The sequence below is a fragment of the Cololabis saira genome, chromosome 17 (assembly GCF_033807715.1).
Source record: "Cololabis saira isolate AMF1-May2022 chromosome 17, fColSai1.1, whole genome shotgun sequence".
NCBI classification, from domain to species: Eukaryota; Metazoa; Chordata; class Actinopteri; order Beloniformes; family Belonidae; genus Cololabis; species Cololabis saira.
In genome coordinates, this window is record NC_084603.1 from 30,684,687 (window position 1) to 30,756,775 (window position 72,089).

The following is a 72,089-nucleotide window of genomic DNA, read 5'->3' on the forward strand; positions in this document are numbered from 1 at the left end:
TTTCCACAGAAAAGGAAGCTATTATGGCACGGTGCAAATGCCCCTGCAAGGTGTTGTGCTTATATTCACACATTTCTGAGGTTGTTTTTTGAAGGCTGTGTAACATGCTGAATTCACACAGATAAAGACTGTGTTTGACTCTTTGCCACTTGTTTTTTTATCACTCCAGTTAGTTTTGTTGAGTTTGTTTTGAATAAATTACACACTATTAGTACCACATATTAATGTTATTTGTGACACTTCAACCACTAAAGTCATATTAACATATTTGCCTATGATTTCATATTGAAATGTCTGTTGATATAGTAAGGATAGTATTGTGGCTCCACTCTTTCAGATTGGGCTGAAGTCTGGTCAGCTGAAACATCTAATGTTTTGGTAAACAGAGGCTTTTAAAATGTAGACATTTTACATTTAACTAAACTTAGTGATGAAATGTATTAGTTGCTCACTGTCTGTATGTATTGTTTTGTTTCTGAACTGAAAATTCAGCTTATACACAAAAAATGAAAAAAAAAATCGTCATTTTTTTCATGCTTCTGCATCTGATAAGGGAAAAGTTATTCTTATTTTTATCTCATTTCATTCCTCTGGTGTTATTCTTTATCACTGAGGCCTATCGCTGGTGTCGGGGGTGACCTGACCTCCCAGAACGGCATGTAACTTTTTACTATATCAGACCGGTTGTCAGCTTGCCTGGGGGGACGTCGCCTTCGGCTCTGTCTTATCTCTGACCCCTCTGATTTACTTTCTTTACAACTTCTCTTTCTCTTTATCTTGGTCTCCATGTCTTCATAAAATAGCCTGCTTCATTACGTCGGATTACGTCCATCCTCACAAGGAATAAACATGGAAGAGATAGCTTTCTCATGTCTGACTGACGTGCATATGTTCTATACATATTTAATATCACTGTCCTTTAATCTGAAAACTTCCACCATTTGCTGTTTGGGGTTAAATATTCCTGTAAACTGAAATCAGTTTAGGTGCGCTAGTGTTTTTGATGAGTGACTTAATGTTAAGAGAATTTACTTGGGGATTTTCCTGATATAAAATGTAATTACAATGTATGTTACATACGTTGCCTGAACTTTAATTTATCTGAATAAGCTGATGTTTTGTTGAATCTGAAAATGTGAAATTATAGAACAGGTACGCATTAGCACACAATGGCGTTTGAAACTTCCCCAGGTGTTTTAGTAGAGGAGCAGGATAATTAGTATATTCTCTTGAGCTGATGGTGCAGTACAGGGGACAACATTAGACTATTGAGCAGCTGGCAGAGGGAGTGCTTGTGTGTGGAGCCTTTAACTCTTTCACAGCCAAGTACTAATCTATCCATCCCATAATGAGCCCGAGCTTCTGTCTGCGTGACCAGCTTTGCAAAATGACTAAATACACACAGTACCAGTCAAAAGATTGGATGCATGGTTAGGTGTGTCCAAACTTTATTTTACAACCCTTTTTTTTTTTTTAAAGCTCTAGAACAGGGGTCGGCAACCCACGGCTCCAGAGCGCCGCCCTAGTGGCTCCTGGAGCTTTTTCAAAAATGTTTGACCTTCTTTTCTTCTTTTTTCCCTTTTTTTCTTCTTTTTTTTCTTTTTTTCTTTTTTTCTTTCTTTTTTTCTTCTTTTTTTTCTTCTTTTCCTTTTTTCTTTTTTCTTTTCTTTTTCTTTTTTTTCTTTTTTTCTTCCTTTTTCCTTTTTTTCTTCTTTTTTTTCCTTTTTTTTCTTTTTTTCTCTTTTTATTTCTTTTTTTCTTATTTTTTTTCTTATTTTCCTTTTTCTTCTCTTTTTCCTTTTTTCTCTTTGTTTATTCCTTTTTCCTTTCCTTTTTAATCCCGACATTTCGACTTTTTTCTCTAAATTTTGACTTTTTTCTGGACATTTCGACTTTTTTCTCAACATTTCGACTTTTTTCGAAATGTTGACTTTTTTCTCGACATTTCGACTTTTTTCTCAACATTTCAACTTTATTCTCGACATTTCGACATTAAACTCGACATTTCGACTTTTTTCTAAACATTTTGACTTTTTTCTCGAAGTGAGTGCATAATGAAAAAACGTCTTCCCCCAGTTATAACTAATATAGAAACATGCAGCATGTGTTGCCTTCATTCTAAGGCTTATACAAGACTCAGTCATTTTTTGCGGCTGCAGACATATTTGTTTTTTGTGTTTTTGGTCCAATATGGCTCTTTCAACATTTTGGGTTGCCGACCCCTGCTCTAGAATAATGTAAATCCTCCAGGCTGCAGTTAACGTTGGAAACCACAGTGGGGAGACAGAGAACCACCAGTTTACCAGCTTTAACCAGCTGTCACTTTAGGTTGTGAGGCTTCTGTCTGTGCTGGGAAAAATACATCCCATATATCATTTATTTGCTGAAGACCTAGAAATTAGTCAGATATAGTAATAACAGTTACGCAACAACAACCCGCTTTGCCCTTAAATAGATGTTTTTTTTTGCCTGCCATGGATACGGTTAATAAGTGTTAAGATAAATTTGAGAATTAAAGTACATGCTCAATGCAGGTCTAAATGGTCAAATATGAATCTGTCGAGCTCATGCTGTGATAGGAAGTTTGGATATATAATCTTTCATTTTAAAGTTAAAGCCTTCGGGCTTCTGATTGAACTGGTGTGAACTCTTCAAGATGTTTTTTGTTTTGTTTTTGCAGATAACATAGAGAGGATGGGGAAAAGGAATATCCTCCTCCTCACATTGTCAAGTGCCTATCATGGACAGGATGTTAGTCAAACAGCTACAATGGCACGTCTCTGTGTACACTTTACATTTAAACCTAGAGAGGGGGGGTCTCAAGAATAGCAGAGGAGAACACGTCCCTGAGGATTTTTCTGCAGAACACTTTCTTTCTTTTCCAAAGCCAAACCACAGACGTATCAAATGCTCAGTGAGATGTTCGACATGAGCGGCGTCTACATCTGTAGCAGCTGCTGCGTTTGTAGTGGCTGTTAAGAACTCAGGTTTATTTGTCACTGTGTCAGCGGGATGTTTGATGAAGCTCTCCTTTTCTCTTCTTTCTTTTCCTGATGGTTGACTGCGGTGCTCCTCAGACCAGGAGGAAGGAAAATTTGGGCTTCTTCAAGTCGCCTTGTACTGTAGATTTAAGTAATCCTGCTCTGCCATGACTTGCATGGAGGGAATTGAAATTTGGCAATAACTTATCTATCCTCTTGAGCACATGCCTCAGATTCTTTTTTCTTTTTATGACCGAGACAGAACCACATCTGTGTAGCAGACAGACAGAGGACATGAAACCAAGGCAACTCGTATGCAAATCCTGACGCACACGTCATGTGTGCCAATGTTTAGTCTGTTGATTTGTTTGTGTTACACCACATTGGAATATTTGCACACAAAACCTAATAAAAAACAGGCTGCATTAACAATAGCCACAGCCCTGTTATTTATGCCAGTTCAACAATAGCTGTTGACGCGGGGGACGGGTTGCCAGGTCGTGGAAAGAAAATCATTCAGTCCCTGACAACAGCAGACAAGTTAAACTGGACAGAAATGACTTTGATTCTGACAAATTCTTGAAGCCTCCTGATATATCGCCTCATGTTTACTCTAAGATTCCAGTTTGTATGTCTTATATAATTAGTCACATGCGTTGAAAATTATGCAAGACAAAACATTTGGGATTCTGCATGTACTAACAAGATTCATTAAACCGCAGCAGCTCTGAATTCCACCCGTTTGATGCGACATTGATATTTTTCCCCCTTGATCTTTGTTTCCTTCAAAGTCCCCCCTTCCTCCCCAGAACAGCTTCATACTGAGACCGCTTTTGGATGCATCACAGACTTTCCATTTTAAGGCTGCAGCATCACTTTCAGGAACAAATTCAAGCAGATTTGTTCAACATTTTCCACGTTTTCCCAAAGTCGTTTGAAATCTTGACATCACATTGAAAATCTGAGTTTTTGGGGCGTTTGTACGTGGCTGAGGCGCGCAACCAGCATCTGTAATGAATGACCAGAGGGGCTGTGAGGCTTGAAATGATAACAGTGCATGAATTGATTCCTCACCTCACTTGTGATAACATCTGTCTGTTTGTGCCCTCTGGGTTTATTTTGGTAGAGCTACATCTGTTGACGGAAATGTTTCAAGGCTAAAGGTGGATGATTCTTCATGCACTAACAATTCTGAGTATGGATTTATGATTTATGTGCTTAGACATGTGAGATGTTTATACATAAACAGCACAAGGTATGCTAAACAATGGAGGATTCAACTTGAATTCATAGCATACAAAGCTACAAAGATCCCCACCTCCTTCCCCCATCTTGAATTCTTCCCCAACTCTCTCACAAATATTTATGCCTTTCTTTTTTTTTTTTTACCCATAACGCATATTCACAACTTATTACAATAAGAAACATCTGGATTATATGCAGCCATCTTGTAAACAGTTCCACATATCAACTCCTTTTGCATGTATGTTGACAACAGCCCACTTCACATTTCTGCCTTTCTTTGATCAGGCATCAAAGGATTATCCACTCGCAGTCTCCATGTAATCATATTCATGGATAAAGCACGCACTTTAATAGCCTGGTTTTATTGTTGGAGCGCATCGCGATGTTTGGAGTGCGGCTGCCAGCTGGTAGTGTCCCTTCTCCGCTTCACCAACACCACAGTTTGGCCCAGGATGAGAAGTGAAAGAGACACTGTGGAAATATGACTCTGCCCTCTTTGTCGACTCAAACCTCTTTTTTTTGCCTCTCAGTCTCCCTTCTTCCTGCACACATCTGTCACATCTCCCGGCTATACGCTCCCCTGAATAACTGATGATGGAGTGGAGTTGGTGTCGCTCACAAGTCAGCGTAAAAGCGATGTAAAAGCTCCTCTTCGTAAGGCTGTGTTGGAGAGGGTTATAGCAGAGGAAATATGAGAAGGTTGTGGTGTCAGAAGTTCTTAAAGAAGAAGTCTTAAAATCAGATTACTAACAACTTCAGATAAACATTAACAAGACACACTTTACCTTGTCTTTGCTTTCTCAACAAATTACAGATGCTCTGTGTAAAAACTAAGTACACCCCACCGCTCAGTGGTATGCAGGTGTGTATGTCTGTGAAACTGTGTGTGTGTAAAGTAGGGCTGGGCGATTTTGGACAAAAATAAAATCCAGATTTTTTTCTCTGAAAACCCGATTTTCGATTTCGATTTTTTTGGTAAAACTACAAAAGACAATGGAATAAATTGTTTAAAATATTTTATCTTTATTTTTAAAGAAAAATAGCAAACAAATGTCCCTATTGGGAATGAAGTGCAATTGAAAGATACTGTAAATCCTCCTTGAGTTTTGTAAAGTGACAACATTTACAATTTTCTTGACCAAACAAAGATCACTAGATGAGCTCTGTCTGTAATGCAGCCAGCTGCAAAAAAGGAAAATCGATTTTCCGATTTTCCTTTTTTAACATCGATTTTGATTAATAAATCCGATTTAGATTTAAAATCGATTAATCGCACAGCCCTAGTATAAAGACAAAACGATGCTGTACCTGAATTGTAACTATAGTGTAGGAGGGAGGGCACAACCCCACCACTCGAGACACCAGAAGCCGACAAGGGAGAAACCCGAACCCAGGCCACCAGCCGCCCTAATCCATTATTGAATGAGGTGCGTTCAACTCCGCAATGCTAGGTGGCGCCACACACACTTTTGCATTGGCGTTCTTCCGGTTCCTTCTTTGTTGTTCGTCTCCTTCTTCCCCTGCTGTGTTGATATTCTGATTTTCACAGTGTCGTCACTTCTGCAAGGGGAATCCCGGGGCAGTCAATAGCTCGGCTAAACCTGGGTTGCGTATACTGTACATGCCAGAATAACTCGAATTAGGAGCATTATCTGGCACTGATACATAACAGCTCCATCTCAAGAACTTCGCAACCACATCTACAAATTGGAAAACTATTTCAGAACATGTACATGATGTACATTTGTGAAGACTATGAATATCTTACCATTTACAGTACATAACATAATCAAAGGATTCAGAGAATGTGAATAAATCTCAGCTCTCAGGCAGCGCTGTGTTGAAAGCAGGTTTGATCCTGTAGTGGAAATCATTGAGGGAACTTATGAGAACTTCCAGAAATCCCACATGGGAACGTCATGCAGGAATACTGCACTCCTCTCTGGACCAGGGATCTAGGCAAAGTGAAAAGCTGTCAGAATTTAAAACTCTTTTTGGATGCAAATAGATTTGTTGAAATACTCCATGAGAAAAGCGTCCATCCATGATATATACTCACTTCTTTATAGAAGGTGCACAGAGCTCTGCTGGAGCCTATCCCAACTCTTTCAAAGGCCATGGGGGGTTCATCAATGTATCTCACAGCCACATAGACAAAAAACACTCTCACATTCACTTCCAACCAGGAGTTTTCTGGCTGTGAGGAATCCACAGAGGAAAATCACAAGTGACCAATAAATTAATTCAACAAAAAAAAAAACATGACATCAGTGATCTTCATTGCCAAAGTGCCAGTGGCAGAAAACTGCTTATATTTGAATGCATTTCCAAATGGAGCAACAGCCTCTTGTGAGCAGTTTGGAGTTGAAGCTGGGAACGCAAGAGAAAGGTGTCAGGAGCAGCCGGCGGGCTTCCACGTTCTCAGGTATCCCAATTAGTACAAATGAGTGTGAATGTCGGTCAATGCTATCTAGGAGCCAGGGACGTAAAGAAACTGAACAAACTGATAAAGAAGGCTGGCTCTGGAGCCTCTGGAGCTGACTGTGCGAAGGAGGATACTTCGTGAAATGAAGGAGATGATGGAAAACTCAGAGCATCCTCTTCACAACACAGTGATTCAGCATCAGTGTCATCGGAGGTTCTTCAGATCTGCTGCAGCACAGACGGCTACAGGAGATCCTTCCTCCCTACAACACAAATCATGACTACTGCACAATTCATTTCCTTCCTGGGATTAATAAAGTATTTTTGAATTTGAATAGTCATCCAGGTCATACTGAACAGTCACATTTCCTCTCTCCAGGTGAGCTGAAATTGCTAAATGAACTCATTTAATGTCTGAAAGCATTATTTATGTCTTTAGCGCAAGCATGCAATATTTATTAGTTACTAAAATGTTTAAAAAAAAACGGCTTAGAGTCATTGACTTGGTCATAGAGCCAAATTCAACATGTTTGGTCTCCAGACTTGGAGTTTCACGTGCTTGTAGTAAAAATTTTGACATGAAAATGTGTAAAATTAAAAAAATATGTTAAAAAACACGCTGAATAAAAGCTAGAAGCAGATGTGCCGCTTTTAAATGGAAAAAGTAAGACGGTGTGTAGTCGTATGTGTGTGTGTGTGTGTGTGTGTGTGTGTGTGTGTTTGCATCGTGTATCCAGCTCATCGTGTCTTGGAAGAATTAATGTGACTTTGGTCTTTTCCTCCGGCAGTGTCTCTGTTTCTGTCTTGTTTTTTTTCCCCCTGTGATCTTGAACAATCCATCAAGTCTCATGTGGACATGATCACACGTATGAAGGTCTGACCCCTAAACCCACATCCCCGAACAGTGAAAAACAGAACAAACCTGTAGGGGATTTACACTCAGGTTTAGAAGAAGAAAAACACAGGATATCCCGCAGGTCAAATCTGCTGGCATGTCAAAGATTAAGGTGAGGAAGATCAGAGCCTTCCTCGCATGACTTCATGGCGTGTAACAGTTGACACAGAGACACATATCTGATCTCACACCGTACCAAAACATGCTCTTAATAGATACCAGTTTTTGTTTTCAGATTCATTGCAGCACTTAAACTGTCGGGATGTAAATCTGCTGCAAATCTGCAGCGGTTGATGGGTTATATCAACACATTTCCCCTTCTCCCTGCATAGGATTGTGGATGTTTCTAAGTTGAAAAGCGTATGATGTAATTATTTCTAATCTGATTTGTAAAAATCCAGCTTGTCAGACATGCTTATATAGTCAGACAAGATGAAATAGGCGGCTCCTCCCTAATCCTGTATGGTAAACATGCACGTCCCTGTCTATTACCATTCATTAAAATCTAAATCAGACGAGCATCTCTCCATGGGGTACAAATTCAAATCAAATCACACAACAGCCCAAACATTTGAGTGTTTATTATGATTCTACACTTACAAAAAATGTCAGGTAATAAAAAGTAGCTACTATACACCATAAAAACAATATAGAAAACATTGTGTTCATCACCAAAAGATGAATTACAGTATGTTTTTAAGAATAAAGGCACGTGTTGCTCCCTTCTGGACCCCTCCAGTATTTACACAGGAATGTTAATGTGTAGTTGATATTTCTTGTTGGTTTGACACATACTTGTATGTGTGTACATGGGCACAATTACAAGCATTCACAAGTGGACGCCTCAGCAGGAAATCCCTTCACCCATTCACACTTCTTTTATTTGTTAAAAAAAATATCTTTTTTTTTCTTTTTTTTTAGAGCATGTAGAAAAATTCAAGTTTAAAATCCTTTAAATACAGTAAATGAGGCAATAAAAAGGAAATAATGAAAGAAAAATCACTGTTTGGCTTTTTTTTTTTCTTCTAAATACATTTCACATCAAACTTGGAGTGCACAGATGAAAACAAGTCAGTTTTAAACCAGTATATTAAATTCAGAAAGGTTTTTTGTTTAAGAAATACTTCATTTGACTGCGTGGAGAAGTAAATAAGAGCACAGGAAACGAGAAAATGTTCAACTTGCTGGAATTCAGCTCATATATAACGTCTCAAACAAATCTGACACTTTGAGAACATTGATCAAAGAAAGAGAAAAACTGCAGGCTAAAATAAAAATGTTACCGTCAAGCTCTTAAAATCTTTTTAATTTCCTCCTCTAAATACTTTGCTGCCAATACTTCTGACTCTTAGGAAAGTAAACGCCAGACCCCTCAGACGGCCACGGCCAGCTGAGATCACACATGCAGCTTTTGCTAACAACGGCTGTAATTTCAGTGATGATGATTATACACACGCGCGCACATGCACACGCACACAGTCACAAAACACTTCACCTTCAGGGTCATTCAATTGCTGCTCATTTTGCTGCATATGAACCACCACTGAAACTCTGTTATTATGGTTGGTTTCCTTTTTTTTTGCACCCAAACAAAGACAACAGCCACGAAATGCTGACGTTTTTTGATCAATAAATGGGGATGCTGCTTTAAAATAGACTTAACATCCTCTTAAAAGTTTGTCATTAGCAGAAAATAGCAGAAATGGCAAAATCACAATGACTTCAGAGGCACAAATGAGGCTAAAAGAACTTCAGATCTCAAAATGTTTGCCTTTTTTTGTGCCACACGTTAAAACATTCCAGGGCGTTCCTTATATTTGAAGGTTATTCTATTTCTTCACGAAGAAGTCGTTAACGCTACTTTCTGTGTATTGTTTCTTATGACGGATCCAGCTATTTCTCCCCATCTTTCCCTCACGTTAACATCCATCTCGTGTTTCTCCAGTTTCCCAGCCTGCTCTGACAGGAAGCGAGCACAATGTGCTGCTCGGGAGAGAGATAACAGACAGGAAGGGGTGGGCACAGGCCCAGATGGACAGGAAGTTTGGTCCTCTGTTTGTTTTAGCTGATTAAAGGACAAAGAGTGAGGCATATCCCCCATTTCTCAAATGACATTCCAAATAAGCCTGTTTTAAGCAAATAGGTTCAAATCCAAACAAATCTTGATTACTAAAACTAAAATGCTGTAAACTGGAGTGACTTTACATGTAAAAGCAGATTAACTGTCCTGGTGAAACTTGTCTGTGACTAAATCTTCAGTCAGGATGGCACAGATTACAAATCCCGTCCGCAGCATGGCATTAGTGGGCGGCGGCTTGCAAAGGGACATTTAGTGACCTTCTACCTTTACGGCCCATTATGACTGACTTTTTAACCACTGAGGCCATAATTTATGAGCAGGCAATTCCCTGGCCAGGAAAAATAACATTCAAAATTAAAAAAAATATTCCCCAAAAGGTCTGCAGTTGTTATTTTAATGCTTGTGAGTGATAACTTGTTCTTGGACAGGTGACAGGTGTCTGCAGAGAGCCATTGTTTGTGCTTAGTTAAAGTGCAACGGCCAGCAGGACCGAGAGCGTGCTCGACACCAAAACAACAGCGATATTTAGTCTGAACCGGTGACACCAACTAGTTAACTCAAAACATACGAAAAAGGTCTCTCAGGAGAGACTTTAACACAGCGTCATTTGTCTGTCAGTGAAAAACAAATGTTGGAATAACTTGCTGAGCTAAGATGCTAAAGTTGATCAATTCTATCCGTTCATTTGTGGGAAAATTTTACACATTTAATAAAGCTGACTGTAAAAACAGCTCATATGTCTAAAGTATGAATAAATTAGCATGAGTTGGTTGATTTTAATCTGTGATAACTGAACTCAAAGCTTGGTTATGTTGAGGATTGATCCAACCTGACAACTTCTCACACATGCAAACAACCCTCTATTGTTTTACAAGTCTGGGAAATCTAGAGACCGCAAAAAAGTTCTGGATGTCTTTGGTCAGAGATGTTGTGCCCTGACAGAAGCCACAAAGGATGAGAGGTTAAAGTTATTGGAGCCCCATCGCAGCCCTTGTGGCAGTCCAACAAGCTGCTTTTGCAACTCTGCGTTTCCTGATTTTTCTGAATGACTTTTGTCAGAGTAGGCCTCCGAGGATTCAGCTTTCATCGCAACAATAACTGTGATGATGGGTTCAGTCAAATAAAACCTGTAATTCTGTCTGAGCAGCAGAGCCATTTCCTTTCTCTCTCACTATTGTCTGTCCTCTGTTCAGAGCAGCAGATAACCGGGAAAATTCCCATGGAAAAAGAAAAAGACCTCTCAGTCACGGCTTTCCTTTACGGTTTCAAACATTTAAAAACTGATTCGTGCTGAATCTCAGGGATCTTTATGCTTTCTATGCAGGTATCATGTTGAATGCTGGTCAAACACCTTAATCTGCATTGACACCTGCATTTAGAGTCATGGAGACATGGAAAACCATTCATTATTTCCTATAATGAGAAAATTAGCATATCACTAAATCATCCGCTGGACATCACATGCTCTCAGGAGTTCTACTTTCCCTAAAAATGGCTCTTTCCAGAATTTCAAATTAAGAAAAAGAGAAATAAAGATTGGCAGGTGTTTCTCTGTGATCTAAAATCTCCAAACCCTTGATGTTTTAAGACACGTGGCTCCTCAACGTACTTCAGTACAATAAAACCCTCGCGGCAATCATATTTACAAACCAGCAACGTTACGTCTAAAACAAATCATCCTGTTCTCGCCATGTTTGAGGCCGTTTTGTGAAAATGAAACAAAAACAATAGAAACATGAACATACAGCAACATCACCGGCCTCCAAAACCAAAATGAATGAAGAATACCAAAAAATAGAAACAATAAAGGAGCATGAATGGGTTGCTTTCACATGTAGTGTTTTTGCATTTCAAAGTGCACAAATATTTAAACTACAGGACGACTGTGATTAAAACCTTCAGACCTCCGGAGTCTGTAACATACAACAACATCAGATAGATCGTGAAACCTCAAAGCGACTGAGCTTTAGTTCATATATCAGAAGAAAAGTGTTATGTGTAAGTCCTCACACCGCTAAGCACGGATGCATCTAGGGGTGCTAACGCTAACCTAACGGGATAAAAATAGGTCACGTTTGAAGGTTTTTCCTGTGACACTTTGAACATGTAAACACGGCGGCTAAAATAGGTGCTGAACAAGAGAGCAGAGGCATGAAGAGAAAGCAAAAAGAGCCTGGATGAGCGAGGAACATCGCTGGCCAGCAGTGACCTCATTAACCCGCCTGCTCGTCATCACATCTGATTGGCTACGGCCCGGAGTGCAGTTCCTGATTGGACGTTGCAAGGGACGTGAAAGCGTTCTGCTGCTGAACCCGTAAGACTGCGCTAGATTAAAAAGCATCCTGGAGAAGCTGTTCTCACACTGTCACCACACATCAGCGTTCCTGCAGACGCGTGAAGCAGAAGCGGCGCGGGTTCTCACTTTCTGGAAGGGGGTCGTGTCCTCGGGTTACTTTAAAAATCTTTCCAGCACCTCCCTGGAAATGAGAGGACTGACTGCGTCATTTAAGCTTTATCTTTTTTTTTTTTTTTTTTAAATCCACGATTCAACTTGTGGGAGCTTCCTGACTTTTGCTGAAGCTGTTATTTTCTGACTGTGAGTGAACAAAGAGGTACAACACACTAATGAATCCACTGAATTACACACGATAACTGAAGCTAGCTGTTGTTAATAGAGTTAAAAAGGAGCCCCTGATTGTGTTTTGAGGAGCTAAAGAAGTCTTTAGAGAACATGGCTGAAAGGGTGTATTGTACGTGGGGATATTTATATTTCCTGCCTGCTTTTGGTCGGAGTGTGAGTGCGTTTCTATGGCTCGTTCAGACCACTGATCCACTCTGGGTACTCTTTTGCACGTGTACATTTCGGCCCGTGTACTATCAGTACTGCTGGTAATAGTCGCTCCCGTCGACTCCGTACAGCTCGGCCAGGGCCCTGAACCTCGGGCCCCAGTCGCTCAGGAAGTCGTAGTCCAAGTTCGAACCGGTGGAAGAGCTTTCCAGAGAGCTGAGGCTCCCGGCTAAAGACTCGGGTCCCTCGTAGCCGTAGATGTGGAGGGTGTCGTACGGGAACCCGTCCCTGTCGTGGTCGGCCTCGTCCTTCTTCACCTCGATCATGGCGGCCATGTCCCCCTTGCAGGCGGTGGGCTGGGCGTGCTGGGGAGGTTTCTGCACCATGGCGTACAGGGACGGGTGGGGGTGGTCCGGGTGGCGGAGCAGGGAGCCGTCGTGGCAGGCGGACGTGAGGATGGAGACGTCGTAGCTGAAAGAGAAACACTCTCTGTGAGATGAAACGCTGGGAACTGAAACCAGGGGCGTCAATTGGGTATGAAGGTATGGCAGCCGCCACACCTTGGCTTCAAGGGAAAATGTAAATGTTTGTTTTTTGAATACATTTATGGAATTAGTCTGTGTCTATTTGTATTGATTATTCTATTACTTAATACATATAGAATAACTACAAATGCAAATCAGAACAACATGATCGATTTCACTAGTTATTACACTGCAAAAACTCAAAATCTTAACAAGAATATTTGTCTTATTTCTAGTTAAAATGTCTAATTTCTAGTCAAAAAAAATCTCACTACATTTAAGACAAGACTCAAAAACAACCATTTTCACCTGTTTCAAGTAGATTTTCACTTAAAATAAGTGGAAAAATCTGCCAGTGGAACAAGATTTTTTTGCTTGTAATGAGAAGATAAATCTTGTCCCATTGGCAGATTTTTCTACTTATTTCAAGTGAAAATGGTCAAAATGGTCAAATAACAAGTTATTTTTCTGGTGATGACTCTTGTTTTAAGTGTAATGAGATTTTTTGACTAAAAATGAGACATTTTAACTAGAAATAAGACAAATATTCCTGGTAAGATTTTGAGTTTTTGCAGTGAGCGAGACTGCATTTGAAAAAGTTCAAATTTTCTTGACCACACAGATAAGCTACATAGCAGACTTCTGTGATGAGTATTTGCTGGACGTGTTGATTGATACTCTAGTTAAGTTCTGTGACTCGTAACCTTGCCATACCTTAGCTTTGACTGAATTGACGCCACTGACTGAAACTCCTCAACATTTGTACAGCCTTGTGTCCTGACTCATTTTCCTCAATACAATGATGCGACTTAGGTTTCACTACTTGACAGACTAATGACAGACATCTTCTACTACTCTGGCGCTACTTTTCTGTTGACCACATTCATATAAACTATAGGCTTGCTTTGCTTGAACCTGTCATAAACATTTGTCATAGCGTTTAAGATTAGCTTCAGCTACCTTTGTACTATTTCTCAGCATCAACATGCTCACTCCCTTCATGCTGCTTGTTCTGGTGTTCTGCCAATTTCTGCTACCTGCCGAGAAATGCTACTTTGTGGTTCTGCGCATGCGCACAGTCGATTTTCAAAGTTTGATTACCACGCCCATCATTTCTTGCACAATGTAAAATTGATAATATGGGATGTTGTGTATTTGATCCTTCAAAATACACGACCCATGACATGAATTGCATTACATAAAGAGATAAAGAGAAAAAAAAAACTACAATTCTATCGCTTAATTTGATATTCATTCAGTCATTCGCCTTTATTTAAACAGGCAGGTCATTAATAACACATTCTTATTTACAATGACGACCTGGCAAGATACAAGGACCACTTGGAGGGGAAAAGGAAGTGGTTTAGGGACTAAAACACAGTAAAATTGTAGCTCTACAAAGGTAGAAAACATTTAGGGAGCATTTTTTGGCAAAGGAGCAGAAATTGGCAGAACACCGGTTCCTATAAATTAGTTTATTTGGTTATTTCAGCATGCAAACCCTTTTGTACCCTCTTCAACTGACATATGACTGCCTGAATAAACATACCAGATTCCTATGATAAACTTTGCATTTTAGAGCTTTTTCACTGAATAATGAATAACGAAGATGTACACTGATCTGAAATCAACTATTTTAACTGACCTACAGTCCAGCATTGCTCTCGGACTTGTGGAGCATGATTCTGGCCGTTTAAGCTGCTGATTATCGATACGTTCAGTGAGAGAGCACTGATCCTGATGCAGCTGCAGCTGCAGGGAGAAGCTTTGCTTCTTCACGTTACAGGGCGGCTCAAATATTTGAGTTTGTGTTAACTGGGAACATGTGTCTGAATATCTGGTAACTAGAAGGCATTTGAGTTGGGACTTGTGTCATCATCTTACATGGAAACACATGGAAGAGGTTGTTCCCGGGAGGGGGGGGGGGGGGGGTCGATATATTAAGATTGTTGAAAATTGCATTCTTTTGGTCTTCTCACCCGTTAGTGTCCATCTCTCCACCGCCCTCCTCATCGTAGGTGACCAGCTGCTCGTGAATCTCTCCGCTGTTCTTCATGTTTGCCAGCGAGTCCTTCTGGTAGCGTTTCCTCATCACAAACAGGATGACTATGACTGTTTAGAGCACAGGAAAAGAAACCTGGATTATATCAGTTCTCAGGATTTGCAGAATCGTTCCTGATTATCTGAAACATCTCTTATAACAATATTCTTCTCATTTTAAACAAAAGAGGCAGACATGAGCAAAACAGTGAGGGCAGTATTTGTAATCACTGTCTGGGAAGTAAGTATTTAAGGAAATGAGTAGGTAACTATGTATAAGTACCCGGCTAGAATAAATCAATGTTAAAATCAATGCCAAAAAAAAAAAGAAAAAAAAAACAAAAACAAAAGAGAAGAAGAATAGTGCCTGGAAACAAGTGAGAAAAGTCAAGCACCAATCAGAACATCAGATTAGAAATCAGGGCTGTGGTGAGGTGAGCTTAATTCATTCACCGCACTCGTGAAGGGGAAAGCACAGAGTGCACGAAACAGGAAGAACCATTCAATAAACTGAAGAAGGGAAGCATAAGGAAAAACAATGTGGGGGGGGGTCGCAGGAACGATGGGCCAAGCAGCTGAGGAGAAGGAAAGGGGGTGACGAGAGGTGAGACGAAGGAGAGGAAGCACAGCAATAAAGACATGGATGAAACAATAGGAGTCTTAAAGCAAAACAACTTAGAAATAAAGTGAAAAACAGACGTTTGTTGATGCTAACACCTGAAACCACCTTGAAAGACTTTGAGGAACAAAAATGGAAGTAGAAAGTAGTTCATCGATTAAAAAGGACCCAATTCATACAAAAACTCTTAAAGGTTTAGTAGTCTACACCAGAGGCTCAAGTAACGAAGTACAAATACTTCGTTATCTTACTTAAGTAGAAATTTTGGTTATCTATACTTCACTGGAGTAATTATTTTTCAGACGACTTTTTACTTTTACTCCTTACATTTTCACGCAATTATCTGTACTTTTTACTCCTTACATTTTAAAAACAGCCTCGTTACTCTATTTCATTTCGGCCTTTAAAAAACAACTATCCAGTTAAATTGCTCCATCCGGATAGAGTGAATGTGGTTGTGGTTGTTTCAGATGTTCTTGTCCAGTTTTGTTCTTACATCCGTTCCCTCAGATTCCTGCAACTAAACTTGGATGTACATTCCAATAAAGGTTAGGATAAATGATAACATGCCTCTGAAGTTTGACTTTTTGCACCATTACAATACTTATAGGCAACTAGTCATCATATCTCCTGCTCTCTGAAACACATGTTAATGCTCAATAGTACACATATATGGTTCTTTAATATATTTGCATTATACTAAGATACATTCATTTTCAATGGCTTTTGTCCTTAATGGCTTTTTTCCCCCTTACATTACTTTTACTTTTATACTTTAAGTAGTTTTGAAACCAGTACTTTTATACTTTTACTTGAGTAAAAAACTTGAGTTGATACTTCAACTTCTACAGGAGTATTTTTAAACTCTAGTATCTATACTTCTACCTGAGTAATGAATGTGAATACTGAAGACACCTCTGGCCTACACACATCTTCAGGCTTAATAAATGTTTTAAACAGAAAGGTTTTTAAAATAGTTAAAGGAAAACACTTTGATTTCTTTATGTCATTGTACTTTAACTTGAAAATTCACCCTATGATTTCCCGATCTAGTCCTGCCTGCTCTTTCAGATGTACCTGTGTACTTTTAGCACCTTGTCAAAGCCCAGCAGTTACTGTGTTATTCGCTCAATGAGTTCAATAGTTCCAAATTCTGTGAAGTTGTGCCACTCAGAAGTCCTGACCGGCCTCGGCGAGGGCTAAACCGGGTCGGACCAAAAAAAGTTTCTTAAAACAGCAAAGTTTTGTGCGCTCACGCCCCAGCGTTTCAGCATGACCACAGAGAACGAGGATAAGGAAGCTGGAGAGAGGAAGAGAATGAAAAACAAAAAAGAAAGGAGAAACAAATGAGGCAAGCAGCAGATGATTGAGGGGAGAAGCAAGTGGAAGAAATGGGAGACTTAGTGGTGAAGGAAATCAAGAGCGGGGACAGATGAGGAGAAAAGGAGGGGACGAGGGGATATATTTGACATTAGATTAGGCCCCGAGCTCGGGTCCCGATATGAACCTCTTCCTCGTCTCAGTGGACGGGCAGCATTAGCCATGCCTTTTAGCCCAAGCGCGAGTGGGACTAATTTAAGTTTGCATGGGAAACCAACAGATTAATTTTTTACAACACATGCTCTGCAGCTTAATAAGCTCTGGAGATATCAGACTTAGAGGGATGGGAGAAGAGAGAGAGGGAGAGAGGGTAGAGGGGGGGAAAAGTAGTCTTCTCTTTGTTGAAGATGAGTGAGAAAAATGTCTTTCCGTGTGTCAAACCTGACTTGGTGTGAGAAAATGTGTCCATGAATGGGAAGCAGGGTAAATTGCTCTGGGCCCGGACAGATAATGACAAGTGCATTAAATAGTTAATCTAGCCAGCTTTGCAGGGAGGGGGGTGATAAAGAGAGAGAGAGAGAGATAAAAAAGGGAAAGGGTGGTTGGCAAAAAGAGAGAGACAGGGACCCAGAGGGAAAGAGAAGGGGTAAAAGAGAGAGGAAGGAGGAAATGAAAGGAAAAAGGCGCGATAGTGAAGGAGTGTATTAATAGTTGATAGGTTGAGTGTTTGGTGGTGTTTGATAAGCAGACGGCACCTAAAGAGACGATAAACTCCTCTCATTACCACTGCTATTCTTCTACTTCTTTTCCCACAATCCTCCTCCTTCAACTTGTCTCCGCGTTAACCTCTTTCCGTCTCCCCGTCACTCATTGGGTCCCATTCTACCTCGAGTCTGTCCCACTTTCTTGTACTTTGGTTTCACCTCCACAAATCGCGTCTCAGTCATTTTTTTTCCTTTTTTTTTTAAGTGCCAGCCCCCCCCCCCTGCCTCCTTTCCTCTTTAACTTCTTCCTCTGCTTTCCTCACATCTTCAGCACTTCTCATCCCAGATCCCTCATGTTTGGCCAACTTTTCTCTACTGTGCCTAACCATCCAACATGACAAGTGTCGCTTTTACACCCCCCCCCCCCCCCCCCCACCAACCCCCCAGAAAAAAAACAGGGGAAAAAAAAAAGAAAACGGTGCAGGGGCGAAGGTATCAAAGAGAATATTGAGCTCACAACCACAGGCATTATTTCCACATCCGCCGCTGCATAATTCATAAGACCAGCAGCACCAGGAGGGGAGAAGCTCCCCACAAAACACAAATCTTATTTATTGCAGAGCAAAGGCAAGTGAATTGGTGCACACGTTGAAGTCAGTCGGCACCGGCTTTCTGAGAGAATGAATCACGACTATTCGTGGGCCGAGTTTCACAGCAAACTGCGTGAAAAAGATTGTTCCTCTGAAAAAGATTTTAGTGAATATAAAAGCTGTAATTAAGAGTAAACAGCACTTTAAAGACAAGAGATAAGATTGTGTTTATGGCGACAGAGAGTGGGTGCAAAACTGAAGGCCGTGACAGCAAGAACGTGCAGAAAAAGTTAAATACCATATTTTCTGGACTATAAGCCGCACCCGTATATAAGCCGCATTCACTCTATTTAAAAAAAAAGATATGCAAGCCGCAGATATTTATGTTGTTAGATTAGATATTTATTACATGTACAGAAGGATTTTGAACTGTAAATGATGTACATGTTTGTACCTAAATATATCCTTTCCTAACAGTGTCTTTTAACACGGCAGCAACTTTGCTGATTAAAACGGGACAGAACCAAGAGAAAATAAACTGTATTTATTAATCTATTTATCTGTTTGAAATCTGCTTCTACCTACTTCTATCTGCTAAAGAAGAAGTAGCGTATTCTTCTTTGCATTTATTTTGTCTTAGTTTTGATTGTAATTCCGGTTAGAGTGCCCCGAGCGGTGGAAGAAAAATCCACAGAATAGCCGCACCTTTGTATAAGCTGCATGGTTGAAAACCTATGAAAAAGGTAGCGGCTTATAGTCCAGAAAATACAGTAGTTGTCATTGAAAATCATAAAAGTGTATCTTACCCAGTATTGTAAGTATGCAAAGCAGGATGGCTATGAGGGCATGAACGCTGACCCCCATCCTCTGAGCCATAGCTTTACACTGCGTGGGGATCCTCTGCCGATCACACCGGCACGACTGCAACACACAAGTGCAGAAAATAAATAAAACATGCAGCGTATTTTTATGTTTACCGCATGATTAAATAAAAGATTCAAAAGAAAAAAATAATAGAAAGGAAACAAACAAACAGGCAAAGACCTTGATTTTGAGTTCAGCGTCGTTGCTCTGGGCGGGCTGTCCTCCATCACTGATGCGGACAGAAATACCGTAATCCTGGGAGTCGTCAATGCTGAACGGGCCCCCTTTCACGATCACGCCAGCTGAGCCATCTGGGCAAGGAGACACATTCATATGCTGCTTACTGCACATCATATCACTGCACTTCCTTCGCTAACTCATTCATCTTTACTGCGAAATGTGTGTCTGATTTGTGTGATTTATCATCTTGTTCCACAGGAGCGGATCTGTGCTCATCTGCTCGGATTATTATCAGTCTCATTCATTAATAGTAAGACATTTAAAACAACCAAATGAGAACTCATACATTAAATAAAAAGGTCAAATGCGTTCAAAAATATAATTTTCTCTCTTTTGAGGCAGAAAATCTTTGAAAAATAAGGGGGAAAAAAGGAAATTATCAAAGTATCAAAGTATCAAAGTAGCTTTATTGTCGATTCTTGACATGTCAAGACACAAGAAATCGAGAGGACGTTTCCCACTTCCCACGGTGAAACATATGAACATATAAACATAAAGTGCGCAGGCGCGGGCACGACAGATAGACAGACATTCTTAAAAAGTTTCACATAAAATAAATACAACACAACACAACACTTACTAGTACTACAGATGAGTGCAAAAGGCAATTTTTGTAAAAAAAAAAAGAAGAAAAAGAAGAAGAAGAAAAAGAAGAAAAAGAACCATATTTGGGCATTGTGTGCAGTATTTAGTATGCATATAAATTATATTACATAATTGAAAATTGTCAGCTCGTGTAAGCAGGGAAGACGTGCACATGATGTCAGGAAACTCTGCAAAGACATTTTCTTTGATCCACATGTTGATATTTGGGGCAAAGGTTGGTTCTCGGTTACATCAGGTTTCCGAAGCTTACTCGGTTTGTTCAGCTTAGGACACAAAAGTCAGTCAGCGCTGACAAAAAAGAAAAGACTAACTGAGTAGATTGGTTTGCAATCTAGTCAGTTAGCAGACCACACGTGATAAGATCTGGCGGAAGGCCGTGAAACATGTCGAGCAGAATCGAGAGGACTCTCGTCTGCGGGCCGGACCAACAATACAGCACTTAGTCAAATTCCTGGCCAGCAGAAGTTTCCTGCTGAGACGACGGGGAGAGCCGCGCCGCACAATATTCCACAACTGGAGGAATTTCAGTGAACACAATGGCAGGAAAGACCCCTCGACAGGAAAGACCCCTCACACAAAGAAACAGTAGCTGTGCTTTAAAAGCAAGTTTGAATAATAACACAGTGAGGCCGAGGCTGAGGCCTGCTCACATCCACACTTACTGGACTTACTGCTCAACTGAAGCGAGACTAGGGCTGGGGATCGATTCAAATGTCAAGAATCGATTCGATTCCGATTCTTAAGATTCCGATATTGATTTGGGTTAGTGTTATTAAAACTGTTTTTTGAGCTGTTGCATGAATTATATGACTGTAGTTATGCAAAATATTACTACTAGTATTATGTTGAGATTAAACAGCAAGTATTGCAGCTAATGATGCTGTAGGGACCAATCAGCTCCCAGAATGCTGATAGAACTGCTTTCAGAAACATCATGGGTCAGAATTATCAAACAGATCCAGGGAGGAAACAGAGACGGATGAAATCGGTTTTATTTTTTCCCACATTCCGTTTTTATTTGTTCCATTTTCGGTCTATTTTGGTTTTTAATTTTTGAGCATTTGGTTTTTAGCTTTTTTTGCAAATGTAACCCCAAGACAGTATATAAAGTAATTAAATATAGACAATTTATGCAATTATAACCTAACACTTTAATGTTTTCATACCTTTAAACATATTTAAAGGCAAAAACATGGCACCAGTTATTCTCGTGTCCAACAAAACATTCCTTTTTTGGTGATAAACAAAAAAATAACCAAAAGTTGTAATGTAATGATGAAAAAAAAAAACATAAATAAATAAAAGAAAAAAAAAATCGATCTTTAGACATATGAATCGATTTTTAGGAACTAATATGAGAATCGATTTAGAATTGGGAAACCGATTTTTTCAACACTGGCCTAAGGGAGACCGAGTGCTTTTCTGCTTTTAATTGGTGGAAGTTTGTTTCTTTGCATAAATCAGTTGCCTTCTATTCATTTTCACTCAGTTGGGCTGTCTTCTAGTTTCTTTTTTAAGTCTGTATAAGATCGAGAAAGACGCTTAGATCTTCTTGGTCGCAGAAACCTTTTACAGTTCTTGAAACTATGGGAGAAATGTCTCTTTCTGCAGAAACTGCAGCCGATTGTAGCTCATAGATCTAAGTTCACTCTTCGAGCTTCAGAGGAACCAGATCTGACATAACTGCATGAATATTTGTCAAAACAGTGTGATTGTAAGGTAAAAGGTCCCATAACCCCTCAGAGGGCTCTTGAAGCTGTTTGCTCCAAATGTGTCTTATGAGCTCTTAACCCTGCTCTCTGTCGGCCGGTCAGCGGGGAGCAGTTGCTCGGGCGAAGTTAGCCCTGAAGGATCTTTTTTAAGACGCCACAGCTCCGTCTTCACGCTTCCCTCTGAGAGGCTGCGTCCATCTTTCATGCCGCAGCCTTGTGATGGGAAGACATGAGCCCAGATGAAACCTTAGCCGTCTGAATAAAAGATGACGACGGCGTCCGTCCGTCCTTCATCTCATCCGTCTCCTCCTGATCTGTCTTTGTTTGATTTCCTCTCTTTGCTGTCTCTCTGGACGTCTGGATATTTCCCCGCTATCCTCCCAGATTCCTTTTAGTCTCTCCATCTCATTACTCTCCTCCTTTGTGTTTCTCCCCTTGTTTTCATCCCTCCTACTTATTCATGCAGTGAGAGGGCACAGTCCAGTTTACACTGACGAGCTGCAGTTATCAGACAACTCTCCCCCTCTCTCCCCGGTTTCCTCTCTACTCACTTCTTCCTTTCATCTTCACCCACCTTTTTTAACCTCTCTTTTAAACATTTGCTATTTCTGATGTCATCCTTTCCTCATGCCATCACCCTGTCTCCTGTCTTTGCTTTAGATTTACTTCTTTTTTCATGCCTTGATTTTCTCTCTTCTCCTTTTGTTGCACTCCTCCCTCTGTAGTCTCTCTTCATTTTATTCCTATGATCTCATTTAATCAGTCGTTTCATTTTCCCCTCATCTCTTCCCCCACTTCTTAACCTCTATGATTTTCTGTCCTGATTTTCTTTGTTTATTCATAAACCCCCCACATCATCCTCTTTTCTCCCACCTCTTCATAATCTATTGATTTTTGCTCTTTAAACCCTTCTGTTTGTGCCTCCTCAACATTTAACAGCTTCAATATCGCCTGTCTCGTTCTATACTGAGCTCCCTCGCTTACCCTCTTTAATCTTCTGCACAACCTTTGCCTCATCTCTCTCTCCTTTTGCTCTCCAACCTTTTCCTCTTTCTTTCATCCATCAGTTCAACACACCAACCCCTCCAGGCACAAGCAAGAGCGGAAATGGATGAGGGAAGTTCATGCCTTTTTTTTCTCTCTCTCTCTCTGTTTATCTTCTTTCAGGATAGTTCAGGTTTCACGTAAATTAAACATTAACACTTCACCCGAATCTTTCATCTGACTACCTGAGGCTTTCATCCTTCAAAACTTTTAATATTTGACTGCAATCGTAAGCGAGACTTTCTTTCTGCAGGCTTTTCTTGTACCGTGTTGACGAGCAGAAGTGGTGGAAAACTGTTTTACTCGCCGTTTTGTGTCCTAAGCTGAACAAACCAAACAAGCCTCGGAAAGCTGACGTAACTGAGAACCGACCTCCGCGCCAAAAATCAACATGTGGATCAAAGAAAATGTCTCTGCAGAGTTTGCTGACACCATCCATCCATCATCCATCTCTTTCTTGATGTGATAGAATGGTATCACCAGCATGTGACTGAATACATGTATAGCATGATGACTGGGGGGAAAAAAAACTACATGGATGTCTGTAGATATAAAATAAAATTAAAGCTGCAAGCAGTGATGAACGGGCCCTCACGTGTGCAATTTGCACCAATTAAGGTCAAGGACTCAAAACTAAGTCCGATGACACCACCCATGACTCTTTATGTCAAACCATTCAAAAGTTATGGCAGAAAGTAGGAACTATCACATATGGACCAATCAGATGAAGGGGGGGCGCGCTTTTTGCTGTCTGTGGTCGCCACGGTAACGCTTTTGACTGAGAAAAGTAATGTGCATCGTCGCAGGATCGAGACACACATTTTGATGTATAACACACCTGGGTGAACGTTACGGTTCGGGCGAAGAAGCGGCCGAAGAAATGGCACAAATTGCGCCAAAATTACACGATTAATTCAAAATGGCCGACTTCCTGTTGGGTTTCGTCCATGGCGCCAAGAGACTTTTCTTTAAGTTGTGACATGATACAGGTGTGTACCGATTTTCGTATATGTACGTCAAACCGTATTGTGTGGCCTAGTTTTCTAGGGGGCGTTGTTGAGCCATTAGGCCACGCCCATTAATGCAAACCATTAAATATCAAATTTTTTGCCAGGCCTGGCTTGCGTGCAAAATTTGGTGACTTTTGGGGCACGTTTAGGGGGGCAAAAAGGCCCTCATTTCGTCAGAAGAATAAAGAATAAATAATAAAGAAAGAATTCCTACAGATACAATAGGGTCCTCGCACCTTCAGTGCTCGGGCCCTAATCATAGAAACAAGGCCACAATCCCCTTTTCCAGACTGAAAGATCTACTAACTATCAGGTGGATTTTTGCAGGTAAGATATGGCTTCTCCCTCTCTGCTCCCCTTGTTTTCCTCTGAATCCATCTAAAAGGTGGACTGAGTCATTACAAGACCAACGATTTTGTTTCCACCCACTCAACCTTGTTGTCAAGGAAACAATGCAACAACACCGTCACAAGGTCTTAATTGGTTACTTGTTACTTTTGTTTATTTTTCTGTTTTACACAATTTCCCGCTCTGGCTCTCTCGTTGGGCTACCTGTCCTCCCGTGTCGTCTCTCCACCCCGCCTGTGTTCACCACAGTGCAGTCATTTAATTCTGAGTTTCTCCCCCATGGTTTCTGGACGTGCCTGTCTTTCCACTCCAGCTCTGTTTGACCTTTCATTTTTTTTCCCTTTCTTGTTTTCTTCTTGAACCCTAATTGCACCGAGCTGTCTGTGTAGAGCCCCGTGTTTTGAGTCTGTACTGCGTTATCCTCCTGACAAACACCAGTATAACTGGTCAAATACAGAGACCAGTGACACCGGTCACTTTATGAGCCACACCAGGTAGAAAGCACGGAGAACAAGAACATCATCTGCAGTCCAATGACCCACTTGCTTTCATTAATTTCTCAATTTTTCCATTTTGCATTCAGAAAAGCTCTTATGGTGCCTCGCAGTGCTCCCTAAGTGCTTTTGGAGAACCAAAAGCAAGCTCTGAGAAGTTAAAATAACATCAAATTTTCAGCGCCAGAGGACTGGGCTGCAAATGGAGTTTCAATTGTTGCATAGCAACAAGTGCCGAGGCCAGGGCAAGCCGCGTCGCTGTGCGGATAAACAGAAGAAGAAAAGGAAAGTAAATATTGTTCAGAGCACACAAGAACTTACTGCCGTAGTCTTTGATGGAGAAGTTGGAGCTCTGACCGATCAGGGTGAACGTGAAGGTGGCTGCTTGTTCGTCCTTATCTGTCGCTCTCAAAACTCCTATCACCTGAGAAAAGGAAGGAAAAAAAGGCCTTAAGGTACATTTTTTATTGGCACAGTGAGGATTAGTTTGCATAATGTAATTATTTTTCATCCATTTAATCAGTCGAACACTGATATAATGACAGAGATATGGAACATAAGCTATATCTACTCCTCATTCATTTAACATCCACTGTTAAGTCCATTTCTTTTGTCTAATAGAAGCAAGAAAAAAGTAGTGGAACGTTTCATCCCCCTGAATCCCATTTAAAGGAGATGACATATCACAGGAGATGAATAATTTCTGCTCATACGTCTGTGAAGATTTTAGATGTATTTCTAATTAACCAAATTAAGATTAGAGAAAACTTCAAATGTCAAGCTTTCATTAAAAGAGTGTTTCACTTACGGTATTGGTGACATCATTTTCACACACGAACACCTCGTCCACAGAAAGTTCAGGCGGATTGTCGTTGACGTCCTGAACAATAATCTTCACCTTAACGTAGGACTCCAGACCTGCAGAGGAGAGACAACACGACATGATGGGATGGGAGACTTATGCAGAGATTTCTGATTTGCTTTTGCAGCGATGAAGCGGCTGAAGTTGGAAACTGACTTTACCAGATCTTTCAGGAGAGAATCGTATGTAGAAGCTAAATGATTATGTTATGTTATGTTATGTTTATTATTATTTATTAAATTAAGTGCATTTAAATTTATGGATTTAGTGGAATACAAAATAGCATTGATAATGTACAAAATGTTCAACAGATTTTTACCTAGTAAAATTGTAAGCATGTTTAAAATAAGGATAAGTAGATATGAGCTTCGAGGGAAACATGATTGAAAAACCAAAGTCTAGGACTAAAATTAAAGATCAATGTATTACTGTAAGGGGTGTAAATATATGGAATGCACTTGATGAAAAATTGAAGATGTGCCAGTCGATTCATGCATTCAAACGTTTGTTTAAGTTTAATGTGTTTGAAAAATATGAGGGATCCAGTAGATGATTACGGAATTATATTCGGGATTGTGTAAACAATATGATTTTTTTGTATGATGTTTTCTATGTTGCGATCTGAATAAGTTGATCATGTGAGAAGGGTAGGCGTAAATAAGCAATAGCTTCAGCCTATTCCTTTTCGGTTAGGTCTCTTTATTATGTGAACTAATGCTTTCTGTTGGTGTCTAAATTCTGAATGACCTGGCCGAAATAAATATATTTTCATTCATTCATATGTTATGAGAGATTGTGGGAGACACATATGAACAATCCCAGTTTAAAACACTTGTGTATCATTGTTTTTCTTGTGCCGCCCTCATCGTCAATCCACCATTAGTTATTAAAAACATATATCCTTCAGTAGAAAGCCACAAGACAAGTCTCACAACTGAAAGAATTATTATTTGGAAACCGTCAGCTTTTTTTCCCATCTATCCACCCTCTACCTATATTTTATAAAGTTTTTCAACTATATTTGAGGACATTTTTGTTCAGACCTCCCTCTGTTTACCTTTTTTCTGGGCACATCTGAAAGTCATTAGCCGTGATAATGATCAGGTGTGTCGTTAACTCTTTAAGGTCAAGTGCCTCGCTGAATTTCTAACCGCTGACGGCTTGTTTTTTTTTCTCTTGCTAAAACATCTTCCCCGTGTATTTTCTTTTGAATATTCAGCTGTTAAAAAACGAATAAATACCAATATGTTCTGCCTCTTGTACTGGGATTTTGACACTATCTTTAGTACAGTATAAGTATGTATATGGAGGACCTTGTCAAGCTCAGGGGTCCATTGTGCTCCTTAAACATCATGACAGGCCTCTAAAATAGATTTCTGGATTTCATTCACCGCCCGTCTAAAAATACAGACTTTGGCTTGGAAACAGCGAGTGAACAAAGGCAGACTCTAATGTGATTTTCCTGCTTACTCTCTCATCCATGTGTGGGTCGACCAGGTGTTATACGGCAGTGTGTTAGATTTATAAAAATCTCTGTTAATGTGTTACCCCCCACCTCCCCAAAAAGAAAAAAAGAACAAAAGCTCCCACTGTCTTCTTTGGCCTCTCTGTTCTCCGTCCCTCTGCGTATGCACATCACTATTGTTACAGAACACACATGGTTCTCATTTCCATGTGAGAATCTATTGTTTAAAGGAAACAGGATTAATAAATCCGTGCGGTCCAGTGACTTACCACTCAGTTCCTCCTGCGCTCTAACTTGAAACACGTGTGTTGCCTCCAGCTCTCTGTCCAGCTTCCTCGCGATCGACAGTTGACCCGTGACTGGGTTGATACCGATCGGACAGTCCTTCTCTAAGATGGAATACCTAAGCAAGGGGGAGCAAGAGATCAGCCAAACAACCACGCATCCCTGCAGGATTCCAGCGGGAACATCACTGTTTCATGTTTGAAAACATACCGCACGGCCTTGTTGGCGGCGTCGGGGTCTTTGGCTGTGACTGCTCCTATTGCGGTCTTTATTTCCTTGTCTTCCGGTACGGTGAAGGTGTAGTTGGACCTGGAGAAAACTGGCGGCTCGTCCACATCTGTCACCCTGAGAATAACCTGTCAATTTGAAATTATTGGGAGCAGTTAAAAGACTATTTGGACTCAAGTGGGCTCAAGAATCGCTTCTTTTTTTCCTGTGATATAATGTCAAAATAATAATTTATGTAATGGTCCCTTTCTGCTGCCAAAGTCCCCTCACATAAGATTAAGAAAGGATACCATCTTAAACATGTCCATCGACATGACATACGACGGGATTAGGCCTATTTTAGTTTTGTTCTTAGTCACTCCTGGCTGTTTTCACTTGTATGTTTTGGTCATATTCTTTCACAGTCTTCATTATTTGGAATGTTTCATTTTTGCATCTGTGAACTGAGAGCTGATGTGACTTTCCACAAGGCTCAGGTTTCCCCCCATGGGTCCACATTTTCCCAGAAACGTTGTGGCTTGTCATTATACATTTGAACAGGCTGGCTTTCGCATGATTTGCTTTCAACAGTGAACTTGTCCTTTGTCGTCCACTTTGGCTCTAACAATGACGGACGGTGATCCGACACTGACGTATGACCCTGGAGTTCCCCTTCAATCTCTTTGGAAGTTGTTCTGGGCATCTCTAATGTCTGTCATCAATTTTTCTCTCACCTCCTCAATTTTTAGCTAAAAACACACCCCATGTTACAAAGCTGTTTCGATGTCAATTTAGCAAACATGAACCTACATGAATTTATGTGTTAGAGTTTTAATTTTCATGAAAGGTGGCGGGTGGTGGTTCTCCCGATGACGGGAACTCTCTGCAGCAGAGCTACCTGAGGAACCACAAGCATCAAAATAACTGACATACAAACCTGGCTTTGTTAATAGTAGTTTGTTTGTTACATTACTGTAGTGGTACTTCCCAATAAATTAGGGTTACACAGTCTATATGTAGTCACAAACATAGGCCCCCCACCTTCCACCCTCCACCCCCTCCATGCCATAATCCTAGTGATGTCCCTGATGCTCATTACAAATCTGTAAAAAACATTTCTTGACCTCAAAGACAAGCACATTTTCCGTTGTGTTTTTTTATCCTACATCTCATACCGTTGTCTTTGTAACAGAAACAAAAGCAATAACATCTTTTACAGTCTTACCTGTGCTCTGGTGATTGCTTTGCCCACGTTGTCTGCACGCAGAAGTCCAAGGTCTTCCTTCACCTCCACAGTGAAAGTGTAGCTTTTAGTTGTTTCGTAGTCCAAAGCCTGGAGAAATCACAAGAACGTGAGGAATTGAGTCCACACAAAGTCAAAAGTTTGTGCTACTCAAGATTTTGTTCCTCAGGATGTAACATTGACCGTAGCTGTCCCATCTTGATATAATTCCTGTTATAAGTCCCCTGCCTTCATGAAACTCGCACATTTGAAGTCAAGGCATCGGATTCATCCTCAGGAGTATATATATAAAGTTGTTTTCCTGGAATTGCATTTTCACCTTTGATTTTTTTTCATGCACAAGTGCATCTGTTTGCCCTCGGTGAATTTGCACGTCCATCTTTTCATAATGGACTGATGCTTTCAGGTGTAAAAAGGCTGTATGATGCCAGATGACCCAGGGCACAACCACCTGGTTCAGATTTGCTGTCTCAAACCAGTCGGTCAAATTGAACCACAACACAATTTGACTTGGACACAACTTCTCTTTTGCATTTCTGATTTTAAGCAACAGGAAACTGATGTACACTGTGACTTTTGCCTTTTCATTTGGTTTAAACGACTTGACACAGAGCTTGGATTACAGTGGACCTTCTGAAACGCCATATTAGACATTGGCGTTTATGTTTTTCTTGGCAATGTCCCATCACTTGACCACACAAAATGTGGTTCTGACGTGAACCCTTTAGCCTTTGAATTGACTTAAATCAGCACAAAAGAACCATTGCAATTTTAAACTATGGGTCCCCTTAAAGAGGAGTGGATTTCTGGATGTGGTGAAAGAAGATCTGCAGTTGATAGATGTGACTGAGAAAGGTGCAGAAGCCAGACGAGAGAACACGAGAGCCAGACAACACTTCCTAGAAGTAATAAAATAGCCCTGTTGCTATTTTAACATGAAAAACTACTTTATGCTCCTTTAAAAAACAAATGGCCGATGTCAACTATTTGCAAGAACAAAAGGATTTTTGTTTCCTGCATTGCTGCCTGATTTATTAACTGCCTTGATTAAAATCAGACTGGAATTTAAAAAAAAATAATACTTAAAAGCATTTCCTCTTCTCAACATTCCTCAACATGAAAAAGGCTGTTTTCAGGGAAAAAAATTCTACATTTCTTGATTGCTGCTTCGCCTTTTTGTGGCGGTGTTTATGGAAGCCAGCATGGCTTACTGTCACATTTCTGTTGGGACGATTGCTTCCTTTCCCGGCATTAAAAATAGAATACTGTTCATGTTTTTCATCTGTGGATGGGACACCACAGGTAGACGGGAATATTCTGTTAACTGGATTATTCATGGTAACAAGGATACTCGGTTGCAGGGTATCAAAGGCATTTGTAAACAGCTTAACAAGAATAAAACCTTAACGGCAGTGTGGCCGATAGCCGGCTTATTGTGAACGTGTAAACACAGCCGGTGAGAAAGATGAGGAGGGCTGCGGAGCTGAGGGCCGAGCTGAGCGGGGAGAGGTGCGCTGCAATACGAGTCCTCTCCGGCATGGGTGCAAGTTACTCCTAAGCTCATTTCATTAGAACACTTTCTGAGCTCTCTGATGTCCTAAATACTTTATCTGGACAGCACAATCCGTTAACGTAAACCTGCTACAACTCCCGCCAGCATAAATATATTTTCCAACCAGAAGAAGATGTTTTCCAGACATTTTTTTTATTTTTGAAAATCACTTGTAATCCTGTAAAAACATTACAATTGATGTTTCAAGTTTCCATTTTATAATGTAATTACTGGCCTTGTGGTGGCACAATATTTCAGGAAGCATAATAATTATTAATTTAAAAAAGCCACTAAATTAGTCTGATACATTTTGTGCATGTTTTTGTGCTCATCTCATGCTATTTTTACAAGAGCTCCGGATCCATTTTAGAGGATTGCACATTAACCTGTGAGAGCGTTACACATCTTAAACCACTCTGATTTACTTTTGGAGTAAAGATCAAAAGTAAGTTGTTCTTAATCAGCGATTCCCATCAAAGGCTATTTGGGTTGTTTCCAACAGTGCTTGGCAAGACTGTGGCAGATGCATTATTGGAAATAGATGATTAGAAAAGGTGTGTTAGTGGAAAATGAAAATACACATTAGTCAGCTGGCACAAGAAGCCATGTGGATGTGAAGTGCTCTGGAAGTTGAAGTGTCTCATTTACGGCTCATGAAGAACGGCTGATCAGGCCCTCGTGCTATCCTTGAGCGCATCTCTCTCTTTTTGTGTTGATAGCCTAAACTTAACCACATGTGTAGATGGATGAGGTTGTAATATTTCTGAGGAAGTATCCAGAGGTTTACTTGCCATGTATTTTCTATTCAATTCAACTTTACTTCTAGCACCAAATCATGATGAATCTCTTCCTGAGGCATTTTAAAAAGACAGCTCAACTCATTACAAATTAGTTCAATTAAGACAAAGCCAATAAAAAATAACAATGTTAATAATCATTCTAAGCTAATAAAAACCAACAAATTGCATCAAAGCTTATTTTTGGATACAATCCCCCCATCCTGAGCAAGCACCATGCGACTGTGGTCAGGAAAAACACCTCCAGCATTTTGCTGGATGAGTAAATTCACAATAAGTAGAGAAAAAAATGTTGTGCCTTTTGTGTTGTTGTGGACATTTGTGTTGTCAGAAAATGTTCAGGCAATCTCAGTCCCTGTGGGAACATGTGCAAACAGAAATGAATAGCTTAACAGTTAAGAAGCGTGTTCCCACGAAAGCCTCTTACCTGTTTGAGTGTGAGGACGGCATCCTTGTTACGGTTGCGTTTGACATTAAATAAATCTTTGTGGAAACTTGGGATGGAAAAGATGGGCTCTTTGTTCTTAAGCTCATCTTTGTCGTTCAAATCCAGCGTGATTATTTCCTCATTCAACAGGTGGTTCTCTGGGACACGCACTTCATATGCGTCTGTGGACAGAAAACCACACATGAAATACGACGACAGGTACCCAAAACCATTACCACAAATCTGGTAACACACTAGAATTTACTGTAGATAAACAAAAATAAAAATTAAATGTAAAAACGGGATGGATCAGCATTCTTATGCCACAGATAGCAGATCCTTACTGCTGGTAAAAGAAGCCAGATTGTCGTTGATGTCGGTGATGTTGATGATGACAGAAGTGGTGGCTGTGCTGCCCGTGTCTCTTCCTCCCATGTCCTGAGCTTGAACCACCACCACATACTGGCTCTTGGTTTCTCGGTCCAGAGTGTTTGTCTTGCAGCTGATGGCACCTGCAGAGCGACCAGAGAGGGTGGTACTTTCACTTCAGCTCTGACTCATGTGCCAGTAAAAATAGCCTGTAAATATACAGCTTTCCCCACTCAATTTTCTGAGGAGGAACAGAAATGTTGTTGTGGGCACTGCAGACAGCTTACCTGTGCTGCTGTCGATTTCGAAGGCAAAGGTATCTCCACCGTGGATTAAGGAGTAAAACAGCAGTCCATTGGCAGTGGAGGGGTCATCTGCATCAGTTGCTACTGCATCTATTACTTTAGTTCCTAGAGGAAGAAGATTATTACACGCAATGATTACATTACATTGTGCTCCTCTTCACTGCTTCGCAAAAATGAAGCCAAATAAGAAGATGCTGATTCTTTAACTCACATGACCATTTGGCTAACCCTAACCCTAAACCCTAACCCTAAACCCTAACCCTAACCCTAACCCTAACCCTAAACCCTAACCCTAAACCCTAACCCTAACCCTAAACCCTAAACCCTAACCCTAACCCTAAACCCTAAACCCTAACCCTAACCCTAAACCCTAACCCTAACCCTAAACCCTAAACCCTAACCCTAAACCCTAACCTAAACCCTAACCCTAACCCTAAACCCTAACCCTAACCCTAACCCTAAACCCTAACCCTAACCCTAACCCTAACCTTAAACCCTAACCCTAACCCTAAACTTAACGTATAATCCCTTTGCATTAATCAATCGGTCTGTTTTATTTAACAAAATGATGCAATCAGATTGTGACAGGTGTGTGCATGGTGTGATAGTATTTTCACAGCCTAGTCCTCTTATCCTTGAACGGTTAATAAATACACAGTTTAACCATTTTCTTTCACTTATGATCTTCAATTATCATTTTGATTGAATTGAATTGAATTGAATTGAATTCAAAAAAGAGCCTGTGATTGACACAAATAGCAGCAAAAGAAGATTGGATGCTGCAAAAAATTAAATTGAGAGCTAAAAAATGCCCCACTGGACACAACGGAGGCAACAGAAGGGACTGGAAAATGAAGCTGTACCAGTTGTGGAGAGACTGAATTCAGCGTTGAGCAAAGAAAAGTGCAATTTTATACTGTTCTTCATGCTGGACTTAGTGATTCATTTATTTTCTGTTATTTTTTAGTTTTTTCAACAGAGTGGTCCCTTTTCTTCCATTTCTTTAGAGTTTTATTGTTTGACTGATAATAGGTTTGTGTGTTTGTGCCATGTAGGGGCTGTGCGCTTATAGGCCAGTTATATTAGACAATCTGGTCGTTTTTAAGATCAACTCACTTGATGTTTGAACTGCGTTTCTTATTTTGATAAAAACTGTCTTTATAGGCTTGAAGCTAATCTTTTATCATTAGTTTCCTTGATGCTGCGTGTGTTTATTGTATCATGTTTAATATGGCCCAAAGGTCTTTCTGCATCATCTGCTCCTCCTTAGCAACAAGTTTAACAATGTCAACAACACCACCCTCATAATGATGGGCACTTTCTGCTGGCTGTTCCAGAGTAGATGTGTTTCTTTGGACTAAATGTTCAAAGGTAATCATCTATGTATCTTTTTAACATGATGATTTTTACAGAGGTCATACATACCCTTACTAGCTCTCTCTAGAATAGATCCGGTGTACTGTTTGGGGAAAACCGGCTTGTTGTCGTTGATATCGTTCACCTGGATGACAAAGTCTCCAGAGTCCTCTATCAGTCTCCCGTTTCCATCAAACATCTGAGCGGTCAGGCTGTAATTGGCCTTCTCCTCCCTGTCCAGAGCTTTTCTGGCAAACAGGTTTCCGTTTGCATCCACAAAGAAGATTGTGTTTGCTCCTTCACCATCTATTTTGAACTTCATTACCGACTCTCTCAAGGTCGACTTGAGCTGTGGAATAAAGAGGGGAAAGTAATTGGATTGTTTGTCGAACAGTTTTTAACATTCACTTTCCAGCAAATCTGTACAAATAACCAAAGCTCTCTGGCCAAATTACTGAGATATTCTTCAAAGAGCTGAAAAGTAGCAAGTAAATGTTCGAGATTCTTCACATTCTGTTTCTTCAGCGTGAACAGATGTGACAAAAACAACACATTTCTTATTTTCAAATAGCAAATGGATTGCACATTTAAGGCGTGAGGTGAGAGTGCCTGCCATACAGCATGTTAACATACCTGCGTTATCTTCTGAGGAAAGGGTCCGGGTTTCTCTTCCTCTACAGTAAAAGTGTTCCAGATCCATTCTCTCTTTTGTCTAACCAGCACCGGATGAGATTCCTTCTTCACGATGTCGGACGACACTCGTTCCTCTGCTGCCGCCCAAAGAAGTCCGGAGTTTTGAGCAACGGTGAGGAAGACGGACAAGGCCAACGTGGGCATAAGTCCTGTCCACGGTTGGAGCCGCGCCATCATCTAAGATGAGAGGAGGGAGGAATTAGAGGAAGAGGTGATAAAAAAAGACGAGGAAAGGACGGAGCCAAGCAGGAATAAGGAATGGGAAGAGAGAAATGAAGGGAGAGGAGATGAGAGAGAAGAGAGGGAGCCGAAAGAAGGAGTGCAGATCACATTAAAACCCACTTATCAGCTGTGGACAGACCCCTTTAGTGGGCCTGAGTGAGAATTAGATTGAAGGCCAAGGACTCGCCGTCCCCTCACAGTCGGCCGCTGAGCTCGAGGTCTAGCTATCATTTAGGACCAGGGTTCTTAAACCTTTGCAGCTTGGGACCCAAATGAAACATTTAGCCTGTCATCGTGGGACCTGCACTGAAAGCATATCACCAGCACGGTCATGTGGGGATCTATTAAACATAGGCCTGTGACCTATTTTAGGTCTTGACCCATTGGCGTTGCGCGAGAGAGAGCGACTGACTGAGACGGGGAAAGAAGACGGCATTAGAACCACTTCGGATGAACGTCTTTATCTGTCATTGGAAAGGCCACTTTCCAAAAAGGGACCGTTTGACATTTTGAATTTTTGATGGCTATTTTGTTTTCACCCCCTTTTTACAAAACAGCAAAGAAATGGAGAATAAAGAAAGAGTTGGGAATGGGTCGTTTTCATACATTAATTTACGTGCTCAGTGATGCATTAGCATAAAAAAGATATGGACTTCATGTTCTGGGACAAGGTGCAGCTCCATCTGACAGACTAACTTAACTAATCCACCAAATATGGTCCCATTACTCGTGGCAGAAGTAGGACCATCTTCCGGTAATAGATCCATCAGCTGTCGATGACTGGGAGCACTCTCGCAAGGAGATAAACAGCTCTCAGATACCCCAGTCAATATCAATGTTTTAAGTGTCAGGAGAGAAGGTTTAGAGTCAAAATATTGATGTGAACCTAAATCTACTTTAGGGAAAAGTGGTCAAGATGACAAAGGGGTGATAATGTCGACCTTTACAGCTTTTTTTCAAATGGCTTGTTCTAAGGTAAATGAACCAAAACAATCAATATTTTCATGCCCGTTCTTCAGAAACATTACTTCAGTCTGAGAGCAGAAAACATTAGGGTCCACCAAGGAAGTGGATAACCCCCCTGGCACTGAAGAGAACAACTGAGGTCTGTGATTGATGGAAGAAATGTAGAGACATGATAGTCAGACCCTCCAAGTGAGGAAGTCAGACAACATCATGAGACACAAATGTTGTCAAGCTAATAATTTATCAAATAATTTAGTCCTCAAAGTGAAAAAAAAACAAAACAATGTCACAGGAGACATTTGGTGAGTGTTTAGGATGGCGTGGCGTGGTACTGCTGGTTGTGTGGCTGCAGCCTTGTGCCAGCTAAAGCTGCAAACTCCCCATATTGACCTCACATCAGCAACTATACACCTTCCATATCAAAAACTATTATCAAAGACATTAGGGCTGGGCGATATATCGAGATTTTAATATATATCGATATACTTTCAAACGCGATATGGTACGAGACAATATCGTTTATATCGATTTAAAAAAATAATAATAATAATTTTTTTTTTTTAGGATTTTGATATAGCTTATTTTGTGACAAATTGACTTGAATGTTTTATTTGAGATTTGCACAAATGTTTTGTTATTTGCACAACTGTCAACCTCAGTGGAAAAGTCTGCCTGTTACTGTCTACATTGTATTAATTGCACAGTGTATTTTAATTGAATTGTTATGCAGGAAAGGGATCTTTGTTTTATTTTATTAAAGAAGCATTTTTATTCTATATATGCCGGCAGTTTATTTTTATTTCATTTGTTTTATACATTTTGATATTGTGCAGACCTCTGTTAATAAAGGAACCTGTGTGACATTTGGCACGAGGCTTTGTATTAAAACTGACTGTTTTTTTAAGGGTTTGCCTCAGAAAAAATGAAGCTAACAGAGATGCTATGCTATAATGCTGCTTGGGGAAACCCCAATTATGGCACGGAAAAAATATCGATATATATTGAGTATCACCATTTAGCTAGAAAATATCGAGATATGACTTTTGGTTCATATCGCCCAGCCCTAAAAGACATCAATGATGAATTTCCAGACCAGTGCATTCACATGTAGTTTAAACTTGGTAACCTTTGTCTTCACTTTCAAGTCATACCACCTATGAGCCACTCTGTATTAGTCTGTGGTAATGAGAGCAGTAGCTGCGCTGAAGCAGCATTGTTGTGGAAAGTTTGACGGTGTGAACACACACAGAAGTTCACCAATGTAAACCAACACCTCCTGATTGACTCCACCTTTCGATAAGTGCAGGTTCATCCACTGATGCATCATTCCTGGTAACCCACACATATTCACTATATCCATTACTCTCACTTCTGTCTATTTTAAACTGTTTTAAACCATGATAAGAATTGCTATTACATTTTAGATTTGGCTAAGCAATTTCAGATGAAAAACAAACTGGAATCTCATTTGATTCGTGCGTGTTGCCTGATTAGAAGTTGGAAGACATTTCTGCGTCTTGCATCACCTTTCTTCTGCCTGTAAGACATTTACAGAAAATAAATTTGTACAAACATCAGTGCTTCAGAGAAGTTTTTTTTTCTTCTCCTTAGTTCTTTCTTACTGCCTCACCCTCTATATTTGCTTCCGTCTCCCCCATCACTCGTGTCTCCCCCCATTGGGCTCTATCTAATAAAGCAGAAATGCCAGGCAAATAATCTTCAAAACACTTTAGCCTCTGTGCTCTGTACTCTAGCAGATATCTCAGCGCAGCCCTGTGCCATCCCAGTAGACAGATTAGTGCATCTTATTGTCTTCCAGCCATTAGCAGCGGAGAGGGAGAAAGAGAGATTATGATGAGGGGATTATACCGGCACAGTTCTTCCCTCTCTAATGGCATAATCTGGTATTCTGCTGACCTCCCCTGACCTCTTCACAGAGCTCCCCAGAAATCAGCACATACAAAGACTCAGCAGTGGTTTTGGCCTTTTCTCGACATCCTTTTGTTGAGGTTTTCTTTTTCCGTGTTTGTTTTCTTTGTTTGTTTTTCTTTTCGGGACTCAATTAAGTTAATAAAAAAATGCATAGGCTTTCACTGCATTCTACACTGGACTTGTGAATGAAAGAGCGAGCGGCCTCTAGATGTACCGGCTGTAGGTCGCCCAACTGGGACACTGTCCCCACGAGTGATCGTTACAAAGTTACAATGACAGCTGAAACCAAACACTCATGACACCTGTACACCTTAATCTCACTTGTGAATGCTGTCTTTTTACATTATAACCTTGTTCTCTAAACACCAACGTTTTTGAGTCTATTAACTGGTTTTGTTCGACTGTGCTGGTCCAATATTTCCGTGATCTGTTCTAAATTTTCACAAAGTTTAGACTGTCGTGGAAAAAAGTTGCCTTAAATGCGAAGACTGAGCTTGGATAGGTGGTGGTTGATAATAATGTTACTATCATTGCGAAATAAAGTAACTCATATTAAAGGAGCATGAGGCTCCTTTTAAGAAATGAGACTCTCTAGCGCCACCCTTCACCATGACGGCCGTTGGGGGTACTGCAGCCAACAGTGAAGCCGGCACGGGAGAACGGGGAGAACGTGCATGCAGCGTCATGTGACGTCACATCCGCAGCCCAGCGCGGGAAATTTGGGCCCGAATTGCAGCACATTTTGCAGCACACAGCCTGTTCAAGCCAAAGGAGAGATACACTAGAGGGCTCATTCTTTTGGGTTTGGAACGCTTCATCTGACATTATTACTAGAAAACTTAAAACGTATACGGATTTCTTTCATAAATCCTGCCTCAATCCGGCCTCAAGCTCCTTTAACATTACGTATATTGATTTTTCCATGTTTGAAAAACAAGCCATGACATGCTGCAAAGTGCACAGATGCACAGTGCGGTGGCTAACAAGGTGGAGGCGGAAGGACAGCGCCCCCCTTGCTTTGATTTTCTCAGGGATGAAGATGTCAGGAGCCAAATTGTCAAATGCAATTAGAGTAAAGACACCAAGACTTTCAAGAACGATCTCTGCAGTTGCTGATATCTGAACCATAAACTGTGACTATTTTCAAGAGGGCGACTTGTTGGATTAACAAAGTCTGCGCTGTGCGATAGCCGTTGTGTGGTGCAAAGACATCCGAGGCAAACACACTTCTGGGGCCGTCGGTGCAGATTACAGGTTCATTAATGGACTTTACAACCAGGTGACGGCCGCTGATAAGGGATCAGACTTTACCAACGCGTTTACAACAGACCAGTCTGCTGGTTCAGATCCAGAGGATGAAGATGCTGAAGTGAGGATGAGGGAGGGGTCATTTGTGTCAGTATAAAGTCTCGCTGGTGGGATTTGCTCCCCAGCTACACTAATGGCACTAAGAAGGACTTGCTGTTCGGGGGAAACAAGTGAATGAATGTCAGATGTCAGATTGAGACTGAGTGTTGATTATCATTGTATGGTACAAATGCATCAAACACGATGTTTTGCTGAGGCTTGTTACACTGATGAGCTGTGTGGCCTGTAATAAGCTCATAAGATCACTTACACCTGCCTTCCTTAACATCCCTCTCTTAGTCTTTTTCATGATGAGATGATGCTGGGGCAGACTCTCTCTCATCCAGGTCATGAGAAGCATCAAAGGCTTGAATCAAGGCAACTGGACTACCAAGAAAAGGAAAGCCGGTTGCCTTGATTCAAGCCTTTGAGGGCCGTCACATGACACTTCAGTATTCCTGCAACCAGTACTGGAGTTGAGGGGGGATGAGGGGGGATGAGGGGGGATGGCATCCCCCCTGAAATAAAAACAGTCAAAATCATCCCCCCTGTAAAACTGCCCATCCCTTACGTAATTTCATCAATGAATGTGGTATTACTGCTATTTCAATATTTAGAGTCATCACCAGAAAAATAACACCAGAAAAATAACTTATATGACAATTTTCACCTTTTTCAAGTAAATTTTCACTTGAAATAAGTAGGAAAATCTGCCACTGGGACAAGATTTATCTTCTAATTACAAGCAAAAAAATCTTGTTCCACTGGCAGATTTTTCTACTTATTTCAAGTGAAAATCTACTTGAAACAGGTGAAAATTGTTGTTTTTTCCAGTGATGAGTCTTGTTTTAAGTGTAATGAGATTTTTTTTACTAAAATGAGACATTTTAACTAGAAATAAGACAAATATTCTTGTTAAGATTTTGAGTTTTTGCAGTGATCCATTTTACTTATCCTGTGAAGGACAGAGTCATATTGATAAGTTCAGAAAAGTGTTTTTTATTGTTGTGTTTTGATGTATTTGATGTAAGCCCAGTGGATATTTAAAGCTTACAGAAGGCTGCATTTAACTGCTGCTATGTCATTCCTGCAGTATTTCTGCAGGTGTTTTGGTCAGTAATATTATTTGTAATATATTATTATTTGTAATCAGCACAAATGATCTGTCCCCATGTGATAAAATCCACCATCCCCCCTGATTGTTTTTTACAACTCGAGTACTGCCTGCAACCCTTCAAACGTGAGCGTGGATGTCCATGGATAGAAGAAAGTGTTGGTGAGACATCACTTCTCTGCATTTGTAACTTCAAAAAGGAGAAGGAACCACATTCCTGTGTTGTGTCTCTTAAGTACAAAATGTACCTTTACATGTATCCAAGTTGATTGCGCTAGAACGGTCCCCCTCCTCGTGGGTCAGATGAACCAGATGTTAGGGTTTGGTCGTGCTCGTGTACGGTGCAAGCATAAATCATTTTCTGTTTGTAATTTCACCACACATGGCCCACTCCACTAAATCCTAACACATTCATTTCACACTTTGAGACGTCTGCGGTTTAAGATTACGCTAGGCATGTTTCCTGGCAGGGTCCTCCTCTCCAGCTTTTACTGTGCACATCCTTCCTCTCCAGCAAACAAAACATCCACACTGCGTCCTCCTGTTCTCACTCAACGGAGTCCTTATTACTTAAACGGAAAAAAACAGACAAGCTGCATCTTTTGTAATTAGTTTTGGGATGAATCATCATGTTTCAGGTCAGTATTATGTCATCTGTAAAACTGTTGGTCATGTTTTCATGTAACAGTTCACACTATCTGAACCCTTAAATGGAAAAGCTTAATAAAGTTCAAGTCCTGCAATCAGATGAGACATTAAACTCCCACCCTGTTGAAAGTCTCATCAGAGTATGATTTGAATAAACCAAATGGCTACATAAATAAAATAAGACGCACATTAAGAGTGTGAATGAGGAAGCACTGCAGAGCGCTCTGCGACAATTAAAACAGACTAGTTAAGAGCACCATTAAACCTAATGAGATCAGTTTGCATTTTGAGAGACATTCAGTCCAAAAAAATGAGATCATTTTTATATAAATGACTTTCCTTCTACTAAAAATAATTTCAGTGATGGACAAAGTAAGAGACGAACTGACAGCCGAAATAAAGTTCCAATCATTCATCCAGAAATTGTTGATTGTAATTTGTAAGTTGCTGAACTGGTCATTTTCATCACTGTGTTTTAAGTGGCTGGATCACACTTTAGTTACTCTTTACAGCTCAGTATACTCTTTATACATGAGTTTTTAGTTTCTGAAACTGAATTCAGGTTTTACACGAGTCACTTTACAGGTGTTGTGACTCAGAGCTCAGATTTCTCCTCGTCTTACACTCGTACATTCAACGATATCCTCTGACACAGGGGCGAAAATCCCGGGGGGGACAGGGGGGACAATTCCCCCCCCCCATTAGTAAAGCTGTCCCCCCCTAGAATAGAGACAGAATTAATAATTTTGGAACAATGCAGTAGTATTTAGTAGTGATGCACCAACATGAAAATTTGTGGCCGAAACCGAAATCGAAAATAATAATAAACAGTAAAATCTCATTACACTTAAAACAAGAGTCATCACCAGAAAAATAACTTGTTATTTGACAATTTTCACCTGTTTCAAGTAAATTTTCACTTGAAATAAGTAGAAAAATCTGCCAGTGCGACAAGATTTATCTTATAAGCAAAAAAATCTTGTTCCACTGGCAGATTTTTCTACTTATTTTAAGTGAAAATCTACTTGAAACAGGTGAAAATTGTTGTTTTTTTCCAGTGATGAGTCTTGTTTTAAGTGTCATGAGATTTTTTTTTAACTAAAAATGAGACATTTTAACTAGAAATAAGACAAATATTCTTGTTAAGATTTTGGGTTTTTGCAGTGTATTATGTCAGATGTGCTGTATTATTGCCACCTTCCACCTAAAACCATTGTTTTGTATTGCTCTAAGAAAGGGCTTCTGCCTGTTTGCGAGATAGAGATGAAAATGTCAAAATGCTGTATTAAAGGAAGGCTAAAACTTTTATTCCTTGTCCCCCCCTGGATTTATTCTCTAAAATGTTACTGTTTATTGTCCCCCCCAACTATGAAACGGGATTTTCGCCCCTGCTCTGACAGACACGTATTTGTAGGAGGATGGAGACATTTTCCCTAAAAAGGGCTTCTTTTTTTGTTTTTACTCAGCGTTTCCTCCTTCAAAAACCAGTGTCCGTTCCTCGTCTTTTATCAGCACCAGGAAGTGTAAACACAATGCCTTCTGGGAAATACCATTTGGTCAGTTAATTTAAGGTCATTAGCGAGTTGACACGCCCTTCCTGGTATTGACTTCAGCTGCTGACGGCACGTCTCTCCGGGCCGACGTGCGTGGCCCCTCACCCAGTTTCACGTTTAGTCTCTTTCTCGTTTGTTGGTTTGATTTTATTTTTGTTTGTTGGTTTTCTTAGTCTAAGGTTGACTCAAACTTTGCTTTTCTCTGCCCCCCGCTTGTCCTTTTTCCTTTTAACTCTCGATTGAACCTCTCAAGGTGAATGGTGCATCTTGTTTTTCACACAAACTATTTCAGGCTTTTGTCAATCATTCCCTCTTCTGCCTTTTCTCACCTTTTCATCCTCATTTCTAACACCCCCCCGCCACACACACACACACACACACACATACACTCACGACCTCACCTTTAAAAGCAAATTTAGCAGTTTAGAGGGGAGGATAAACATGGCGGTGCACCCAGTTCAGCATAGTCAGATCTCCAGCCTCCCGCTTTAAATCTTTTACAGCCACATTAAAAATAGACCACGCTGGGCGACGCTTACGGAGTTTGGGGAGTCAGAAAACATTGACAATTTATGATTTACTTTCTTTTGATAATTGCTTTTAAAACCGCCAGTGTCGGGCTCACAAATCTCACAAGAGGATTATTCAAAGTTATTTCCAGCATGCTTTATCAAAGGGATCTTTTAGAGCTGTGAAGAATAAATAACATCCAGGAATATCTGTAATTGCATCTGTACGTTGTCCGCGGGCAGGAGTGCGTGCGGCTGTGACAGAGGTGCAGGAACAGGCAGACGCAGCGATACAGTTGTCAGTCTCTGATGTTTTGTGACTGACAGACGGGCCTGACCTCGTTTCAGTCTACCAAGGGCTGCCGCGCAGAAAACTAACAAGGCTTGCTTCTTGCTCTCGGTCACTGAAGGGTGTTTGAAGTTAATGCTTAAATCTTCTTGTCATTTTTTGCATTTCAGAGCTGGAAACGCTCAATGATGAAATGTTTGAAGAGACAAACTCAGTCTTTCGTCTCAAACCTTTCCACCCTTCATCAAATCTCGACACCTGGTTGGTCGTGAAGCAGCGATTGTTTTTGTCTTTTGTCTTTGACGAATGATCTCATGCAGATCTCTGAAGTTGGGCTGTTTGGCCCTTTCAACTAAATCAAAAAGAGTTCTCTCTGTAGTCTGATTACACACATCTGAAATCTCCTTCATTGTTTGGTGAATCAACTTAAGGAGATTTAAAGAAGAAAAAAAAAGACAATTGAAGAACTATTCTGAAAGTCATCCCCCCCCCCCCAAAAAAAAAAATGCCCTCACTCTGCCATTAGATGATAAGTTGAGGCTTCACACAAAAGATTAGCAGAATAACACGACATTCGTGCTCCCCTCTGAATAAACCTCGAGCTCTCCTTCAGTTACAAACCTACAATTCAACCAATTTTTACCCAGAAAATGTCAACTGACTTGATTTCCATGGGGTTTGTTGAAACTACCCCTGGTCCCTCGCAGGATGAAGCTCGTGAATTTTTATTAATGCATAAATCGGTTTCTTCTTACTCCAACATAAAAGTGTCTATTTGGACACAAGATAATGTTCTGCATGGAGGAGCGAGCTGACCGCTCTGACACTTGCCAACATGTCTCAGGTTGAATTATGTGATTCTTCTTCTGTTGTTTTATGCAAAAGTTTCCATGTACCGGCCATCTCTGAGATAACATCACAAAATAAGCAAAAACTGTGAGTAAAGGAGCTTCTTTCTTGAAGTTGTGCTACTTCTAAATCTTTCTGTGACACGGTTTAGTTTGTTTGAGTCTGATCAGTTCCCATGGGATCGTTCAAATCTGGGATTTTTTTTTTTTGCCTCCCAAATATTGTAGTGGGTGTCTGCTGCAGAGATTAAAGCAGGTTTAATCACAGAGCAGCTCAAAACAATCTGTCTGCCAGCAAATCACACCGCCACCGCCACAACAAACACTGTACACACACACACACACACACACACACACACACACACACACACTATCTTCACTGTCAAATGGGATAAATCAGATGTTAATACAGTGAGCTGGCCACAAATTGCTTCAGGGCAACCAAAATCAATGCTAATGGAAAATATTAATAGGAGAGTCGTTCACACCGACTGACTTCCAAAGTGATTCCTGACAGTCTCTGAGAGACAAAAACGGTCATTTCAGCTTCAAGCTCCCCTTTCTGTTTCAAGGCTTAAAAAACATCCTTCTGTTTTTATAAAACAAAACACAAATGATCAAAAACTAAATGAAAATCATAGTTCAAGGTAGTTTTATCTCAACACTTGTCTAGCAGAACTGGTGTAAACCAAGACACAGTGTTACATTCTGTCCAATCACATCCATTTGCAGCATTTCAAAGCCTTAAATATCTAATCTGAACTAACAATACGGACCTTTATTTGCTTTTTAAATATATTTTTTATTCATTTGTGACCCTGTAGAGGACTGGTCCCGGCCTTTCAGCCCAAAACCCCTAGGATATGATCCAGCACACTGAACAGGAGTTACTGAGTACCGGTAATGGATCAGTGGATATGGTCGTAATTGTCTGTCCTTAACTAACCATTTCCAGGGAAGGGGAAAAAGAAAAAGAAAAACAATTTAAAAATACTTGTAGAAAAATCTAAAACATTCTAATACAAGATTAAGCATAATATGTTGGGGAGGGGGGGAGTCGTCACGAAGAGTAAAACCTGAAGTGGGTCTTTCAGCAGTAATCAGTGACTTCAGCTGAACTAACATCACCACAGCTGGACGGCTTGTCAACCTCACTGACATATATCTGAATGAATGAACGGCTCAAATCACGAATCTTGTGTCTGTGTGTGTATGTGTGTGTGTGTGTTTGTGTATGTGTGTGTGTGCGTGAGGGTGAAGACTCCCAGATGGCACCCAAAGGATTTTCCCTGAGAGTTTTCTGTTTAGGAATTAGACCACAGGGTTTAGTAGCATCAACAGCTTTCGATGTAACAACCAAATCAAATCAGTTGTGTCAGTCTGGGCCACAAGGACACGCCCACAGAGGAAAGTCACTGCTGCAAAGTAAATATCATCTTATTCACAGGGCAGATAATTATCTTACACTGGGTTTTTTTGGTGAAACCCAAGACAGGAATGCAACAATGTGCAGCTTGATACAGAAATCTTACTGGTAGGTGTTATTCTTTCCAAGTGTTGATAAATTAGGTCTCTAACAAATTATAAATGCATATCAGGGATGTCTTCAGCTGACAAAACTGACAAGATCATCCCTTCATTTTAATATTAGATGTGAGTCATCAATACTTCATACACAGGCCGACTTGAACTTGACAGCTGTGATGGAACATTTTCTTCCCAATGTGGAGCACTTCAAAATGAACAGCTGAAGACCTCCTGGTGGATTCGGTTATTTTTTCCCTGCTGTGTCTCTAGATCATCCTGTATCATCTTAATGGCCACAGCCGTCTGTCTGCACGAATGACAGTCCGCCCTCTGGGGGAGCAGGGGAGGGGGGGCCAGCATTCAATTACAGCATTCAAATCTACACCGAGCTGTCGGAGAGAGTTGGAATAACATATGTGAGCAGAGGCGGGGGCCGACAGGCCGGTCTTAAAGTGGTTATCACCGTCAGCTCAAGTTATTCCTCTACCTTCACTAACGCCGGTCCCCCCCGCTGTTCCCCAGCATTTCAGCCCGGAGTGATTGGGAAAGTAGCCTGGAGCATTTTTCAGGGGATCTGGGTTACATTTTCCGGCGACACTGATGTACACCGTTTTTCAATCAGAGGGAAATTGTATATTCGCGGTGCCATTTGCTGAACAGCTCTGGATGTTCTATCTGGCACCGGCGCTCATGCTTATATCCAGGTACATGCGCACGCACAAAACACTTGAACAACACATTTTTTTTTCCCATTTGCCAAAAGAGTTATAAATAAATAAATAAATAAACTCACCGCACAAATTAGAATCAAGCAGAAAGGTTGAAACTGGAGCGCAGTTTTCGGCTGGAAGGAGATCAGAGCGCAACAGACGCACAAATCACTCCACCGTCCTCAGTCCTGCTACAGTTTTTTTTTTCTACTGTTTTTCCCAAAGTAGAAAGAAAGCAACAGGTGTTGCCCAGAAAGAGGTTTTATCTCTTAGGTTTTGCTGTTTTTTTTCCCAGGGCTTTGTGGCAAATCCTTCTCTGGAGTGTCAGACAAATAAGAAAGCCGGTGATGATGAAAAGTATGATTTTGCCTCTTGAGCAAGAATGAATCCCTCCCAAAAAATGAATTTCAGAAGACAAACTAGGAATCACGAGGCAAAAAAATGGGAGAATTAGAAAAAGAAATGGCTAGATAGATCACCTGGCAGGTATCTACCGTGATGTTATCGCAGTGGAAACACAAGTCTCTTGTCAATTTCTTTTTTCCTCAAATAAGCAGAAACTCCAGGAACTCCGACAGAGAAGTAATTTACCCTAAAATGTCTTTATCGGCCTCACTCCCTCCTTCCTCAAGTTGCCAAGGTTTTTTTTCCCCAGGTGAGAATCCAGCAGGTTCCTCCTCAGGTCTCTCCTCTCTTCCTCCAGTCGCCTCTGATGTGCGTCTTTTCTCATCCAGTGTCAGAAACACTTTGGAAGCGCAGCTGTCCGAGCAGTGCGGTCCTCTCTCCCTCTCACAGGTCACTCCCCACTTCCTCTTCCTGTTATTTAGGGCTGTTTGCCGGTGCTCCCTGGTCCTGCTACTGTGGCTTTTCCTATCCCGGGGAGAGAGGGAGGCAGAGGCAGAGAGAGAGGGCTGGTTATGCTGGAGAAAAGAAGGAAAGTAGAGAGACTGGCAGAGAAGCTGAGAGGGAACACATCTGTCTGAACGGAGAGGCAGAGAGAGCAGCCGGTACAGGCTCGTCAGGGAGATGGAGTGAGTGTGAGAGAGAGAGAGGAGAGGAGGAGAGGGGAGGGAGGGTGATGGAGTAAAGCCTGATTTATGGTCCGCGTTAAATCGACGCAGAGCCTACGCCGTAGGTGGTGCGCGTCGCCGCGTACCCTACGCTCTAGGCTCTGCGTTGGTGTAACGCGGAACCATAAATCAGCCTTCAGGTGAGAGAGCGCGGCTCCTGCTCCGTCTCGGAGAGAGGAGATGGAGAGCGGAGGGAGGGATTTATTATTCATGTGTGTGAGATACGGATTAAGTTAAACAGGTTATTGGGGATAATCCTGAGAGATTTCCCCACATGAGGCTAGTAAATATTTCAGAGGACTGACTTTGGTGTTTCAGCACATGTGTGTGTAGATGACAAATAGATCTTGTCTAATCCGGTAAATTAGATGAGCTGGACGTTTTGCTACACACACACACACTCTCTACCCCCTTGCTTGTCTCTTTGGGGATAGTTTTTCGTCAGTAACATCCTTTCTTTGTAACTGCCATCCACCTCCTCCTCCCTCTTTTTGCTCACTCTTGTCATTTGTAGTTTCAGTTAAGCACTTGCATTGCGTCTTCTTACAATACTTTCATCACATCTTGCTGCAGTTTTGTCAGGCGGCTCATACTGAACGTTAGCAATTTTTAAAAGCTTTGCATCTATTGTCTCCATTACCTCTTTTCCACTGAAGTAGTTCCAGTTCGGAGTCGGTGCCTCATTTCAAAACTGCCCTTCATTTTGAAAGCAAAGGAATGAGGGTAATGGATGGAAAGTTGCTTCTCATGTGGGACCAACTTTCCAAATGCATCAGAGGCTGAGGGTAGGATTACAGCCACCAACAATACAAACCCAAATGGGACATTCTTTATTTAAATTGACAATGAAGATGGAAAAATATTGTGAAAAAATAAGAGAGGACAATTGCAAAAAACATCAATTTCCAAAATGCTGATCTGTAACTTGCATTTATAAATACATCCCAGAGTTTTTCTGCATGTGTAAGTGCCTAAATATAGGACTCAAAATGATAAAATGGCATATTTGTATAGTATCCATCTGTAAATATCCGTCAGTTATCTTTTTATATACTAGTATTTCTTATTATTTATCTTTCTTATTATTATTATTATTGTATACCAGTTTACTGTTTATAGTGTGTTATTTTTATTACTGTGTTATTACTTTTTCTATTGATGCCTCTTGTTTTTGCACTATCCCCTTTGCTGCTGTAAACTGCAAATTTCCCCTCTGTGGGACTATTAAAGGTTTATCTTATCTTATCTTATCTTATGCATTTGTAGTTTTGTATTAGTTCAAGTCACAAATGCTTGTCAGGGCTGCGTGAGTAGTTTTCAAATGCAAGAGACCAGGGATCCAGGAATAATGTTTTTTATTAGTAACATAAAACACTGACAGAGTCGCACATCCCCAGAAAACTCGAAAGAACACAAAGCAAACACAAACCGCACGATGAAGCACAACGGAGAGCAGGAGAGTCTGAGTGACACATTAACAAGGAAAGGAGGAGAGACAACAGGGCAGACGGCGCAATCAGGGAAAACAAAACACAGGTGGCAATAATCAGTGGAGACCAACGTGGGAAGAGGCAGAGACAGAGAAGTGATGAAACGCAAAACTTGTCACAGGGTTGGCTGAAATCCCGAGCGATCACGTACGTGAGGACAGTCTCCACCAGTTTCTAATAACACTCCTCTGAACGCACTAGACACTCCAGTCAGACCGACTCCGCTCACTGCCGTGTTTGTGAGGTGGAAGCAGACAACGTCTGGTAGGTGAAGCGCCCAGTCTGCTCACTCTCATCCACGATGGGTGCATTCAGTCGGAATCAAGAATTGTAAGTATCAAACATTTACATAACACAATGATCAGACCGAGGTCACGTCAGAGGGCAGCCTGGAGGCTGAGCAGACCTCTGTTGGGGTTTGGCAGCCTGTAGCACGGAGGTCGCTTGCTTAGTGTTGACAAGAAAGGGTCTGGCACGGGAGCAAGGACAGGGTCCCTAGGACAGTGGCTGGGATTAGGGCAAGGTTAGGAAGCAGGGCAGGAGGTGGAGCCGGGTCTGGGTCTGGGTCTGAGTCTGGGTCTGGGGTTGGACTGGCGGAGGCTGAACAGACAGCTGCTGCTGTCTGATCAGGGACTGGAGATGGTTTAGAGGAGGAGAATGGGAGTAGAGTCATGCACGGGAGCTGGAGCTGAGTCAGGCGCACTAAGGGGAACTGGGAGTAGACCTGACTCAGGGCCGAGGAATAGGCAAGGCAAGGCACATTTATTTATAAAGCACATTTCACTGGATGAGCATGGACTCAATGTGCTCAAATACAAACAAACAAAATTACAAGTTTAGAATAACAGAAACAGACAAAAAGTATGACAAGAGAAAAACAACAATAACAACCATAATTCCATTTTAACAAAAGTGCGATCACCCAGCCAACCATGTAGAGTTTACTCAAACGCCTGTGCAAAAAGGTACGTTTTTAGTCTGCTTTTGAAAGAGGGCACTGTTGGAGCTAGGGGTGGGACGATACGGTAACTCACGATTCAATACTGTGGCGATATGTGGCCCACGATAACAATAATATCACGATACACGATATTTAAAGTGCATTAACATTAATAACATGTTTTATATAAACCAGGACAGTGCACTGCTTTGTTTCTAATACTGAAAAGTCAGTAAGTAACTTAATTTTGCATAGTACCTCACTGCCTCCTAGTCTTGTAAATGTAAACTCTGTACAGCTGGACAAATTGAAGTGCTTGAACAATAGTGCGGTGACAACCGCGTAAATTCATTATATGTGTTGTAATAAAATATCGATATTTGCCGTCAGTTTATCGATTATTTATTGCGACAGAGAGCGCAACAATATATTGCAATATCGTTTTTTTCCCCCACCACTAGTTGGAGCAGACCTTAGTTCCTGTGGCAAGGAATTCCAGAGAGTGTAGTAGTGACTGAAAGCATAGGGTCAGGGACTGGAGACAGGTTATGGACTAGAGATGGGTGTGGGTGGGAAACTGCAGCTGATTGGTTGGAGGCAGGGCTGTTCGTAACAGGCGGAAGATACTGTAGCGGCCTCAGGTTCCCCAGGGCGGGTTGGCTGTGGCAGTTACAGTTTATGAAGAGTGTTGTGGACCAACCAGGAGACTTCAGGTACATTTTGGCCTCCTCTGACATAGGAGGAGGTGTTTTTTGCTTTCTTGTCGCAGGTGTACATTTCAGATCATCAAATAAATGTTAACATTAGACAAAAATAACCTGACTAAATATAAAATGCAGTTTTGCATGCTGATTTGATGATGAATGATGAGTCTTCAAGGGTGACATGAAGACAAAATAATGAAGGTTATTATACAGCGGATGGATGGATGGATGGATGGATGGATGGATGGATGGATGGATGGATGGATGGATGCATGGATGGATGGATCTCTGCCTTTCATCTGGAGAGAGCTGGGATAGGCTTCAGCAGACCCCTGACACCCTGAACTGGAGTAACTAGGCAAAAATAATGCATGGATGGATTTTCCTCCTATTTTTACCCTCAGAATGAATATGAAATAATTGCATTAATATTTTCAATACATATTTTGCTTTTACAAACTCTCTGTAACATTGCAGCTTGGTCGTCGGTGGTCTGAGTGACAGAAATACAGTGAAAATGCCTGCATTTTGCATTTTCACAAATTGAATAAAGGTTTCATGCATCAAAAACTGTGTTTTGTTTAGTCTTTATTATTTAAGAGTTAATTTAATCCAGTTTTACATATTGTAGTTTTTGAGCTGGAGCTGGTACAAAGCCTCATCACTCTAAAATGCAGCAGAATGGTCCTTTAGTCGTCTGGCCCAAAACATTTGCAGCCATTCCTCTATTATGTCAGTGTTTTTGCAGCAGTTTCCATCCACTTTTCCTGTCCCTCATGCAGATCTGCTGAGGTTCAGTACAGCAGCCAAACCCATATAAATAACCACGCCCCTTCATTGAATATATGGAAGCAAGATAAAACGAGCCCCGAAATAGAAACATGAACACAGTTCTTTTATCGTGAATGGAGTGACTCTGCATAGTTGCTGAACTATATCCATTTTAATCGTGATTTAAACAAACAGTACTATGGAGGAAGGGGTAAAAGTGTGTATTTGGTTGCAGACGAACCTCATCATCATGCAGTTTTAAGCTGCTGGTAAATACCATCAGGCTGCGTTCACGTCAACACTTGGCGACATGTGTAACAGTGATGTGATGATGCAGCAACGCAGAAGAGCGGCTCCATATTTGGAAAGTGAAGTACTTGTGAAACTGCAAGGCAGCTGTTTTACGTTCTGACGTGAAATTGGGTCATAAAGGCGAACCGAAGCAAGGTTTGGGAAGTTTATTTCTGTCCTGGGTTCGGGCGTTCAAAAAACAAATAGCTAATAAGTAATCATCAAAACTGTGTTCAAAATAAAGCCTGAGAATATCTGGCCTTTATTAGAAATATCTTTTTTTTCCAAGTTTACTAGGCAACAAGCCCTACTTTATCTGCAGAAAGACACAAACACAATACAGGCAGGCTAGACTCGTCCATCTGAAACGCATTATGTTGAAAACTGTATTGAATATTGGCAAAACAAATGGATCTGTGTGGACCGACAGGACCCTCTTCCTTCTGTTCCAGTTTAACATTTAACCATAAGACGGGCGGTTTTTAAACACCAGCTGGCGATGATAAGATGTGCGATGCTTTTTATATGTTCCATTTGTTTAGAAATGCACTCACAGATGGCACATAATGTACACACTGCGTGAATGATGGAGAAAGAGAGACAGTCGTTTTTAGCGTTTTTAAAGGAGTGAAAGGAGAATACTGCAGTGCGGTCCGCTACAGTAAACTAGATAACTTACAATAAGACGAGACAGATCGTCAAGACAGGCCTCTAGAAAGGGGAGGGTGACTATGACCCTTCCAACTGTGAAAAAGAAAACAGCTTCTAGATGTTTTCTGCTGGAACCAACACCAAACTGGCTCCTGCACCAACAGACGTAAACAGGGAACCTTCAACAACCTTTTTTTCTCCTGGAAATATCCTCCAGGCGCTAAAACAACACGCTCGTCTATTATCGCCTGTAAAAATGGAGACACTTGACATTTTGGTATTTTTCTAATCAAGAGCCTATTTGGTTGAGGCACCGCTTTATTCGTCTGTGTAAAACTACCCCGGGGAGTCCACGTGCTCAGAACCGGCCCGGTGCTTTTCCACACATGCACGAGCACCGCTGCCTTTCCACGCGGCTGTTGGTTTCTCCCTGTTGTTCACATGACATTAGCGCAGTGTGAAGCGCAACACTGGGGACACGCCAATGCAAACAGCTCCGGCTATTCAAGCGAGTTGCCCCGGCCAGTCGCGTGCGTCCAGGCACAGATTCCTGGGGAATTACTTTGCAACAATCGTTTTGTAAGACTTGCATCTCGATCTGTCTGGGATCGTACTGCTGCTCTCTTATTTAAAAATCTACAGATCCTTACTATTTATGACATCAACAGTTACCAAATATGCATTTTTCTTTACAAGATATTTTCCTCAGAAGGAAATGTTCCTGAGCACTTTAGGTCATACTTCGCTACAAACTCTCAATTTCATTCCTACTCAACACGGCAGGCCCTCGCCCTACATCCGCCTAAATGTCTGGAATCTAGAAGCCAATTTTTGTTTAGGTTTAGAAGTGTCAAAGTCTGGAATAGTTGGTACCATATTGCAAACAATTGTAGGTCCCTATCCATTTTCAAAAGTTGCTCAAGAGAGCATTTAATTCAACAATGTAGTCAAGAAAGCTCTTGCTTTTCCCACTGTTAATGTTTCTTTTGTACTTCATATTCTGTGTTGCCATTTGTTCATCATAATATTCATATTTTCATGATCATGTGATCATAGGTCTACAGTATTTTTTTATTTTCATTCATGTTCTGCATGCAATTTTTATGATGTATTATTTATTTTTATTTTATTATTTTGTATCCTCATAACTTTATTGTTAAATGTTATTAGGGGGCTCCTCATAAGCCTACTGGCTTGCTCGCTCCTCCCTGCACAGTTTCTTTTAACTGCACTTATTTGTGTGATGTTATTTTTTTATTGTATGTGCTAAATAAACTAAACTAAACTAAACTAAACGCCAAGGCCGCACTTGAACACTTAAACTCCACATCATACCAATAGACGATAACATCTCTGACGCCTGGATAATTAATAAGGGCTGTCCATAGAGAACTCGCATCGTTACAAAGACATTATGTTACATTCGCCTTTGCATTCGTACAGACTCCTTCACGTCTGCACGTCTTTGTCTCCCCGGCGTACCGCACACTAAGTGCTTTCTTGTTTCTGACAGAGACGCGGCGTCTCACTTCAGGGAAAATCTTTTGCCGTCTTCTCGCCTCCTCTGTCTGAAAATGAGCACGCGTGTGTGAAGGTTTGTAAAACTGCCATTTCTGACAGATAAGAGACTCCTGGATGACAGTTACCCGCTAAAGAGGAGAAAAAACCTGAAGGGCACTAACCTAAAAAAAAAAAAGATACGTTTTAACATCTGTCACAATTTTGGTTACTTATAAATATTATATAATACATTTTGAGGATCGACTCTTAAAACTTATGCCTATGCATTTTATTTAATTGAATGCCATTGATCTGCACTGGAAGGAGTGTAAAGAGAGATATAAGTGTGGAAACTGAGGCGGAGAGGAAACAAAAGCGCTAAGTCCTCATGCTGGCTGTCACACTTTTTCCCTCTGTGACTGAGGCGACAATGCGCTTGAGTGATGGTTGTCTCTTTAACAAACAAGCAAAATGTCACACGGATGATGGAAAGTCTCTTGTTTACATTTCCCTTTCCCTGAAAGTCTCTATGTTTCTCTTCTGTAAAACCCTCATGCTCTTGGCCTACTTTCCTCAAAAACTCTTTCGGCACTAAAAATTGCATCTGCGTTCCACTCTTGACACGTTAGGAAATGGGCGATGTTCCCCCACTGGTGGTTTGACTGGAAGAAGATGACGGGGGCCGAACATCAAGGACTAAAGAGGACTGAGAGCGAAAGAAGTGAAGGAGAGATGGAAAAATGTTAAACATGACAGGTCTTTTAAAATAGGGTCTGTCCGCCTAGAGGGCCGGCTTTCATCATTAACACCTGCAATGCTTTAGCTGCAAACATGTTCAGAGAGCAGGCAGAATCCCATGAAATAAATCACCAGTGGAAACAGTCGTGCACATGTTGGTCATTCAGGCTCTGCAGTCGGCTCAGGCTCTGAAAACGCGGCAGCTTCTGAAGCTAAAAAGGAAAATGCTGCAGATAGTTTGAGCTAGTGATGCCTAATCTGTGTGCGTGACAGACACTCCACAGTAAACATTTCCGGAGGTTTAGCAGGTATCTATTTGTTTTTCAGTGCTTTTTCACCCTCAAAAACGTTGATAAAGATCAGTTAACTGCAATGAAAACATACTCAGAAGAGGTTTTCAGGCGTGGCTCGCATTACCCAAAAACTGCTCTGATCACTAAAAAAACTAAACTTTTAAAAAAGGTACCTGACATACTGTTTTTTTTAAGGTAACAGAAGGTTTACAACCACATGAATGTACTTTTTAAAAGATCTTTGGAGTTGAATATTTGAAATTTTGCATGGAAGCCTTGAAAGTGTTTCTGACCAGTTGGAGCCCTTGAGCTCGGTGAATCCTCAAACGATCCAGTAAGAGAGCATAAGTGGACCCCCACAAACTGCTATGTTTTAACTTTTCATTGATCCCTTTCCCATATTACACTTTTCCTGACTTTCAAAGGTTCACACTTGAATTTAAGTGTAATATACCCAGTTTTTAGGCTTTCTGACCCGAATCAGTAATAAAGCAGCTAACAGCAGCCCTTTTTGATGTTACCTGTGAGCCTGTTATAAGCTACCATTACTCCCTCTCCAGGTCCTACTACTCAACAGGGGAGACAAATACTCCCAAACCCACCAATAAAATTGAAATAATAAACAAGCAATGTCTTTCAAGCAATATATTTTTATCCTGTTTAAATACTATTTAAAAGGTTTCATTTGTTTACATTCAAGTCCATCGATGCAGGTGTACACTTCACAGCTTGTTTAACGCCCCTGCTGAACTATTGGTATTAGCTGGAAGCTTTAAAGGATGTCCACTTACTTGAGGGACCTGAACCCTTGAAAAGAAACGGAGGATCACAGAAACATGCCAGGACTGGCATCGTTGAAGCGAAAACTTACTGCCATCGCAGAATTTTAACATTAATCCCATATCGGTGACGTCAATAACTGATGAAAGTTATCCAGGTCCGATGTAAAGAAAAATATGATTTTGTGTAATTTGAGTTCTTTGGACAGCAAAAAAAAAAAAAAAAAAAACAGATATGGGCAAAAAAAAGTAGTCATTTTTGCCTGCAATGTGAATGTAGCCCTGGACAAACCCGTTGTGATATCAACCCTATCTTTTGTGAAGAGTGTTTTTGAAGCTTTTATTACCTCATAAATCCATTTAAAATGGACAGAATGAACAGGCTTGGCAAAGCGGCTGGAGCAGGGCCACCTTATGTCAATCACCATTGGTCATTTTATCTTGGCCGACTTATCTTCTGGTATCTCATCTTATCTTATATTGATGCAAATTTATTTCTTTACAGCCATTCAGATCAAAATCGGTCCTAGCATCCTCATTTCTGTCTGAAACAAGTGCTGCAAGAGCCCCGGAGGACCAGCAGAGCTGTGCTGGAACATACCTGGCCTGCCACTAGTGGGGTTATAGCCATCTCTGTCGGACATGTCCAGTGGCATCGCGGCCAGATTGGCCACCAGTCCCAGCAGACGTCCACCTGGAAAGGTCCTGAAATAATTTGCCTTCACTCGATTCCACACTGGACAAACTGTGGAACAACAGGACCTCCCGTTTCAAATGTCATCTGAGCTGCGAATTCAGAAATTACTACTTTGTTGAGCCGACGCAGGGTTAGCACAAGCTACGTGCTCTGAGCTAAGCTTCGTCCTCAGACCAGCACAAGCCACAGTCACAGCAGTCCGCATTAACAGCACAGCAAAACATATTGTAAGAGGAGATTTATTTTGTTAAGTTTATTTTGGTAATTCATGGTTCAGTATTTTATAAATATATTTTGGTATATTCTGATGTAAGTCAGGGACTATAGTTACATTAGCATACCTGCCAACACTCCCGATTTAAGCGGGAGTCTCCCGATTTTCAACCATTTCTCCCGCCCTGCTCCCGATTTGTAATTTCTCCCGCTTATCTCCCGATTTTAAAGTGAAATGAGTCAATGGTGTTTCACGTGTCGGGGTTCCTGCATGGATGTATTATATTAACGGGTTCCTGACAAACCTGGCAACCCAACCCAAAAGCACTGCCTACGTCCAAGCTCCGCCCCATGGAGCTGCCAATACGTCAACGTCGCCGCCATATTGGATGTTGCAAGACTGCGCTGTAAACTAATACTAGTGAATGGACTTATTTTCATAAAGCGCCTTTCTACAAAGAAATTTACGTTTTACGCCTCATTTATTCATTCACACACGCACTAATATACTTGGGAAACAGTTAGGCACCAAATATAATACGTTTAATTTTTTCAGATGGCAAAAATAAGAACTTTATCGATCCCACAGTAATTCATGTTATATCAGCAGAACAAGTTAGTGCCGAAAAACAATATCCCCCCTCACAAAAACAAGAAAAATAGAGAAACATATTCTCTCATCAGCAAAGCATTACATAAACATATTTAAAAAATTTCAAGTTACAAAATAACATATTTGAACCATTTTTCAGATTTTTTCAGTTATTTTATTGTTTGGAAAATGGTTAAAATATGTTATTTTGTTATTTGAAAATTTGAAAATTTGTTTTGTTTGAGAAAATGCTTTGAAAAAAAGCTGAGGGAAGAGTTGGTGGAGAATCAAGTCATAGTAAGCAAGGATCTCCCACAGGAAGAGAGAGTTGAAGGTTCTTGGTTCTTCTAGGGAAAGAGGAGAGCTTTACAAATCTGACATCACTGGTGAAGGCAAAGCTCTGCATCTCTCACAGCAATGCAAGCTCAGAGAGGTCATTCAGCATGGTGAAAAAGATCCTCACAGAAAACACAATGAGTATGGATAATTCTACTCTTTGAGCACTACTTTCTTGCAAGATTAACCATACCAGCCCTGGCCACAAGTATGTACCCTCCAAGAAAGTGATTGAAGCTGCAAAGTCTGCCACGTACAATTACAACAGGTCCTTGGGTGACAAAGGGAACCTGGAAAATTCTACAAATATTGTATTTAATTGTTAGTAATACTAAACTTATTTGGCTCCAAGAGGCTGTAGAATCATTTTGGAAGGTACATTTTAGCATATTTCATTGTAGCTATGGATTTAAAGCTCATTAAAAGTCGCCTTGTTTATATCAGGGTGGGGATGTTGTGAGTGGAGCATTCCAACCGCTACCCCAGAAAATCTCCCTATTTTTCACAGCCCAATGTTGGCAGGTATGCATTAGTCAGCATACCTGTTGTGATTAATATGTTTTACATAAGGCGGAGTGATACCGGTGGATGTTCAAAATTCCTACTCTGTTGTTGGGGCATTAAAGTACACGCCAACTCCGAAGCCGTTGTCCCCGTCTTTTCTCTTACTCACGACCCGAAATAAGATTAATTTACTCAAGTAAGGCTTCACTCAACACCAGCCTTACAATATTCTCTTACAATAGGAACAACTATGCTCTGTTAAGTCTTTATTCACAAAAGTTTTGCTCAAAAGTCAGTAAATAGTTCGTTGTTTGTTTCTACTCAACACTCGAGACCTGCGTTATATTTATTCCACCTCATACTTTTATTATTTTTTTCCTCCCACGCTATCTTTCAATACACTTTCTATTCCACATTTTATCTGCAAGAGCCTAACAACATATGCATACCAGACCAACAGGCAGCCACGACCATCTGAGCGTTCAATAAATCATTGCATACAGAGAAAGTTAAAGATCTATTCCAATATGACGTCACAGGTTCCTGTGTCCTAATTTCTCCACAAATTCACTCAGTTTTGCAACAAACATCCTTCTGCCTGGTAGATACTTTCAGATATTTTTTTCCTTTGACTTTTATTTAATCTGTTTTGGAAAGCTTAGAGTTTTCTTGGCTTTACAATCCAACATTAGCCTAAAAGATTCACACAGTCTCATCTGCTAAACAGGGTAATTACAAGTCTCGGGGCTGAAATTAGTTGTTCTTGCTGCTGTTTGGCTCGCGCTTGCATCATCAGGTGTAGTGTTTGGGGTTGTGAACAAAGGATGCCGGCTAGACACTGAGTATTGAGACTCAAGTGGAGTACAAGACGTGATAAGATGGAGAAAAAAATCTGAATAAAACTGTGAGCAGGCAACAAACTGTGCCTTCAGTTAACCACTTTTGATCCAACGCCATACTTGCACATGCTTTTGGCGCAATAAATAAGAGCATGAAAAGTCAGCTCCTGTAAGGAAATTAAATGTTTTCACTGCACAAATCAAAGGGATGCTAATTCTGTTGCAGAGTCAGGATTCCAAGTTTACACCAATTATTTTAAGGAGCTCGTTGGCTTAATGGCTCTGACTATTTTCACACCTTCTAAGCTGATCACTAAATAACTGTTGTGTGCATTTTCAGTAATGTATCATTAGCTGCACTGCACGATAATTGTAAATCAACACACCACCTCCAGAAGGTTATTAGAAAGGCATTATGTAAAATTCAGCACAGTTATCAAGACGGCTGAACGCTTTTACAACTTTTCTCACCGTGTGATTGCGTCAGCACCGTTCATGTCTGATGCTGCATGTCCTTTGTGTTACCTCATTCATAACAGCTGTTGTGAATTTGGGTCAGACATACAGGGATTATATATCAAATTCAACACGGACACTTGAGCAAAAGAACCGAAATATCCAATATCATGTCTGTGATTAGACGACCCATCTCTATTTCTAGCTTAGCTTCCACGGTCCGTGCAGCTTAAATTGCTAACATACGCGCCTATTCCTGCTGGACGATATGTGTTGTAATACATTACACCTGAGAGACCCGGCGTTGATGGAAAATAGTCTGATTTGTGAGTTTCTACCCATCTTCTGTCTATTTATATCACATTTTTCTTATCCTGGTGGTAAATAAGGCCATAAATTCCCACTGCAACCTGGGTGAGTGTGAGATACCAAGCGCTCCGCCCACTCGCTGGAATGTGGGCTTGGAGTTCCAGGTGGGAAGAGGAATGAAGGAGAGGCCATTTGCAGCTCAGACAACAGTTGCTCTTTTATCTTCAAACTTCTTTACCAGTGCTGAACAATCAGGACAGGACCCTCGTTTCTGAGCAGCGAGCTGCCCTCCTTTAGGGCCCAACCCTAGTGCATTGGTTGGGCAGCGACCATCAACAGAGGGATGCTCTCTACCAACAAATACAGACATAAAGTGGTGTAATGGAAAAATAACAATGTATTGTTATACTGTGAATGAACTCAGTGAATGAGTCTTGGAAATGCAATCATCTTATCTTATGCTCAGAGGTGGGTAGTAACGAGTTACATTTACTCCGTTACATTTACTTGAGTAAGTTTTGGGAAATGTTGTACTTTTAGGAGTAGTTTTGAATCACTATACTTTTTACTTTTACTTTAGTAGATTTGTGAAGAAGAAACTGTTACTCTTACTCCGCTACATTAGGCTACGTTGAGTTCATTACTTTTCTTTTATCCCTTTTATCCGCGTACACGTCAATCTCATGACATCACTGGGTGATTCTTTGGGAAAAATGTTTGTTTTTGCATGTTTTGTCACATTTACACAGACTCAAACACACACAGAGTTTCTATGAGTTCATGGGCTTGTTCTAGTTCTGCCTGGTTAAAAATGAAAAGTACAAAGGCTTGAAATTTTGTGCTACTTGTGCTTAATTTTTTTTTTATTCTGTTATTATTTTATTATTTATTTTAGTGCTTGAATTTACTTTAAGATTATTTTAATTTAAGCTATTTTTTATTTTTTATTAATTTTAATTTATTTTATTGATTTAATTTGCCTGAAGATGATTATTTTGTACTTGTGTCTGTTTGAATGGTTGTGTTAAAGAAGCAGGCGTTACTCAACAGTTACTCAATACTTGAGTAGTTTTTTCACCAAGTACTTTTTTACTTTTACTCAAGTAATTATTTGGATGACTACTTTTTACTTCTACTTGAGTCATATTATTCTGAAGTAACAGTACTTTTACTTGAGTACAATTTTTGGCTACTCTACCCAGCTCTGCTTATGCTCTTTGTTTGTTAACTTTATCTGAATCCAGGAACAAACTACTGATCACCTGTCCATTGTAATTTCTTTCTTGACTGTTTACAGACTTGATGACATTTGGCATTATACCACACCTATAGATTATTATACATTTACTTACACAATCTTTGTCTGTAAAACACACCTAAACCTTGGAGAAACCATCAGTGTGCAGTTATACTTTGTTGTGATTGTATGTTGATCCCTTGCAAGGTTTTCATTAAAGGACATAAAGACCATTTGGTTATTTTGTCAGTCTTTATTTTCAGATTTCCATCACAGTGGTTCAGCACAATAGGACAACCTAATATAATTCTCAAATCAATAAGAATTAGCTACCCAACATCCCCTGTTACATCTCACGCCTTGGCCCCTTCCCCTGGTGGGAATGATATAAAAACTATGTCTCACTGGGACGTGGCAGAGATACAAACTAAATGAACAATCTGGTTTATGGACACATGACAAATGAAAGATAAAAAGTAGTGGATACATATGGACAAAACTTCAAAACAGAATCAGGCGCCAGAGTGGTCACAGTGACCAGCACACATCGCTGAAATACAAGTGGTGGTTTATGACATGGACATGTTCACCTTCTCACAGTAATTGTACACGCTGAATGATCTTAAATGGATTTTCTTCACTAAAACCCACCAAAAACAAAGCTGGCCAACACCATTAGCGAGCAGGATGCAGATTCCAACAGTTGGCTCGTAAACCTTTCATCTTTCTGTGACCTTGAACAACAACATGGTGTTAAGACCTTGGAGCTTTTAACAAGTAAAGCCGAGCTCCGGTTTTGCTGCCGAACAAAACAGTTGACATATTCTGCATGAGCGCCTCCACAGACTGTGGGTGTCCCGCTTCATCTCAACAGTTTGTAACAGGTCAGACCGAGCTGCATATGTATGAATTAGTGTCCGTGTCAAGCCTGCCCGTATGCTCTGAGTCAGCCGCGTCTCTGAGCTCAGTGATACGGGATTTCTTGAGGTCAGATCTGGGTTTTCACATAGGTCAGTGTGTCACACCCTATAAAACGTAAGTATTGCAGTCATTTCTTGTTCCTATTCAGCACTGCAGCCGGAGAAGTACGGCTGAAACCAGACCATTGTGAGGCTAATGGAAAGAGAAGTCCCATGTTGCGCTGTATAATTTAGGTGACTTTGAATTTGAAGTAATATTCTGAAATATTCAGTCTTTGAACTTATGGACTCTCCCTTGACTTTAGCTTAAAAAAAAATAAAAAAAATATCATTTGAGTCTTTGCCAGCTTGAATTGTTATGACACGGATCCAGATAGATATATGTTAGGACATTAACCCCCGCCGTGCTCGTGTGTGACGGGATCATGCCTGTTTATATGCGTGCGTGCACCGTTTTTGTGTGTGTGCGCCGTGTAAATAGACGATCCCCGAGGACAAATGATGAGGAGATGATATCTTGTGAAGTGTGCCCTTTAAAAATAGCAGGGTCGCTGTCAACATTACTCGGGTCTGGATGAGCTCTCTGGTTCTGTGTGTGCTCCTACATGCCACCCTAATCTGCCCGTGCGCTCGCCCGGCCCCGCGCAGCCCTCCGCTGGATCTGTCTGAGTCTTCCACATGTGTGTAGACAAGTAACAGCTATTAAGATCTGTCATCATGCACGACTGATCTGCACATGCCCTGTGTGTGCGTGTGTGCGCCAATAAACGTGCGAGTGTCTTCAAAGAGGTATGAGGGTGCATCTATCCAGGGACCTTGTGAGTGATGTTCGTAGTAATGTGAAACACCGCCCAAGGCTGACATGGATAGAGAGCAACAGAGAAGGGGATGGGAGGTAATAAAATGTGGCTGAGGAGACAATGGAGCAATGTAAAACAAATGATGTAAGTCTTTGTTTAACTTAGCCTTTCTCCCTAAGTGTTTAAAGGTGCTATGTGTAAGACTATTACTGTATGACGTTTGAAAACCAACAAAATGTATGCAAGTGTATATACAAAGTAAATAAATAAACATTTCAGTGCCATGTTGAGCGGAAAGATTTAATGTGTTGACAGCTGGAAACAGTTGTGACGAGTGGGGATGGTCCGGCATGCCTTGTAATACCACATTGTCCCTCTGGAGGTGATTTAAAGGGGACCTATTATGAAAAACAGGTTTTTTCTTGCTTTAACATATATAAAGTGGTCTCCCCTCAGCCTGCCAACTCAGAGAAGGAGGAAAGCAACTAAATTCTGCAGGGTCTGTACAGCCGCCTGGATGAGCCGTCCAGTGTGATGTGGATCTACGAGCCATTCAGATTCTGCTCCCGTCGTTACGTAACGAAAATGCGATTTACATCGGTTGGCCTCCGATGTCTGAAACCACGCCCACAACTAAGTCTGGCCGGAACAACAACAACTAACTCCGCTGGCCTGAGCTTCCGCCATTTTCTACGCGTCATGCAGGCAGCCAATCAGCACAGAGCCTCATTATCATAGCCCCGCCCACTCAGAATCCCGCATAGGTAATGAGGTTAGAGAATGGGAAGATAAAGACATGGCTCAGAGGCTGAATTTCTAATTTATTTAGCAAAAACAATCAAAAGCTTGTTTTTAAGACATTCAAGGCCTGTTTAAAATAGTTATTAGATGCCACATTAGGTCTCCTTTAAGTCTCCTTCAACCTACCTTCATATATTCAAATAAAAAAGAGGAAACTTTGCTGGCTCATGAGCTCTATCTTGATATGCTGTCCCCATTTGGTCTGGAGTGGTATCGTGACAAAGTGTTGCTTTCATTTCCTTGTCTTGTCAACTCTGATGTGACCGTTGCTGATTGAGGAATTTAAGTGCGATTTTAAGCCACAACAGCTGGAGAACGTGTATACCAGTAGGACAGTTAAATACAACACAGATTTAGGGATAGATTTTGAAATGGATTGTCGTTACGTACCCATGACGTTGCCGGGTCATTCTTGATTCATGCAGGTCATTACCTTAACCACCACCACCTGTGTGGATGTTCGCCGCTACCCTGTCCCTTACTCTGATTGGAGGACAGTTTCTGCACCCATCTCTGATTGGCTCACCTAACTCCGTCTGATTAGACTTCCACCCATCACCCACCTTAAAAACATCAGTTCAACGTCAGTTCAATGGGATGCGAGCAGACTGTGCTCAACTTGAGTGTTTTGATTGTCTTTGACTCGTGACTCGGCTATTGCTGCTTTCGGAGTGAGCCCTTGGTTGTTTTCTTTTGTTGGCTTAGGTCCTAAACTAGATTATTTTTTTAACAGTTTGTACGTTTTTTCTTACTGAGGCCATGGGCCAGTAGTTGTTAGATTATTTTTGTCATGGGACAGTTTGGACGGAGGGCCTTATCCGGGAGTAGTATTCTTTCCCATATAAATAAATCGCTGATTGTTTCATGTCCTCGACTCCATCTCGTTATGTTACCTTCCCTTCCTCCCCAGACTAATAGAAGGTCGTAATGTCAAATAATGTTACATCTTCATGGTTGCATCAGTTGTCTGGGGGGTAAGATAGTATCGCAAATTTGTATCGTACCTGCTCCAAATTCGATGTAAATGAATGACCCACTGAGAGACCTGTGCAGACGTTGATACAAGCTGATGGTGATCCAATAGTTTGTCACATTCAGCCTAATACTGAAATGTGGAAAGTAAATTCAAAATACTTTATATACAGCACAATGAAAATAGTGGATGAGCGTCCTACCTTTTTGTAAAGATGACTACCAAACCCACTTGTATGTGAACGTATACAAAATGTGGATAAACCAGTGGAAAACAATCGAGGTCAGCAAAGCAGCATGAAGCAGCGAGTCTTAGCAGCATGCCCACTCCCCTGCTGGAAATGCTCAGGACGGGTCCTGTATCACACATGTCATTTTGTTGACTCCTAACTGGGTACCTTGCCTGGTAACTCTGCATGGAGCAAATACTGCTAGCATTTGTGCCAATAGTATTCGTTTTGTACCACTGGGTACCACATATTTTCTATACGCAGTCAAATAGCATTAATAAGGAAATCATGTTGGATTTACCTAGCTGTAGCAGCAGCTCCACATGACAAATCATGTGAAACCACAAAAGCTATTGTATTCCTCTGTACTCAAGGAAAACACAGCAACTTGAACAATTATATCCAACTAAAGTGTAATGTTTGCTGTGAGGTTTTATATATTTCTCAGATGAAATTGTCACTTCTCCACCCAAGTTAGCGAGCTCAGAATAGACAGTGGGAGAACCAGTCATCCCCTTTACTGTACATGCAGGAGAACCAGCAAAACTCATCTCACACTGTGTAGATCTGAGCAGTGAAGAAGGGGCATTTGAATAACTTTGATTAAGAAAATAAAAGAATGTTAGCTTATAGCAGAGGTTCAAAATAAAGTATGCCTATTATTGTGTAAGTGAGTTTTAAGAAATTTTTAAAGAGGAATGTTTAGACAAATATACTAAATTGGGGATTTTGTGTACATTTTGGCACATTTATGAACTATGGAGCAGTTGGTCTGTCGGTATTTGGGCAAGAAAATATTTCAGGAAGATCATGACAGATTTGTTTGATTGTTTTTTGGTAATTGATTGTACTGATTGATTGTAAGCTGACGAACGAACAAAATAAAGCCACGTTACTTCAGGTATTATCCAACCATAAGAAAGATAATATTGTTTGTTTCCTAGATGCAAGATCTGTATTGTCTTATTTGGTGCTCCCCGGCCGTTAACAGGAATAGTCTGAAAAATGAACATTCATTTCTCATGAATGAAGTGGATTTTGATGCTAAAATATGATTATTGATAAGAAAACCTTCAAACTAAGTACAAATTGAGAGTCTTAGCTTTCAGGAGCTAACTGGCTTTTGTTAGTAGCATCTGGTCGCGAGTTCTGTTCACAATGTTGTCTCTTTGTGCCTTCACTTTGGTGCTCGACTTGTGTTTTGTGGAAATGGTCTTAAAAGACTGGAGTCCAGGGTTAAAGCTGGACTTTCTCCTGCTTTGGTAAGCTGCAAGCCTATGTTGTTCCACACTGTGTACGATTAAAAATGGCTTATATGATTTCTTTGTTAACTGCCCTGATGCCAAGGGTGTTCAAAAAGCAAACAAAAGAAGAAAAATGAGAAATAAAAACGTTTTTCAGGTAAATGCTGCTTCAGTGTTAGTTTTCAAAAGAGTCCAATGAATCCGGATATGGTGGGCGGCACATATCCAGGAGGAAAGGGCGGTGAAAGGAGTCAGAATACACTTGAAGATAAAGGACACGTTCCTCATCCACATGTGCACACATTTAGAAAGAGTTTATACTCCTTATCTTCATTACAACACAGAGATAATGACCTACAATTTGCTCTGTGACAGAGTCTCCGCCTTGCTGCCTCGTCTTGTTTCACTCCCCCATCACTTCTCCCCTCTCCCACCTGTCTGTCTCTTATTGCTGCTGACTTTCATCACTCCCTCCGGTCTGTGGCCGAAGCCTATCAGAGGGTGAATCAATGACGAGCTGTCTGAGGGTGTTACTGGATGCATATCTGAGATCTGAGATGAGATGTATGCCTGTGCACAGCATGAATAAAGATGTGTCTGTTTCCTCCTCATTACAGAGAGATTGCGTGATTTAATGCGCCCTGGCCGGTTCTCATTTCAGTATATTAAAAGTGTGAAAAACACATACTAACCGGTCTGCGTGCATGTGTTTGTGTGTGTGTGTGTGCATGTGAGACCGCTTAACTGGTGGAGTTTAAATAATGCAGAGTTCTGCCTCTCCTCCCTGACAACATCCTGATTAGTGATTCAGGATTTGAAAATGTTAATGCTTTTAACACAGTTATTCCACTTTCAGATCAGACTGCAGAAAGTCAGACTGACGAGGCTCGTGGATGACGTGTTCACACTTGCACAGAAGGAGAGCTGGACAGACACATTTGCATAAAATCACACACAGGCAGACAGACAGAAACATGCAGCCACACAGATGGCCAACAAAGAGGTTAAAGAGAGCAGAACTCATTTATTATTGATCTTTACTGAGACTCTTCAACGCTCTGCACTGTTAAATCATGTGGTTTCTAATTCTTTCTCTTCTGGTTTGACATTTTTCCAGAGATATCTATCTGAAGTAACTACCAAATAAAATTACATATTCCTGTTACTTTGTGTGTGACAGCATCGTGTTATTGATTAAAGTGTTGGTGCTATGACATCACACACGGATCAGAGTCAAATTTAACTAGCTTCCCCACCTTCATCTCTAATCAGCTTCACATCATGCTGCATTATACGTGTTGGAAGCTGGAAGCCCAAAACTGTAAAACCAACTTTTAAAATTGGCATTTACACAGAACTCTACAAAGATATGTTTGAAGAAGTAAATTTGTAGTACATCTATGATGCTTTTTGACCGAAATAGGGCAAACACATTTCATTAAGAGCTCAGTTGTGTCAATATTACTTAAAGCGACACTATGTAACTTTTCCACCTTAATATCATATTTCCAGAGTCATTGTGATGGTACATCAACTTCCAACAGGTTTAATGACACCTCTGTCATGGTCTGAGGGAGTCTGTATCACCTTCACTGGCACTATGTAACTTTGAGGAGCATGGTAGGAACCCTGCCACACTAAAAAACTACAAATCTTTACGGCTTTTACTGCTTTACAGCATACGTCACTTCCCCCTCCTTCCCCATTCGCAGTCGAGACGAAAATGGGCGGGGCTTGGAGCTCAGCCCCGCAGAAGCTGGTAACCCGTTGCTGCTGTGGCTGCAGCAGCTCCACACAACAGACGTGGGGAAAAGATCGCTAATGGTTTAACTTTTCACCGGTTTCCTGCTCAGAGGCAGAACCACGGACGCCAAGTATCTGATATAACAAGAGTAAAAGAGTGAAAGAGTCGTCGGCTCGCTTGGATCGCGGCTGTAACGACCAAACACCTTCCACACAGTACCACAAACACTCACACAGACCGGGTCGGATCAAAACACGGGTTTTATTCCCCACTTCGCCAGCTAAACGCAGTTGCTGGCCAGCTCTCTGCGGTGCAATTAACCCCAATCTTCAGATAAAACTAGTTTGTTGAGGAAAAAATATTAACTCTTATTTGTAGCTGCAGAGGAAAAAAATAATCTCACGAGGAAAACAAGAATATTGCTCACGGCTCGGAGCCTCTTCACCATAATATAGCAGTCAAAAAAAAAGAAAAGAGAAGTAAGAGTGATACAAAACATGTACTGTATGTTGTACTATTATCAGGGCTGCACATAATTATTTTGGTCTGGTGCTCAGAGGAGCCCCTGGATATGTGACTTGGGCCTCCAAAAACGCGGTGACCCGTCTCGCCGGATCGATAAAAGAGGGATGCAGGAATAAGTTATAGGCAAAACGATATTTATTCACTTATAAAGATGAATGGCTCAATATGGTCCTTTACAAAGTTAATTTATTTCAATAATTCAACTAGAATATGGTGTAAAAATTAATTTATTTCAATAATTCAACTAGAATATGGTGTAAAAGTTAATTTATTTCAATAATTCAAATAGAATATGGTGTAAAAGTTAATCTATTTCAATAATTCAACTTAAAAGGTGAAACTAATATATTACCTAGTCTTATTACATGCAAAGCAAGATATGTTGAACCTTTATTTGTTATAATTTTGATGATGGAATTGTTTATTGATTTCATAAAATATTCTCTCATTTACTTTTTATTTGGGGTTTTCATAAACTTTGAGCCATAATCAGAGAGACGCGTCTTGCTGGTGCAGGAACTGCTGCACGCAGTGACGGACACTGGCTGATTTATGGTTCCGCGTTGCACCAACGCAGAGCTTACGGGGTACGCGGGAGCGCGAACGTACGGTGCGCGTCGCCGCGTGTCGCCGCGTAACATCATGCAGCCACTTCTCGGCGAACACACGTTTTCTGTTTCTATCCACGGGTAGTGGTTCAGTTTGGCGTCTCTTTGTAGTTGGTGGTGGTGGAACGCCAAAATAATTACTTAATGGCGCTTGATTCTTGGACATTTTGACGAGACGTGTCGAAGTTTGTTCAGTAAAGCTGATCCTTACCTCTCTCCCTGCGCAACCCACCGCAGCAACGGACGCGCTGTGATTGGCCAGCCCAGTACCAACTTTGAGTGGCGGTTCTGGGGAAAAGCTCTCCCAATAGATGTTTTAATATTAGTATTCTGGTCTGGCCACAACCAATAATATGAGCCCCAGCTGTTGGTACGCAAAAGCGCTTTGCAGCACAAGATTGACAGCGCACTGTGGATTTTGACGGCGCATGCGCTCTGGCGGCCCACTTATGTGCAGCCCTGACTATTATACAAATTTATTGAAACACATGGCGAGTCAAACATTTACCAAAGCAGCTGCCAAACACTCCTAAACAAGGTAGCCGAAGACGGTGGTTCTGCAGAACCACGGCAGTAAATACTTTCTAAAGAGTGCAGCTCCGACGAGGAGCTCCATTCTTCAGTAGGGATTTCATATGGATCCAGACCGTTAATAACCATTATTTTTTCCATATACCGCTCCCTGGCTTCCTTGTTTAAGGTATCCCGGTAAATTCCAGTTCCTTTCCAGCAGTTTATCATCTTTTTTTTGCGTCCCGCCTTCTCTCAAAACAAATGCACGCGGACAGGAGTTTTCCGGGAGTACGCGTTGATGCTCATGGGAAACATAGTGTTCTTTCTGGTAAAGCACTACCGCTTTTGTCCAAAAGATGCCGCCAAACTCAGAAAAGCTGAAAGTTACGTTGTGCTGCTCCTTTAAATGACAATAATACAAGATGTGAACGGTTGTTTTAAGAAGTTTGAATGTTAAGAGCGAAATATCATACAATCCCTTAAAAGCTTTAGTCCTAACAATTTAGGGGTGATGGTTAATTTGGTGAGCATCACCTCAAAAAAATGAAGAAAATGTTTGAGGGTAGAAGCTTTTTATGCACCAAGTTGAATTTGCTGTATTTGTCTTCAACAAAGAAATCGTCAAGAAATATTCAAAATTGGCATAAATGTTAATTTTGAATTCACACCGCTAAATATTTTGTCAGGATTACTAGATGCAAATTGCCCACAGATTGTAAATACAATTATTTTTTTGAGGAAAATATTAATATTTAAGGCTCAATCAAAAAGGAATTTGAATTTGTATTTTTTTTCTAAATAAAGAGCGAAGCCAATTTTGGAAAAAATCATCGGAATAAATCATGACAAAGTAGAAATGCATAACAGAAAATGGAAAAAACTAAGTTTTGAGTAAATGTATAATTATAATATTTAATTTTTGTATATTTACGTCCTTTTTGTTTTTGGTCCTGTTTGTTTGTTGGTTTGTTTTTGTGGTTTTTTTTTTTTTGTTTTTGTCAGGTTTTGTCTAATTTTGTCTGTTGGTCCTTTGGTTAGTGTGTTGTCAGTGTACATGGTTTTCATTAAATAAAAAAAAAAAAAAAGAAAGAACCAGTAAAAAAAAAAAAAAAAAAAGAAAGAAGGGCAGTACAGTGGCATAGTGGTTAGCACAGCGAGAAGGTCCCTGGTTCGACTCCCAGGCCCGGCAGGGGCCTTTCTGTGTGGAGTTTGCATGTTCTCCCCGTGCTTGTGTGGGTTTCTTCCGGGTACTCCGGCTTCCTCCCACAGTCCAAAAACATGCGTAGTAGGTTAATTGATTATTCTAAATTGCCCGTAGGTGTGAGTGTGAGTGTGTCAGGTTGTTTGTCTATATATGGCCCTACGATGGACTGGTGACCTGTCCAGGGTGTAACCCCTGCCTCTCACCTGAAAATACCTGGGATAGGCTCCAGCAGACCCCCATGACCCTGCAAAGGATAAAGCGGGTATAGATAATGGATGTATGGAAAAAGAAAGAAATCTTCACCAGGCCAAACATTAGGAATTACTTTTAGACCTCCTGTTATAAAACACATCTGTAAAACTGTACACTTAGGGCCCGATTTACTAAGATCCTAAATAAAGAGTACTAAATTGCGTGTGCACTGAAAAAGTTTGCGCGTGCTGTTGTTGTGTGTTTTGCGGGTGATCAACTAAGATTGCGTGCGCAATTGATAACAGGTGCAAACCGCAGTATTTAAATGAGGTGTTGCGCGTCTTACGGTTTGCGGCGCAAACTTTGCGCCATGGAGAGTCTGGATGGAAAGCTGGATAGTCGCAAGCGCAAAATGAAATTTGACGAGTTGGAGTTATAGATATTAGTGGACGAGGCAAATTGTTGTGCCGTATTCAGCACCCCTGCCGTGAAAAGCACCCCCTCGTATATTCAATGATAAGTAGACCAAGAAAAAAAACAACACACTGACACTTCAATATATTTATATATACACACTCACACAAACACATACTTAGGAGTTTATATTATATATATTTACAAATATTATGGAAGACAACACAGTAAGCAGGCTATTAATTAATGACATCAATAACCATTTACCCGATTTTTGTTATCTGTGACTGTGATTGTGGGAAAGTATGACTATTGTGGAATCCATGAGCGCATTTAAACATGAATCATTAACACAAAACTGGACGCTAAACAGAACGTGACACGGAATGAGAATATCATTTTTGTCAGACGAGGGGGTGCTTTTCACGGCAGGGGTGCTAAATACGGCACAACACCGGGGTATGACAACTGCAGAACAAGTATAGGCGCACAATGAGAAACACTTTTTTCTCCATGAAAACACGTGATTTATTTATTATCACAAATAAAAAAATGAATGTGCCTCCTGTGGCAACCTTTTGCTGAATAATACTCGATTTAACAGTTGAGCCATCCCCACCCCAGTCCTCAAATCAGGCACCAACAAGCATCCCTGCGTAATGCTGGGCAGATTAGCACCTTCCTTTCAAACGTATTAAATACAGACGCAATCACAATCCCCGCAAAAACTTTCAGGCTTGGTAAATCTCATTGCGTGTGGTAAATGGACATATTTGCATTTTCCCCTCCAAGTATTTAGCGATTTCTGGCGGGTACGCCCCATATTGATTATTCATCAGGGCAAAAGTACTAAATGAATAGCGTGTGCTATTTTGCTCATTTGAGAGGCGCAGTCCTCTTTGCACGCTGTTAGTATCAGCTGGCACATTGGTTTGCGGGTGCTGTCAAGTTTGCACACGTTTTTACACACGCAAACCTTTAGTAAATCAGGCCCATAATGCCTTCAATGAAGAAAGTCTAGATCAACTAAGTTTAAGCATCACTTTGGGCAAGCCACAGCAGGGCTCCGTCACACTGGAGCGCTGGGAGAAAAATCCTCAACTTTATTCCTGTGGGTCTGCAGTGAAGGCAGGAAAGCAAACATGTATGTTGAAACAAGGAAACTGGGTTGTTATTTCAGTCCAAGCCTCATTTAAAATCTGAAATGGACAGAAAATAAAATATATTTTTGACTCATGTAACAACTTGCGAAGAAATGTGAAGATCTGAATGTTTTTTTTGTGGTTTTGCATTTCATAACCAATGACTTTCTATTGCTTGCACCTAACATAGTAGAAAATGAAAGTAAAGTAGAAGAAACTTAAAATTGAAACTAAGACTGGACCAAGCAAACTTAGAGCTCCTAGAAGTCTGTAGCATTTTATTTTCATGTATTTGTGTAAATACATAAAGATAAAATGCCACAAATTTTACTTATGCGTTTAAGAATAGTCACATATACACACATTAGAAAAAAGGATAACTAGAAATTCAAAAGAAATTTTCAAAAGGTACGATGTTATGAATTTTTTATTTAGCTGCCCGACTCATGTTGTTTTACCGGTTTATTTTCTTGCAAGCTTTCCTATTGAGTGGTGCACAGAATTACGCACCTCCTGCAAACGAGGCTAATCTGCAGCAGAGCTACGCGTCAAGGATGTCACTTTGTATTGGATCTTACATCTTGCAATCAATATTTATATCATGGCGCTGACATAA

At 40.8% G+C, this 72,089-nt stretch overlaps 1 protein-coding gene across 2 annotated transcripts; it reads right to left on the bottom strand.

Annotated features, from left to right (window-relative positions):
* Positions 1-8,111: 8,111 nt before the first annotated feature.
* On the bottom strand, positions 8,112-46,608 carry cdh5 (cadherin 5). Of its 2 annotated transcripts, none has more exons than XM_061745252.1 (15): positions 46,346-46,608; positions 34,030-34,266; positions 33,466-33,745; positions 32,023-32,145; positions 31,711-31,878; positions 31,367-31,548; positions 28,573-28,680; positions 27,351-27,496; positions 27,125-27,258; positions 25,337-25,446; positions 24,850-24,952; positions 19,255-19,385; positions 19,017-19,131; positions 14,917-15,049; positions 8,112-12,884 (listed from the first exon to the last, which is right to left on the bottom strand). In XM_061745252.1, the coding sequence occupies exons 2-15, from the start codon at positions 34,264-34,266 to the stop codon at positions 12,503-12,505; spliced, it is 2,352 nt and encodes a 783-aa protein (XP_061601236.1). In that variant the 5' UTR covers positions 46,346-46,608; the 3' UTR covers positions 8,112-12,502. The 2 variants fall into 2 exon arrangements, with proteins under 2 accessions (XP_061601236.1, XP_061601235.1); XM_061745251.1 differs by having other exon boundaries at positions 45,838-46,607.
* Between the last annotated feature and the right edge of the window lie 25,481 nt (positions 46,609-72,089).

What these genes read in the sequence shown, in the direction of transcription:
- cdh5 (XM_061745252.1), bottom strand. Translation starts at nt 34,266, where the DNA reads ATGATGGCGCGGCTCCAACCGTGGACAGGACTTATGCCCACGTTGGCC. An exon ending in TCTGGCTTCTTTTACCAGCA is followed by an intron (nt 31,549 to 31,710) that starts GTAAGGATCTGC and finishes TTCTGTCCACAG; the next exon opens with ACGCATATGAAGTGCGTGTC. An exon ending in ACGCTGAACTCAAAATCAAG is followed by an intron (nt 19,132 to 19,254) that starts GTCTTTGCCTGT and finishes TGTGTGTTGCAG; the next exon opens with TCGTGCCGGTGTGATCGGCA.